Source organism: Dryas octopetala, chromosome 1 (assembly GCF_963921425.1).
Source record: "Dryas octopetala chromosome 1, drDryOcto1.1, whole genome shotgun sequence".
NCBI lineage: Eukaryota > Viridiplantae > Streptophyta > Magnoliopsida > Rosales > Rosaceae > Dryas > Dryas octopetala.
This window is the reverse complement of record NC_141366.1, coordinates 27375466-27447554: the sequence shown is the minus strand read 5'-3', so window position 1 is coordinate 27447554 and position 72089 is coordinate 27375466. Positions and strand designations below refer to the sequence as shown.

Below are 72089 nucleotides of genomic sequence, written 5' to 3'. Positions count from 1 at the left end.
AAAGGATGAGTAAGGATTAAAAATGTTATTGATATTGTTTTGAAATTTCGAAGGGGCATTTTTTAACCCAAAGGGCATTACATTCCATTCGTAGTGTCTGAATGGAACAGTAAAGGCCGTCTTGTACCTTTCATTTTCTGCTATCTGGACCTGCCAATATCCAGATTTCATGTCAAATTTGGAGAAGACAACAGCCTGGTGAAGCCTGTTTAGGAGGTCTCTCTTGTTTGGAATTGGGTACCTGATCCATCTCAGGGCCTGGTTTAAGGTCTTGTAGTTTATTACCAGCCTCGGTACACCTCTCTCAATTTCTGCCTCTTTCTCCACATAAAAGGCCGGACAGCTTCATGGGGACTTGCTGGGCCTAATCAAACCTTTGTTCAAGAGATCCTTTATCTCCTGCTGGCATAACTCCAAATGCCTTTTGTTCATCTGTATGGGCCGGGCCTTGGTAGGAATCATGGATTCCTTAAAGTCTGGCTCATATGGCAATTCTACCACATGCCTTTTCCTGGCCCAAAACGCTGAAGGAAGGTCAGAACAGACATTTTTATCAAATAATTCTTTTAAATTTCTTACCTGGGCCTGGACCTGAGGTTCTTTCAGAACCTTCTCTACATGCTTGTATTGTATCTCTTCTTTTAGAAATAATAGAAACTTCTCTTTACTTTCAACTTGGTCAGCAATAATGTCAACCTGTTTGAACAAGGGTTCCTGGATGAATTTAAAGTAAATTCGAACACCTTGGACCTCACTGGTAATACCGTCCTGATCAACTTGCATGCTTTTAGATTGATATAACTCACTTAAAAAGGGATTTCCTAGGATACAGGCCTGATTTAGGTCTTTAACAAGGATAAACTAGACAGGCAAACAAACTCCATTGTTACAAACAGCAGAGTTAGAGAGTTTAAATTCTATGCCCAGTTTCTTTCCATTCGCTGTTCTAAGAATTTGAGTGGTCTTATTGAAATATTTAGAAGGTACTAATCCTTCCCTAAGACAATTCAAATCAGCACCAGAGTCAATCAAGGCAATAGTAGAGAATTGAAAATTCCTGTCATTTAAATCTACTATCACAGTTACCTTGGTGTACCATTTCTGGTATCTTACCTTGTCAATGAGATTGATTGACTGTTCTATGGTTCCACTAGGTTCAGCCTCCTCAGGGAAGAATTCTTCAAATTCTTTCTCCTGAATTCTTCCATCATTCACCTGGGTTTCTAGTTGAAACATCCTTCTTTTAAGAGCTTTTAGCTCTTCTTTTACTTGATTGACCTCAGTTTTTAGGTCTGCAATGGTTATCTCCTTTTTAGGGGTCTGTTGCTGGATTCTGTTGATAATACTTTGAAAATTGTATGGCTCGAATTTGTCGGCTTGAGCCATCCTGCTCTGCTTCTCTTCATTTGACTTTGTGGCTCGCTCAAGCAGGCTTTCCAAAGCTTCCCTTTTCTGGACTGGATCCTGAATTTTATCAACCAAGTCAAGTAACATATTATCTTCTAAGGAAATAACATTTACCTGACAACTACATTCGTCATTTTCAGATTCGCTAGAAGATTTTGACTCCTCTTCTGTAGACTCATCCTCTAACCCCAAGATCTCCTCCTCTTCGGAAGCATCAGATTCCAGCAGTAGTAATGATAGCTGTTCTTTTAGCCTCTCACTCACATCCAAAGAGTTAATTTTATCTTTCATCTTGCAATCTCTCTGGTAGTGTCCTACTTTTCCACACTTATAGCAAGTATGACCTTTTCCTTTGATTACCTGTTTAGGTTTAGATTGCTTACCAAACTGTGACTTCCTAAAGTGTTGCTTCTTTTGGTAAGAGGGTCTCTTTTTTGCATAGTAATCCTGTTTATGACTTTGCCTTTTGGCCACCTTCTTCTTTCTCGCCACCGATGCTTCTTTTGAGAAGCCAAACTGTTCGCAGAAGTCGCCTAGCTCCTTTCCTTTAAGCAGCCTTTCCTTCTTGATTTGCCTTTTCAACTTCATATCCGTGCATAAGGATAATCCTTCAGCACAGATTTCTCCATTAAGTTCTCCAAATGTGCAGGCATGGAAAGGAATTTGTCCTCCATACTTGGCCCTTAACCTGTTCTTTACCTTTTCAGCAAACAGGGCTGGAAGGCCTGAAATGAACTTCTCCTTCCAGAAGTCAGCATGGCAGTCAGCACATGTGAATACTTTTGCCATGAAAACATCCTTGTACCACCTGTACTGCGATAGACTAAAGCATTTTAGGTTCATGAGAACCTTTCTAGACCTATCCTGGATTAATTGAGTAGAACCTACAAAGTGAAGAGTTAGTGTAAAAATGAGTGTATTGACCGCATATCCTTGTTCTTCTTCACGTTCCATACCGCCCTCTTGCTTGACGACAATTTTCTTTGCCCCTAGGATGGATTCTCTTTCCTCTTGACTCAAGAAATCCCACCATCCTCTGAGCTGACCTGCAAAACCAGAGACTATTGCCACAGCAAAATTCCTATCGGTACTATTTTTATGATTTGCCTTCAAAGCAGTGGCCAGCATCATCATTTGTCTAAAGGTGTCCACGATCTGGTACTCTGTCTTGCCATCTATATTTCATTCAACAATGGAAGATCCGTCAAACCTAACTGGATCATTTATCCAATTCTCCTCAAATTGCATATCAACAGGCGTGGGCCTGTGATAATAATTCCTGGTAGGAGCTGTTCTTACCTATGTTGCTCCAAATTGGACTTTGTTAATTTCAGCATCATGTTCAGGATGTCTAAAGGCCTCTTCGATTTCTTCAATTTCTGAGTCTTCATGGGCCAGAACATTAATGGATGGGCCAGCTTTTGGGCTTTCTTCTCTTGAAGGATTCCTTGTTGTGACTATGGGCCCTTTGGATTTTTCTTGGATTTGAATGCCTGCCAATCTATTGGAAATTTGATCTATTAGATCATCATTAGAAGTCTTTAAAGAGAACGCCTCACCCATCTCAGGTGGTGGTTTGAACATCAATTGCTCAGTAGTAGATCCTATTTTGATCGTTTCCTTTTTAGGAAACGCTTCCGCTAGAGCTTCCTCAATTCTGGTAGTTTGTTCCCCTATTGTCTGCAAGCATAAATTCGAAAAGTTATTCTGTTGGATAATTGTTTCAATATGTGTCGAATTTACCTTTGACTCAATATCTACTCTGGGGCTTGCCTTAAATGGTGCTGCAACGGCTCCGGCAAAGTTCAAGACACAACATGGCGGATGAATAGCTTTAATGGGATCCCCTGATTTAGGGAAATAGGTTTTAAATGGACTAGTTATGGCATTGATTGCATCCTCAAATATGGTTCCCTGGATATTTTCATAAAACCAATCAAAAAATGGGACCATCTTCTTATTTTCCTTCATCCATTCCGTCCATTGGTAGTGGGATTGGAATCTTTGTTCTTTGTCTAGGTTTTCCATTAGCCACCTCCTCTTGAGGAGATTCTTACTACTCATGAAATCTGCTTTTAGCAGATCTTTGTTAAGTCTAAAGTTAGACTCTTGGTGGGCTTCTAGGACATTAATATGAGGTTCAGTATAAATTGGGCCATCAATGTCAGAAAAGGTTGGGTCTTCTCTGATACTCAGCTCGGCTTGATCTATGTACACTGGCCTGCTGATGTTTCCTAGCCTTTCTGTTCCCATAATAATTGGGTCATCATCTAATCTTCTAGATGGCTCAGTAGAATAGGAATTTCTTGAAAGACAAGGATCCTCAGATCTAATAGCCACAGGAGGTCTCTGACTACTCGATCTAGGGGGCCTGGTACTAGAGCTACCAATCCTAGTAGATCTAAAATCAGAAAACCTAATTTCTACCTTACCTCCCTCGTATTTCACTATTTGGTCAATCTGGGTGTTTTCTAGTAGTCTTTGAGGGGCTTCTTGGACTAGGGTCCATTCTCTAGGTAATTTTACCTGATCCCAAGAAATGGTTTTGGGTACTGCCACGTTTGCTCTTCTCGCGTCAGCTTGGAACATAATGGTTTTACCTTCCTCATGCAGATCTCTAGCCCCTGCACACAAAGTTGTCATTGCTTTGTAGTATATCCTGTATACTACCGCCATATTCTGGGAGCCTGGGATCATGTCAAATCCCTGCGACCTGATGTTTAGTGTAAGTGCTTTTAGCACTCCTTTATCTGCGAGAGCCACTGAGAAATTGGGAAAACAGTTAAAAAATATTGATCCTTCACTTAATGAAGGTTCCACAACTCCTAGTAAAGAATCTGAGAATCTATTGTGCCTACAATCACGTACACAAACTAAAACAGAAGTGTTTAAGCCCATCCTTACCAAGGGCTTAACAGCTACCTGAACAACCCCTATATGTAGGTAGTTGTATTTTTTGCTGACATGCTGGTTTAGCATGCTTGGAGTGAACAACTGGATGTTATCATCCTGGTTGGAGATGGATACTGTGCGTTCACAAGTCTTGATGATGTAATCACTTCTCCATTCAAACGTCCCTTTCTGGTAGATCTCCTTCGTTGGGAATGCTGGGATACTCCAGTTCTGTAACTGTTTTTCATAGTCTCCGATGACCACCTCTTCTGTATTATTCAACCTTATAGATCTTGAACTATCAGATCTGTATGACAATGATCTCAAAAGCCTGGCCATTATTTAAGAATTTGTAAATCCTACCCCAAGGTTTCTGTGGTTCCCAAACGGCACACTCAGCCTAAGACCAACTACCTTCCCGTAGGCTACTCACCCTAAAAGAAAAAATTGGCTCTGATACCAATTGGCTCTGATTCTATTTGTCCTGGTGGAGTTTTGATAGGTCAAAAGTTAGAGCAAAGTAGAGAACAAATAAGGAAAAATTGGAAAAAATTGTAGAAAATTTTCGCAGTTTTTGGGTGGCCTACTTTGAGGTCACATAAATTGAGTTGTAGAGCTCCGTTTTGGGTTTTCTTTGTTTGGTTGTAAAAAGGTGTTGTAGAGCTTTAAAATGAGTATAAGTTTTCTTTGTTTGGTCGAGTTTTGATAGGTCAAAAGTTAGAGCAAAGTAGAGAACAAATAAGGAAAAATTGGAAAAAATTGTAGAAAATTTTCGCAGTTTTTGGGTGGCCTACTTTGAGGTCACATAACTTGAGTTGTAGAACTCCGTTTTGAGTTTTCTTTGTTTGGTTGTAAAAAGGTGTTGCAGAGCTTTAAAATGAGTATAATTTTTCTTAATTTGGTGGAGTTTTGATAGGTTAAAAGTTAGAGCAAAATAGAGAACAAATAAGGAACAATTGGAAAAAATTGTAGAAAATTGAAGATGATGAACAGTGCCCGACCACCACCACTCGCGTGCGGCAGTTCCAGTCGCTAGGGAAGTCCCTCTCCACTGTAATTTTCGATTCTAAATCCAAGGGTGGCCTCCGTTTTGCGATCTGAAACCCCTAACTTAGTGTTTTCACTACACACATTAGATTTAGAGAGAGCGATTTTTTTTTCTGTAACTAATTTATTTTATTTTATTTTTAGAAAAAGTGAGTTAGTTCAAAAGATTTAATTTATTTTTCGAAATTATATTTTGTTTTGTTTGGGCATTTATATTTCTGAGTTTAGGTTCGAGTGTGGTGTTAAAAGATTCCGGATTAGTGACTTGAGCAAGCTAAGTTGGAATCGAGGTAGGGAGTCTTGGAAAAACCTTTACGACAATTGATTATATTAAATTTTGTGATCTTGAATTATATTATTGATGTGTTATATGATTTTATATAAGTGATATAATTGGATGGTTTGATTGCATAACAAACAAGAGATAAATATTGAATTGTTTATGCATTATTTTCTGATTAATACAAGTTTATGCTTTGATTTTCATTAGTAATTTTTTTTTATATCATGAAATGAGGAAGGATATTGACTTGAGAATAAGTCTGTCCAGATTTGTGTTGAGACGGGAATGATGGGAAACATGGGAAATAAATAAATACTTTTGTGTAGTTGAGTCTAGTCTTTGGGTTCTAGGCTTCAGGTCAGCCTACCTATGCACATATGGGAAGTAAAGCCCCTTCGATGAAAGGTCGATAAAATTATCATGTTGGGTTTCGGAGCTAGAAACTGATAGGTAGACGAGATGAGTGAAGGGGGAGACCATTTACAAAGGGACAAAGGTTGTGTAATGTTTGTTACTGTTTGAACTTATTATTCAGGATTCGACTTTGTTTTTACTATTTCATCATTTCTTTATTTATATAATTATGACGTGATTCACATCTTAACCAGAGTTTAAAGTTAAATTTCGGGTTGGGGCGTGACACATATATCACGTGATATTGGTCCAACAAATTTTTTTCTTTTTGGTTTTTGTTTTCTTGTTCGGGCCAAAACAAAATTAATTAAATAATATAATAAACGGTGTACCACAAACTGATGCATGAACCATATTGCACACAAATAATGTGGACTCACTAATATCATGTAAAGCCTGATGAGACATGCTTCAACTTAAGTAACATGATTTCTAAAAAAAAGGAACTTAATTAACATGAATTATTTGGTGGGTATTTACCTTTTTTCTTGTTCAAACACCTAACGATGCATTCTTCAATATACTCTACAGGAGGTTTAATGGAACGTGACGGTGGCAAAGTTGTTGGACCCACATATGCCGGCGACATTGTTGGAACGTCACCCACAGAAGAACATGCCTGACTTTGAGGGGTTTCGGCTATTGCATGACAATTTCCAGTGCTTAGTATTTCCTCATCGGAGTCCCATTCAATATCGAGTTTGACAGTCGGTAAGTGTGCTGATGGGGAAAGGTGTTGTTCGCTGCTAGGTTTGTACAATGCTCGTGTTGGGCTAGTGAATTTGAAAAAGGCAGTTTGAGCATGTTATTTTGGCCTAACAGAGGACGAGCCATGAACCGCGCTTGGCCTAAGAGAAGAAGAAGCTTCTCCAAAATTAGGCATAAAGATGTTATATAGTTTTTTGGCTGTAGCTACAAGGGGATTAATTGGAATAGGCTCATTAGATGATGAGGCTGGTGATAGACATGGTTGATTTTGGGGATTTGGGTGGTCTTCAAAGTGCAACTTACGATAGCAATGTTTGGATCTCCGCGGCATTGTTGCTTCGGAAGATGGACTAGTGTTTGGGTGAGTTGAAAATACAAAATGACATTGAACAGATTGTATGTGTGTATATAACAATATTTATAGACATGGTTGAAAGTGAGTGATCATTTTATTTTAGACCAGTGGAGATTTTGGGTCATGAATTTCAAATGCTATATGAGTGAAGGGGAGACCATTTTACAAAGGGACAAACGTGATATGAGTGTTATCATAGAAGCTTTCAGCTTTTTAAATACATGTCTTTGAAAAGTAAATGAATTAAATATGTTAATAAATTTATATTTAGGATTAATTTACAATATTGAATAGTGCTTCTGGATGGTTCCATAGATCACATCATAATTATTTTAATACTTAAAAATAATAAATGAATGGTTAAAGTTGAAATCATGCCCACGTGAGTTGATAAAAATCAAAGAAATTTAAAAAAACATCATGTTGAGAGGAGAGTCACAGAAAGAGAACTTGTAGATTCAAAGAAAATTAAAAAAGAAAAAGCATCAACAGATCCACCTACCTCATCGCAGTGGCATCGTCGATGTAGAGGAGTGACATTTTCGCGGCTGTACTGGTAGCTAGTCTGAATCATATTTTCAACACCCAGGTATGAGCTTCTTCTCAAGTTTGAACTCCACCTACTTCTGGATGAGATGAGCGATGACAGGTGAATGGTGCAAGTTTTCTAGTGGAGTTTTATTCTCTATCTCTGATAAGTGTTTGCTCAAGTGAATGCATAATGGTCATTAGAATTTGGTTAAAAATGAGGGAATCTGTAAATAGTGATTTGCCATGTGAATACTAAAAAGCAAAAGGGAATCTGAATACTTACAGAGACTTGAGAAAAGATTGAAAAAGAATATATTTTTGTTTTGTATATAAACTAGTAAAATGAAAAGATTGAGAGATCTTCTAGAGAATATTGCAGACGACTTACATTTTATACAGTAAGGTCAGTCCTCTAGAAGTATTATACTTTTTTCATCCTTGTATGTTTGAGCCATTCAATCATGAATAGGGAAGGACCACAAGGTTACACATGTGATTTCTCATGTACTCTGTTTTCCCTCTTAAATGTGGCATATTTATTTTTCCATTTACCACTAGAAAGAGTAATTCAAGACTTTCCATTGCATTCATTGTGTACATATATTAATGTAACTATGTTATGTTGGAGGTTTTGGTTACGGGATTTATTGAATATATATGCTTTTGGGGGGAGGGGGTGGACATGGTCCAAGGTCCACACCTTTTTAGTTGTCTGCATTTGCTCTAAGGAATATTTAATTGAGGCAAATATTTTTGCAGCATTGTAGGTTTGTCTGCTTCTGCACACATGTGGCTTTGACTACCTTTTTCTTATTTTTTACTTTATATTTCCAAAATTCCTATATATCATGCCTACAATTCCTACATGAATTTTTCTTGTCATTTGAGATAGAGTTGGGCTGCAACTTTATACTACGGTATGTCAACATTTAAGCTAAAATTTATACTCATTATAAGCTCAAACTTTTTAAGGCAGCATGTTGACAATCTAACACAACTTAAAAGTATATTACTATTTAATTAAAATAATGTATTAATTTGTAGGTTTGGTTGCATCATGAATAATTTTTCTATTCCTTCAACGGGGGAGGTGTTCACATCTTTGGGTCAAGACCATGAGACACAACAACCCTTTAGTGGAGGATTCTCTATTGACCACTGTAATGAGAGCATCATACAATGTTTTGGGGCTCCCAGTGATGATGAAGATGTGTATCATGAGACGAGTGAAGCAAATAATGAGGCTGCACACCTGAATGATAGAATGAATGAAGATCTTACTAACGATAACAGTTCAAGGCCAAGTAAGCGAGCTAAGAAAGGAAGAGGAAAAAGTAAGCCCAAATTTGGTGTAAATGGCCTTGAAAAGATTGATTTCAACAACTTGGGTCAGGCATATGGTGACCGTAAAGTGATAGGAAGGTTTGCTGCTCTAATTGGGACGATTGCTAGAGATCCTGCAAATTTTCCTATTAATGTGGGGAGTTGGGAGGATTTTTCTGAACTGGACAAAGACATGGCGTGGAAACAAGTGAAGGTGTAGTAATATTTTGGTGATCTCTGTTTAATTGATAAAGTTCACAAAGATGTCTCACATATTTAAACTTTGCATTTTATGTAGGATACCCTTGATTGGTCTGATCCAAGGATGTTCGCTCTGGAAGAAAAAAATCAAGAAAGTAGTAGTTGCAAGGTTTCATGAACGATGGAGGTCCTGGAAGTCCGAGTTGCTCCATACTTGTTACCTCCCTTACATGGGTATGGATGAGCGGTTTCACCCCAATGATGACCGCATTAACCTCCACCAATGGAATGAGTTGGTTCAAAAGTGGGAGAAGGAAGATGGACTGGTAAATAAACTGAGATTTATTACAGCATAAGTTGAGTGTCCATGTATATTAGCAATGCATAAAATGTCATACACCTTAATGAATGCTTCTTGTTTAATTTGTTTGTTTAATTTGTAGAAAAGTTCGAATATAAACAGGAAAAATAGGGTACAATCAACATTGAATCACATCACAGGCAGAACTAGTTTCTCCCAAGTTCGCTATGAATGGGTGAGTTTATTTGTCATTACCAAGTAAGCTTAAGTAGACTTTAAATTGTTTTCTTGCTTTATTTGGCTGCTATTGTAGCTTCAGTTAAATAAATTATGAAATGATGCAGGAATGTACACACCCAGGTGAAGAGTTGGACAGAATGGAAATGTTCAAGCTGGTATACACATGGGAAACTCCCAAGGGCCGTGTAGCAGTGAATGAGGATGTCTCACAGAAAATTGTAAGTTTATGTGTGAAGTGGTTATGGATTTGTATTTTTGGACCTATATTTGTTTAAGTAGTATTTTAACAACTAGTTAATAAAATGCAGACAACTTTTGACAAACTCGAAAAGCTTGTCGAAGAAGAAGGTGTGGAAATCAACACCCAAGTGCGCAATGACTTGTATGCTAAAGTGCTTGGCCCGGAGCAGCGCAACACAGTACGTGGTTATGGAGTAGGGATTGAATGGGCAGATATGCCCGGAATTATCACCCAGCCATGCGGCATGGTTCGTCAAGTTGAAACATTGATGACACAACTTGAGGAACAAAAAAAGGTTTCAGAAGAAGCCAATGCAAAAGTTGAAAGCATGCAGCTGAAGCTTGATGCAATTGAAGAAAAAATTAATGCCAACAATGTTACACATCCATTGGAGCAAGTGCTTGCTGCAGCAGGAGTGTCGATTATTGACATCAACATGGGAACCTTTATCAATCTAGTAAAGTCAGCATCAAGGCAGCAGGAAGTCCAGCCCACACCTCAAATGAGCATCAACCCATTCAACATGGATGATTGTTACGTGCCAGCCCCACCTATGGACGTTTGCACCCCGTGATTATATGGTTAGATACTTTTAGTTTCAAGCATTTACAATATTTATTGGCATTTTGGAATATCAATGGTTGGTATTTTGGGTATTTGGGTAGATCGTGTTGGAAGGATTACCTGTGTGCAAATTGGATTAGTCCCTGGAATTTGCATGACCAAATGCATTGTATCTAGATATATGCACCTGCTGAATTAAATGCTTTTTGATGTTGTTATACTTGCTTTTGTGGACATAAATGTAATTGGCTAATATGTATAGTTAATTGGAGACTTAATGCATTTTGATTATGTTGAGTGGATGTGGCTTTAGTAATTGATATTATTATCTCATGAAGTTGATATATGGTGTTGCAAAATGTGTAGAAGGAAAGAGTTTTTTCAAATTAAAGGGCCATATGAATCTTCTACTGTGTTCTTTGAATTTTAGTCTACAATTCAACATTTTATCATTATATTATTATATATATGAAATGTGAAAATTATAATAACTAAATAATTATTCATAATAATTAATGCCAATTTATCAAAAGTACAAAATCCAATATATTTGCACCTGCACACCTAACATGCAAAAGGTTTTAAGAAAAACAAATTATTACAAAATGCCACAGCCATGGGTGTGTTGCCTATCAGCAACTTTGGGTATTATGTGAAATTTGGAAATTTGTAATTATAATTAAAAAACAATAAAGAGAAATATACCACAGGGGCAAGGGTGTGGCATTTTAAGTTGCTGACAAGACAAACATGCATAAACAAAAACCACAGAAGCCTATCCAGTGGCAGTAGACTTTTCGATACACCCGCAACGGCCACTGATACCCTTCCTGTGACAATGGCTGTGGTGTATACTCAAATACCACAAATGGTCAGTGGTATTTGTAAGCATATGCCACTGCTGGCAACTTTTAGCCGAGCGATTGGTATTGGCCAAGTGATCGCTATTCATAATTTATTATATGAATTATGATTTTTTATTAAATTTTGAGTATTAATTTAAATTGTTAAAAAATATTAAATATGTTTTAAAAATCTCATTGACATAATTTCAATGATATAATTTTTAAAATAAATAAATTTAAAAATGTCAATTTGTAAAAGAAATATGAAATTATTAAAAAAAATATAGCTATTAACTAATGCTATTTACTTAAACCATTTACAAACAAATCAGCTTAAGTCAAGTTAATAATTGACTTATTTAAAAATAGGGGTCAATAAGACATATCAATTGACATTTTACATTGCACATGCTCTAAGTTGATGAAAGGTATATTGAGTAAAGTGAGTTCTTTATTTATTTAATTTTTTTGGCCGGGGAAGTGAGTTCTTTATTTTAAATATTCCTTAATACTGTAGTCATTTCACAATGGTATATACTATATAATAGTTCATTTATGTTAAAAACAATATGTAGAGTAGAAGAGTAAAATATCGGTATAATTGGTCAAAAAAAAAAAAGAAGAGTAAAATATCGGTACGAATGCAATTTCTCATAATAATAACTCACGCCGTCCATTGTCAGCCCCCACAAAAAACCAAACATCCCCGCGCAGTATACGTGGGCTTGCCCTATTGGTCGTTCAGTAGAATCAGTACACATTAGACCTACAAATTGGCCAAGTTAAAAATGAAAAAACACATGGTTTAGAGAGAGAAAGGCTCTATAAACACGTTTCTCCAAAGAAAAACTAAATCCGCATATTCATCTAATTTTTTTTTTAACCCTTTGATAATATCCCCCTCTCTTACTTTCTCTCTCTAAAAAACTCACCACCACCACCACCACCACCATCACCACCGTCGTCGCCGACGATAAATTCGAAACCACCCCTCGTCTTCGATAATCGGACGTTACCTCATCTCCGGCGCATATACCCACCCCGAAACCGGACCCATATTACGACCCGGAAAACCGAAACGAAACACCACTGTCTTTGTCCCAGCGGGTCATTCCCGGCGAGTCCACGTGGGAATTAGGTGCGCACGATTATTAACCTGCGCACACCCTCTCTTTCTCTCTCTGTATAGGCCTTGTTTAGTAGCGCTCTTACAAGGTGAGTCTCTCCCTCTGTTTCGCTCTCTCTGCCAGCTCTCAATCGTCTAACTTCTCTGTTCGGATTCGCTGCTTTCGATGTAAATTACTCTGAAATTAGGGTTTCTGGGCACGGATTTAGGCTCGGTTTTTGTTTTAGGGTTTGCTTGTGGAAGTTTGAAGGGGTTTTGGCGGTTGATGCTGTTCAATTTTGTTAATTCGCTCTTTGATCTATTTCTTGCTCTGTTTAAATTAAGTACTTGATTTCTCCTGTGCCATTGATGAAGTTTGGGATTATTGGATGAGATTTTGTCGAATTTTCAATTGCTTTTGGCTTCATTTTCAGTGGCTATGGTACTTAAAATTGTTTGATGCTGCTTGACTATCTAGGTTTTGGGATTTTTGTAAGAAGCTTAGTTTTGCGCTTGTTTTCCATGTCTAATATTGAGTTAGAAGTTTCTACTGGTTCTGGGTGTTTTAAAGTTAGTACTGTGTTTTCCATGTCTAATGCTGTTTGTTTGGTTGCTGACAAGATGTGGGGAAAGAAAGAAAAGAGAATTTTGAGTTGGTAACTAATCATTTTACTGATAATTTCGTTTGTTCAATTGTTAAGGGTCCGAGCCCAATACTGTTATTCATTTTCTTCTGAAGAACTGTTCGTGATGTTCATTTCTTAGTTTTTTTAGTTGTCTCAGCTTGGTGGAGTTTTCCAATTTTTACTTTTATTGTTCTCAGATTACTGAGTAGTTTCCTCCCCAATTTCAGTTTCCATGCTCGGATTCTCATGTAGATTGTTGATTTTTCTACCTTGACATGAATTTAACTGACCAATCTTTGCTGGTCTGTTTCCTCAGATATTTTGGAGAAGTTGTAGGAGAGGAGACAGCAGAAGCACTATTTGAGGAATTTGCTTTTTCTATTATGGGTGCAGAGATTGTTTGAATGATTTCATAGAAGTTCCATGTGAAGGGATGGCCTTTTTTAGGAACTATTCTAATGAAACAGTTTCACGAAGTGTCCTGGAAGAAAAGAGCCAGGGACAAAGTATTGAAAGAATTCACAGGTCCGCAGGGAATGAGGATGTAGATGTGATTTCTTGTGAAAAGGAATTTGATATGAACATGGATGTGCAGTATCAAAGTGAAGGTGAACAGGATGATGCTAGTAGGTTGCAAAATGAGGCAGCTGCTGATGACGGTGTTGGTGTAAGAGTACCCAATTTGCAGTCTTCTGGGAGGAGAACGGCTGTGGCTGGAAAGTGGGGTTCAACCTTTTGGAAGGACTGTCAGCCTATGTCTCAGGGTGGGTCTGATTCTGGGCAGGACACTAAAAGTGGGTCTGACTACAGAAATGCTGTTGGATCTGAAGATAATTCTTCAGATGTCAGGGAAGATAAATTAGATTCTGAAGATGATGGCAGGCCAAAAGTAAGCAAGGGACAACGAGGCCAGTCTGACATCCCAGCTGACGAGATGTTGTCTGATGAATATTATGAGCAGGATGGGGAAGAGCAGAGTGACTCAATGCATTATAGAGGGTTTCATCATTCAGCTGGGTTGAATTCTAGGCCTCAATCAAAGCCTTCGGCAGCCAGCAACCATGTGCTTAGGACTTCTAAAGTTTTAAATGATAATGAAGATTATGACGATGGCGATCATGACAACGAAAATATTGATGCTGCTGATGCTGATTATGAAGAAGAGGATGAAGATGGTAATTCCTTTGAAGATTTTTTTATTTTTTTTTATTTTATTAGAATATTGTTGCGGTCGGGTAAGGAACTTGGATACTTTGTTTTTTAGGCAACTCTTATCATTTAATTGGAGATGACTTTGATGATGCAATAGTTTTTGACTTCTCTTCATTGTGGGAACTTAGGACTGAATTTATGTTGTCTTCTTTCTTGCAGAAGATGATCCTGACGATGCAGATTTTGAACCTGATTATGGTGTTGCAAGTGGTCGCACTGTAGAGAAGGTTATATTCATAATTGCTTTAAGAAAATTGCATTGGAAGTATTAGTTCAGTGCATTGAAGTTTTGGAAGTTTTCACACAAAGGGTTCTGACAATTTACTCTGCAGATTTCTCATAAGAAAAAGGACAATTTACTCTGGCAGACCCAACTTTAAATTATCATAACTTGCAGCTTCCTTTGTTTTTTTTTCCTCCCAATTTTTAACTTTGTGGTTTTTACTTGTAACTGATAAGGGACAGTTATATCCCAACAATAATACACAAACCATAGATGGTGCGACCATATACTTGGTTAACCATTAAGATTAAATCTTTGCCATTGCTGTTGGAAATATTTTAAGAGAGCTGTTGTATTATTTATTGACTTACTTGGACTGAACAATTCTTACAAAATTTTACTTATTTTTGCATATAAACTTGTTGCTTTCTCCATCTTTGTGTCTTTTCTGTTAGATGATGTATATGGTGGTTTTTCTATCCTCTCTCTCTCTCTCTCTCTGAGGGCGGGGGTGTATCTTCTGTGGATATAATTGAGTGTTATGGATATATTTTACTGGTTCTGGATGGTCATGTGAATGCTGCATTCTGTTGTACACTAATGAAGTAATGAAGTTGTTCTTTGATGACACCAGGATAAAGATTGGAATGGTGAAGATTCTGATGAAGATAATGACAGTGATGATGAGCTTGATGTGTCAGATGAAGATAATTCTTATTATGCAAAGAAACCTAAGGGTAGGCATCGTGGTAAAGGTGGGCATAATGTTAAATCTACAAGAGAACGCAAACCATATCATGCATCTAGTCGACAAAGAAGTGGGAAGTCATCATTTGATAACGAGGAGTCCTCAGCAGAGGAGTCTGAAAGCGACAGTGATGAGGATTTTAAAAGCATGAGAAGGAAAGGTGCACATCTCCGCAAAAATAATGGCCGAAATGCCACTGGACGAAATGGTGATGTACGGACTTCGGCTAGGTCTGTTCGGAAGGTGTCCTATGTTGAGAGTGAAGAAAGTGATGACGTTGATGAAAGCAAGAAAAGAAAGTCCCAGAAGGTACAGTCTAGTTTTGTGATATTACATTCATGTATTACTGTAGACTATTTGTTTTTTATTTTTTGCAAAAATACAATTTTATTGCTGATCTCTCCCTTTAACATTTCTTTTGGCCATAAGATGGAATGCTGCCTTAATTAAGTTTCGTGAAATGGAGTATAGATTATAGTCATATTTGATATGGTTTACACTTATATTGTCAAGGCTACTATGTATAGGCAGATCTGTCTTCAGCACCATAGAACAAGTTTTACTTAAAATGAACTGGAAATAGTGATAAATTGAAATTTTTCCATCGTAAGATAGGTCCGAGTACAAAGATTCTACTTATTAAAAGAAAAGGGAAAGAACTTGTGCTCAGATCTCCCATTATACAAAATGTTGGGATGGCTATTCTGACTGGAATTAGTTTATTCCAGTGGGTTGTTATTCTGTGTGCTGTAAGTAGCATAAAGTGTGGGTGGTGGTAAGATAGTTAAGGCTTTATGGGGCTGTATTAGCTGTGTCCTGAGTTATTTGGATGGAAAGAAACAAGAGTAATTTTGAAGATTACAAAGGGGTGGGTGTGGAGGAGTTACAAGTTAGGTTTTGGTCAGCTCCTTGGCAATTGGTTTCTGTAAGAGTTCATGGATTTATCATTTTCTGCCATTTTAATAGATTGGAAGTGGCTGTGAGCTAGTATTTCTTAGATTCGTGGTGTATAATGAAAGTGGTCTGATAATGTAGTTTTCCTGCTGTACTGCTGAGGTGGACTCATTGTCCACAGTTATATTGCTTTTTCCATTGATCAATAAAATTTTGTTTCTCTCAAAATGTTGTTTTTGAAGAGAAAGGAAAGGATTTTTTATCTGCTGGGGGCCCAAACCATCTCGGTTGAGGCCTTTTTTGATTATTTTTGCAATGTATGCTATACTTATTAGTTATTACCAAGTACTTAATCTCCTAAAGTAGTGTTATTTTCTTTATTAAAGTTAATTTCTTAATATCCTAAAGTAAATGTAAAGTTAATTGTTGATTAATTACTTGATTTCATAAAGTAATGTTATTTTCTTTATTATTTAATGTCCTAATGTAAATGTAAATATCTTTCCTTTTCATCATCGCTTAGATGTTGATATTTTCGTTCAGTTTTTTCATATGCTTAATTTTTCTTTTCAATTCTGTGACCCTTTTAGGAGGAGATTGAAGAGGAGGACGGTGACTATATTGAAAAGGTGCTCTGGCATCAGCCAAAGGGCATGGCTGAAGATGCTCTTAGGAGCAATAGATCAACGGAGCCCATCCTGCTAAGTCACTTGTTTGATTCTGAGCCAGATTGGAATAATATGGAATTCTTGATAAAATGGAAAGGCCAGTCCCATTTGCACTGTCAGTGGAAATCATTTTCCGAGCTGCAAAATGTATGTTTCGTAATTTACTTGTTGGCTATGCATATGCCTACTGACTAATTTATTTAATACATAATATTGCCATAAATGTAACTGCAGCTGTAACTTTATTTTCTTGGTTTTTCTCTTACTTTGATCTATTGTTCAAGGTGCTCTATATATATATATTTTTTGGCTTGTTGCTTTGCAGCTTAGCGGTTTTAAGAAGGTTTTAAATTACACTAAAAAGGTGATGGAGGATGCCAAGTACAGGAAGACTATCTCACGTGAGGAGGTATTTTTTTTTTTTCCTTTTCGCTATCATAAAATTTTGTTTTAGTAGAAATCACGTTTCAATAAGAAAATAGACCTAAAACATATATTTGATATGTTTGTTGAATAAAACCACTTGCACAATATGTAGGTTAGACCGTTGGATTCATATGAGTTCTATTGCTTTAAACCATAACTAGCCTATAAATGAGGACCATTAATGGTAATATTTTCTAGATGAGTCATTAAAGATACATGCTTATCTATAAGCAAAAAATATGGCTTTATTGGGGAAATGGCTTTGGAGATATCCTTTGGAAAGAGAATCCTTATGGCATGAAGTGATTAGAAGTAAATATGGAAACCAAGAGAATGGTTGGGATTCAAAAGAGGTAAGGAAAGGGTCAAGTCGCAGCCCTTGGAGAGATATATCAAAAGGCTTTAATAAGTTTATAGTGTGCTGTAAGCTGGCTGTAGGGAACGGCGAAAGGGTTAGATTTTGGGAGGATGTTTGGGGAGGAGAGGAGGCTTTTAAAACCTGTTTTCCAAGGCTGTATAATCTGTCAGATCATCATGGTTTATCAGTGGCAGAAATGGCAGGGGGAGTCAATTTTCAACCAAATTGGAACCTGGGCTTTCGAAGGAATTTAAATGACTTAGAAGTGGAGGAGTTGTCATCCTTGCTCTTAGTGCTTGAGAAAGTTCATTTGTCGTCCACTAGAGATTCAAGAATTTGGAAATTGGACTCAAAAGGGTTTTTCTCTTCAAAGTCTTTTTTTACCTTTCTATGTGGGCATGGCGATGGTAGTCTTTTTCTACCGGCAGGCTTGATTTGGAAAGCAAAAGTTCCTCCAAAAGTCAGAGTTTTGGCTTGGTTAGTAGCTCTTGGAAAGATAAATACTTGTGATATTCTACAAAAAAGGAGGCCAAATGTTTGTTTATCTCCAAGCAGGTGTGTTATGTGTAAGATTCAAGGGGAGAGTGTTGATCATATTTTCCTTCAGTGTGCTGTAGCAGCAAAGCTGTGGTCAAATTTATTCAAAGATGCAGGGGTAATGTGGGTAATGCCAGAAGGGTGCTATTCTTTGCTGAGTGAAAAGTTCTTTGGTTTTGGTGGGATCAAGAAGGCCAAGGTGTTTTGGAATTGCAGAATGCTGGCCATTTTTTGGGTTATTTGGATGGAGAGGAATCGAAGAATTTTTGAGGATTATAGAGGAGCAGATGTTGAAGAATTGTGGGATAGAGTAGTTTTTTGGTCATCCCTTTGGGCATCTGTTACTAGTGACTTCAGGGGTGTATATTTATTCGATATAATTTTAGATTGGAGGGCAGCACTTAGATAAATGGATTCTGCTTTATGAGGCCTAATTCTATGTTTTTCGTTTTTGATCTTTTCTCAATAATGGACATCTTGTCCATTGTGTGTATTGCTTTGAGTTTTGATCAATAAAAAGTTTCTTTCTCTTCAAAAAAAAAAAAAAAAAATAATAAGTAATGTAAATTGGAAGTAAGTTTTAATTATGGAGATGATAACATAACAAGAATAAACAACAGGAGAGAGAGTGACTTTTTCTTCTTCCTTTTCTTTTTTCGTTATTTTAAGGACCATGAAGGGCTGGCTGTTTGTCAAAAGAAAACATTATTGGAAATGATGCAATTTTTAGTGAGGTACTAACTTATTCATAATATTTGGTCTAGTAAAGAACCTTATTCCTTCCTAAATATTATGAAAGTTTGGTGTTCTGTTTCCACATGGAAGTTGTTAATTATGATGCAACCCTAAAATTTTCTTTTGACTTTGGAATTGTTTTGCCCCATACAATCAACTTTATGGCTATTACCATTTAAAATTCGATAGTTTCAGTGGAGATGTTTCTCTTATAAACTTGCTCATGGTTTTTTCCCCATAAATAATTGATATTTCACTTTCTTTGTCCTTCCACATGTAATAGGTTTAAATAATACAGTAATACAGTAATATAGTTATTATTTATTATTTATTTTTCTTGTGAAGTAGCTCATTGATCACTTTTCTGTTTATGGGGTTCTGTTATGCTTGCTAGATTGAGGTCCATGATGTGAGCAAGGAAATGGACTTAGATCTCATCAAGCAAAATAGTCAGGTTTGCTTTCCTACATTTCACCTTTTTGGTTGTTACTGTCCCCATACTAAATTTGCATGCTTTACTTTCAATTGTTTGTAAATAATTCCCAGGTGGAGAGAATAATTGCAGACCGCATTAGGCATGATAACTCAGGTGATGTGGGACCGGAGTATCTAGTCAAGTGGCAAGGATTGTCTTATGCTGAAGCAACATGGTATGCTAAGCTTGACTTGAAGCTTAATGATATTCTGTTTAGTACTGCAGATGTATTTTCTCCTTTTTCCATGCTTACTTTGGCCTATCTTTTACATATATGCTTAGGATGCTAGATGTTAGTTCATTCATACTAAATTAGTTTATCTTAACCCTCAAATGTTACTAGTGCTTTATTTTTGTTAGTATTTTAGTTACAGTAGTGAATGCTTATATTTGTTAGTGGTATGTGACACTAGGGAGAAGGACGTAGATATCGCATTTGCACAAGATGCTATTGATGAGTTTAAGGTAGTGTGCTATCTTAATCTTCTTCATGTTTTTAATTTTTCATGCATTTAATGGTCGCTTGAACATTGACAGTTATGTTTATTTGCTAATCAGTTGCATAATCTTATTGAGCTGGTTAAGATGTGCATGTTCTGGTCTGTGCTACTTTGACATGTTGATTTACTTCTGAATCACACTTAACATGCTTATGATACATAGCAGTGTGCTTCTCACATTGATCTGTGAGGATATCTGTTTGGCAAAAAAAATGTCTGGTATGATTACCTTATAGATATGCTGATCATTATGACAAATGATATAAAATTATATGTAATTCAGTAACTACTTAAAAATCATGAAATGAGAAGTTTGGAATTACCTTACATGGATATGATGCTTACTGAAATTACACTCTTTCTAAGCTACAAAGGAAATAGACCCAAGATGTGTTAAATTGAAAGGATGAAAAAAAGAATGAATCCCTACTACAATGTATAGTAATGAAAGTTTTTTGTTGTGTAAAGTGGTATTGAAACTTTTTACCCCTTAAATTTCTAGTGATTGTGGAAGTCTCATTTTTTGGCATTTGACCTTGTTAAATTTATGCGAGTGTTCTGTTAATCGTGAAAAGATGAAAAAGGCATGTGGCAAAGCCATGCAGTAGTGGGGAAGTTGAACTCACATTTGTTGAGCCATATGGAAGTTATAACACTGACCTTGTTAAATTTATGCGAGTGTTCTGTTAATCGTGAAAAGATGAAAAAGGCATGTGGCAAAGCCATGCAGTAGTGGGGAAGTTGAACTCACATTTGTTGAGCCATATGGAAGTTATAACACCGAGTAACTCACTTTGGTTGAGGCCGATGGGAAATTGAGCCTGAGAGATCCAAGAAACAATAGTCAGTAAATCTTTTGTTTATGGCTGATTACTAGACAGATGCTTGATGAGTTAGGAAAATATTCTTATAAAATGATGTTTTCTTTTTTGCCACTTGATTGGGGTTTCTTTCCTCATAAAGGGGCTTGGAAATATTTTGGCAGTTTCTTTCTTATTCTTGTTTTCTTTGACTGTAATGATTTGTGAATCCTGCTTGTGGTTATTTTTTTATGAGTGTGGGCGCACACTTACACATAATCAGAATGTTGTTCCGCGTGTAATAAGGCTTGTGGACTGTCATCTATGAGCAGGCTCGTGAGGCCGCAATGGCTGTACAAGGGAAAATGGTGGATCTCCAGCGCAAGAAAACCAAAGGTTGGTGTTTTTGTTCTGGAACTTGCATAAGCTTCACTATGAGCAGCTGTTGTGAAATGCTAATTTAATGTTTTTTTTTTTATTATTATTTGGGAGTTAATCTTAATTGCCCATTGCTCTTTAGAAACAATTTTAATTTCATGCAGGTCATACTCTTCTCTTATTTTAGCAATGTTATTTATAAAATATGCATCACTGTCATTTGAGTGCCTAGCAAGCATAAATTGATCTTAGTAATTTTCTAGGGGTGGGCATCACTGTCATCACTGCCAATCTGCCATAAGATGGCAACCAACCTCTTATCAATATTTTCTTCTCATGTAGTAATAAAGAAAAGTATGAACTATTAGAGAAACTGTTATTTTCTTTTAAATTTTGAATACATAGAAAGGTAAATAAATGAGTGCATATGTAATGGGATTTTTACTCTCCTTTCATAGTGTTTTCACCCCTTTGCTTCCTATGCCTTATTTCGTTTTTTATTTTTATTTTCTCTTCTTGACAGACGGTGTTTATTTTCTATTTTTAATGTTTAGGAAGTCTAAGGAAGCTTGATGAACAGCCTGAATGGTTGAAGGGGGGAAAACTTCGTGATTATCAGCTTGAGGGTTTGAATTTTCTTGTTAATAGGTATGGCTTGTCTATTACTTATAACTTACATTTATCCTTGGAAAATGGTTACCTTGATATGCCCTCCTTTTGAAAATGTCCTAATCAGTGTCTCTTGCATGTGGCAGTTGGAGAAATGATACCAATGTCATTTTAGCTGATGAAATGGGTCTTGGTAAAACTGTTCAATCAGTTTCAATGCTTGGATTTTTACAGGTTAAAATTCACTGTTGACTGGCTTGTAAACTATTCTTTTATTGACTATAATTTCTAATGAACATGAGATTCTAACATACATGAGGCAAAACATGTGTTTTTTTTTTTGCTCTTGCAGAATGCTCAACAGGTCCATGGGCCATTTCTTGTTGTTGTACCATTATCTACTTTGTCAAATTGGGCCAAAGAATTTAGGAAGTGGCTCCCTGATATGAATGTTATTGTGTATGTTGGTACTCGTGCGAGCCGAGAGGTAAGCCAAGTTTTCTTCTACATGTCCACAAGGTTCATATATGTATAGGATTAGATATATATTTGTCTTTCATTCACAGTTCATATAATTCCTAAACTGAGAGAGTTAGTGTCATCATATATTATTTGTATGAAACTATAATTTCTTGCACTCAGTCTCACAATGCTTCTGTAGCTAGTTTGTTGGTCACCTCTCCTTTGGCTTCCGGGTTGAACTTTAGTTTTTATAGAAACATGTATAATTCTGATCATACCGAGAAGTTCTTGTTTGAGTGTTCATTTACAGATTCGGCTATGACTTGGTGAATGCCTTGTTTAGTATACCCTTTTTCTGTTCAATGTTCAGAAAAAAGCTTGCTTCCAGAGCCATTTTTTATGGCGTAATTGAATTTTAATCTTCTGGGGTAATGAGCATTCAGCATGGTGAAAGGAATGCGAGCTTCTCATTTTGTATGTTAATGCAGGGTTTTGCACATGGGCATGGTCAATACATTTTGATCATTGAAAAATAATGTTCCAGAAATTTTTCTTCCCTCTTTTGACTTAATATTATCCTTATCTTCATTGACATTGTATAAGTGATATTTATGAGACCTCTTTTTTTCCTTTTTGGTTTTTTTAGTCGAAATATATTTATGAGACCTTTTCATTTTTTATCATTTGTATGTTAATGCAAGGTTTTTCACAATGGGCATGGTCAATAAATTTTGACTTGATATTATCTTTACCTTCATTAACATTGTTTAAGTGATATTTATGAACTATGCAGGGTGTCTGTAGAATTTGTTCTGTATCAAGTATTTTATCGACTTGTAGTTTTCTTTTGGTTGCAGGTTTGTCAGCAGTATGAATTTAATAATGATAAAATAGTTGGGCGGCCTATTAAATTCAATGCGCTATTGACTACATATGAAGTGGTTCTGAAGGATAAGGCTGTTCTTTCGAAGATCAAGTGGAATTATCTGATGGTTGATGAAGCTCATAGGTTAAAGAACAGCGAGGCACAGTTGTACACAACCCTCTTGGTATGTAATTATGCCAATAAATTCTATCACACCTTGTGTAGGATCTATCAAGTTTAGTCATGCATTGTATGAAATGACGCCATCCTGGTTTGGCAGGAATTTAGCACAAAGAACAAGTTGCTTATAACTGGTACTCCATTGCAGAACAGCGTGGAAGAGTTATGGTAATTGATTTGTTTACTTGTCCTGATATTGCTGTTAAGTATTGGCATATTTGTTTATAATTATTGTATTTTTAACATGTATGCCTTTGTGCTTATGGAAAAGTTTTGCTAGGATTTTTGATTAGTCTCTTTTCTAAACTTTCTTAAGTATTTTTAGTGCAATCCCAAATTATGAAGATAAAAATACGTTTTTTATTTTTAAATTTAAGTTAATTTTGTTAATAGTAGAATCTAGCCTTGTTGACCCTGTGGTAGATCCTGTTTAAACCTATGAAATATTGTTGATGTAAAGTGTGGGTCATAAGTGCCTTTCTCTCTGTTTGCATGCCTGTGGACACTCAGTGTTTGGATCCAAACGTCTCTGTCTGGGAGGGGGGAGGGGGCGGGGGGGGAATTGCGTTCATTGGTGTGTGCATGTCTGGATTCTTATGGAATTTTCTCTGAACAGTGAGCAGTTTCCTTTTGGCATGCTTAAATTCATTTGAGAAAATCAACAAATTGGTGGTTCCTTATCTTTTCATTGACGGGATTTGTTTTTTCTCTTTGAGGGTTGATTGACTGGCAGTGATGCTATAGATCATGCACAATTTTTCTCAATTGTTTTCCATTTTTTCTGTTTCTTTTCATTTTGCTTTTTTTTTTTTTTTTTAATGATTTTCAAATTTTAGGGCTCTGCTTCACTTTCTCGACCCTTATAAGTTCAAGAATAAAGATGATTTTGTGCAAAACTACAAGAATCTCAGTTCATTCAATGAGATTGAGGTACAGTCTACAGTTTTCTTTGTACAATCTTTCTGCACCTTGGTTTCTCCTGATTTAGCTTTGTTTTGATGGCTACTTTTATGTCCATACCCTTCATATTAATGTTCACCTTGGTTGTATGTTTAGCTTGCCAATCTTCATATGGAATTGAGGCCTCACATTCTCCGGAGAGTTATTAAGGACGTGGAGAAGTCTTTGCCTCCAAAAATTGAACGAATTCTTAGACTTGAAATGTCTCCACTACAGAAACAGTAAGTTGTTCAGCTTGTAATGGAGTGGCCTTATTATAATCCTTTCTGTTGTTTGATGTTTTGCATCTTTGGTGCTGGATGATTTATTTAGGTACTATAAGTGGATTTTGGAACGCAACTTCCATAACTTGAACAAAGGAGTTCGTGGGAATCAGGTTATTATCATTTCAAATATCATTCAATTTTTTTTTTTTTTTGGTTTTGATTTATCTATGATTTAAGACTCCTTGTATTGAATTGCATTCCTAACATCCTTACTTGAAGCTCCCAGTATATATACAGGCCCATTCATGTGTGGACGTTCGCACATTCGCACCCAACGCCGAGTGCTGCACGCCGTTGTAAAAACGGTGCCGCCGAGCGCTCGGCGGCATGTTCTCACGTCCGTTCGTCCACACCTGATCAAATATATATATATATATATATATAGTGGGAGCTTCAAGTAAGGATGTGCTTACTTTAAGAAAAGTAAGAACATTCTTTTTGTGTACCACTTGGCAATGCAGTTTGATGATCGGAAACGTTCATTTTTTAGGTTCCTCGTCAAGGGTCATCCCTATAAAAAAGTAGCTAAATCGGTAATTGTTTGGTCATCTAAACCGTGCAGACAAATACAGTCCGTCGGATAAAATTGAAATTATGTTGGCTGTAATAAATTGGCTAAACAGTTTTCGATTTGGCTGATTTTTTGCAAGGGTAACCTTTGAATGATGTTCTAAAATATGGACATTTTGTTCATTGAATTGTAGGCCTAGAGAGGATGTTCTTACTTTTTCTTAAAGTAAGGACATCCTTGGTTGAAGCTCCCTATATATATAATATATATATATATATATTCCATTGAGGGATCCCTCATTTAAAGGTAAATAAGAGATTTCTTGTGGGGCCTACTCCACATTGTATTTTTGATGATCGGAACTGTCTACATTTTAGGTCTCCATGGAATGATCATTCTTGCAAAAAATTAGTTAAAACAGAAACCGTTTACCGGTTTGATCAAATAGTCATCATTTCAAGTGTTTTTCGAAAATATTTTGTTTGTCTATTATTTGATCAAAGTTAAATAGTTTAATGGTTTTTGATTTATCTAATTTTTTGCATTGCAAATGATGATCATTGAATAAAAACCTAAAAATTAAATGGTTCGGATCATTGAAATACTATACGGAATGGGCCCCATGAGAGATCCCTCAATGGAATATGTATAAATTATATATATATATATATATGGTTTCTGAATCCTTGTAATGTTATATGCAAGAAAATGCAAGCCTTTTAAGTTTTAAAATAGTAATAGTTTGGAAATTTGATATTGCATGGAAAATATTGGCAAAAATATGATGCATTATATTTGTCGTTGTATTGTTACATAAAATATAGTTTGATATGGTTCTGGACCATTCTAAAGGTTGTAACGACTATTTATCACTATTTAAAAGGGTTAAATATCTAACATTTCAGTCTCCTCTATGTCTTTTAGATTTTAATATTTCAATTCTTGTAATTGGCCATTCTTGAAGTATTTTTCTTTCTATGTCTTTTGTAGAGTTCATTACAAGTTTGCAACTGTAAGGTTTGAATTTAGTATTTCTATTCAAAAATCATTTTTGGGATTGAAACTACAAATTTTGATGGGGTCAACATGTTGGAGTTTGGTCATTCCATTTTTGTGTTTTTATTTTCCAAACTTATGGAAAAAAAAAAAAAAAAAAACTTATTCGTGTATAGATGTTGTGTCTTTAATTGAAAATAGTCTGTCATAGTAGGTAGAGGCTTGATTATATTCCAAACATCGTTGGAGCCAAAGGGAAATTGGGAATTTCCTGACATACTAATAGAATATCCAGTACCAGAAAACCTCTCTCTCTCTCTCTCTCTCTCTCTCTCTCTCTCTCTCTCTCTCTCTCTCTCTCTCTCTCTCCCTCCCCCTCCCTCGTACTAAGAGAACATCCAGTACAAGAAACCCATAACCTTACTTTGTCCCAAAGTTGATCAACCGTATACCCAAACTTAGCCCTAAAAAATTACACTGATTCTATCCATCCATATCACCCAAAATATTGCTTACACACCGCATCTCCACCCCCTTCGGCACTTGGTGCACCAGGGAAGGGATAAATATAAGTATGGGCTCTTCCGTTGGAGTACCTCACAACCTTTTTTTGATAAACAATCTGCCTGATTTTCTTGAATCCCTTCAATTGCTTGAATTGCTTTAACTTCAATCTTATCAGAGGCAATTCTCTTAAGGTCTGGAATCTCTTGCTCAGTTTCTTCATAGATAGGTGTTCTAATGTTAACCCCTTTTGTCCGCCAGTGGTATGATTAAGAGGACCAAGTATTCCAAATTGATCAAGCATAGTACAGGGCTATGTAATTTGGTGATTCATCTGCTGTTGCAGGTTCTTCAGTTCTTTCCTTGCAACAATTTTGCTTGAGATTTTTCTTTGTTTCTTTGTTTCTTTGTTTCTATTTGAGTTGTTACCTTGCCAAGCCATAGATCTGCACCAATCTCAAGAATGAAGAGGGCTCTGGTAACACCTGATGTGATGGAAAAGTGTACAGGCCTCTCACACACTAAGTTATACTGCAAACACCGTCGGAGCATAGATTTATCAAGGGAGAATGTGGTAAAAGTCTAAGAAATTAAAAACTGAAAGTAATTATCAAATTATTTTCAACCTATCACTTTTTACAATCATTCTAAGAAGTCAACTCCTCAATAATACCGTATCTACTAATTTCCATATTATTAATGTTGCTCTGTCCCAATACTGTGAGTGGAAGAAAAGGTCAGAATGTATTGGTTGTGTGGTTTACAATTGATGGAAAATGTAATATGTTGCCTGTTTAACCTTCACCATTCTTTTTCCTTTTTTGAAAGTAATAGCATATTCATGGCCAAAAAAAAAGGTAATAGCATATTCATTCTTTTATTTTTTTCAGGTTTCACTTTTGAATATTGTGGTAGAGTTGAAGAAATGCTGCAATCATCCGTTCCTGTTTGAAAGCGCTGACCATGGTTATGGTGGGGACTCGAGCAGTAAAGATGGCAGTAAATTGGAGAGAATTATTTTAAGCAGTGGGAAGTTGGTTATACTTGATAAGCTTCTAGTTAGATTGCATGAGACAAAGCACCGTGTTCTGATCTTTTCCCAGGTTTGTTTAAGATACAATTATGCTGATTATGCTCCTTGGAAAGTAGCTTACTGGGGACTATGAGCAGGATATAATGTTTAGCACGTACTTTAATCTTATTGATCCGTTTGCGATGCACATAGGCTAAATCCATAGAATGTATATCTGTTGTATTCTATTAAAATATAGGTCTGTTGATTGTTTGAGGACACGGCACTTTTGGGCTCCTTTGTTTAATGCTGTATTCTTCCTACGCTTTTTATTAAATAAAAATGCAAATTTTGGGGGTAAAAATGTTCACACTGTCATACATTTTTTCTTTTGAATTCTTTTAAAAATATACACACTGAAAACCACTGAAATATGACCTGGACATGTTGATAAAGCCATCTCGTGTCTTGATCTTTGGTTTTGCTTGTGTATATGGTTATACAATACACAATCACTGAGGCAGTTGCCTAAATACTTAGGTTTCTTTTTTGGAGGTCATTGACATTGAGTTATTGGTATTTTTCTTCCCTTAAGTGACTGTTGTGTCATATGGTGATATATTTATTATATTTTAGTTAGGGGAGTTGAGGACCATGGTCATGCTTTATTAGTTTGAATTGGTTGATACAGAGATATAATGGGTACTAAGTCATTTGCATGATGAGTTAATGCAGATGGTAAGAATGTTGGACATACTGGCAGAATATATGTCACTTAGAGGGTTTCAATTCCAGCGGCTTGATGGGAGTACAAAGGCTGATCTACGCCACCAGGCAATGGAACATTTTAATGCACCTGGTAGTGAAGATTTTTGCTTCCTTCTTTCAACTCGAGCAGGTGGCCTGGGTATCAACCTTGCCACAGCAGACACAGTTATAATATTTGATTCAGATTGGAATCCTCAAAATGACTTGCAGGTTTATTTAAGGATGATATCTCTGTTATCTTTATTTTATTTTATTTTATTTTTACTGTACCAGTGGGCATAATTTTACATATTAGTTTATAACCCCCCCCTTCTCTCTCTCTCTCTCTAATTATGAATCAGGCAATGAGTAGAGCTCATAGAATTGGGCAACAGGAAGTTGTTAATATCTATAGATTTGTCACGAGCAAAAGTGTCGAAGAAGATATCCTGGAGCGAGCTAAGAAAAAGATGGTAGATTACATATATCATCTATAGATTTGTTTTATAATTTTTTTTGGTGCTAATTTTGTTTTATAATTTTAGTTGTGCAGTTTGTGACACTAGTAATTTTCCATTTAAGGCTGATCATTTAATATTTTCTCTTTGTTCCCATGTGTTCGACAGGTGCTTGACCATTTGGTGATTCAAAAATTAAATGCAGAGGGTAGGTTGGAGAAGAAAGAAACAAAAAAAGGAAGCTTATTTGACAAGGTAAGGACATGTGTTGAATTATTTGTTTTACATGCTGAGTTGCATTGGATGATGTGGAGGATTTTGAATCTGGAAAAGGGAAAAAGGAGAGATTTCTAAGCTTATTTGTGGGTTTCCACTTGTAGTTCGATCTCTCTCTCTCACACACACATGTTAATGTAGGATTGTAGACTTCAAAATATTTGTGTTCTCTCTTTCTTTTAGAACAACAGATCTAAAAGGTATATTTGCTTTCTATAATTGCAGAATGAGCTGTCTGCTATCTTAAGATTTGGGGCCGAGGAACTTTTCAAGGAAGAGAAAAATGACGAAGAAAGCAAGAAAGGACTCTTAAGTATGGATATTGATGAGATTCTTGAAAGAGCGGAAAAAGTTGAAGAGAAGGAAGCTACAGAGGAAGGCCATGAATTATTAAGTGCTTTTAAGGCAATTTTTTACCATTATATCTTTGTTTTTGTTGTCTTCCCTCCCCCCAGTAAAGGTTTTTTCTTTAGATTTGCCTTTTGATTTTTTTTTCTCAAAATGGCGCTGGTGGCCTAATATCAAAGGTGCAGGTTTTTGTCCTGTGGTTGGGCAAAGGATGGTGATTGAGGGGTGTTGTATAGTTGCCTCCTGCTTTTATGTTAAAGTATATTCAATTTTTTATTTTTTTAAAATAAACCTCCTATTTGTTGGTATATACATGTGCAGGTTGCAAATTTTGGTAGTACTGAAGATGATGGGAGTTTTTGGAGTCGTTGGATACAGCCAGAAGCGATATCCCAAGCCGAAGTATGAAGCTATTCTGTTAAATACTATTTTAGTATAATAGGCTATGACTGATTCTGTTGCTCATACATGTAAATAAAATTCAAACACTATATATTTGTGTATGGTACTTCCATTAGTTCGGTAAAATGATTAAATTTATTTTCTCCTTTTAGGAAGCTCTTGCTCCTCGTGCTACTAGGAATACCAAGAGCTATGCAGAAGCTGCTCAGCCTGATAGAAGTAATAAAAGGAAAAAGAAAGAATCTGAGCCTCAGGAAAGAGTTCAGAAACGGCGCAAAGCAGATTATTCAGTTCCGTCAGCACCAATGATTGACGGAGCATCTGCTCAAGTAAGGGGATGGTCTTCTGGAAATTTGTCCAAGAGAGATGCATTGCGGTTTTCTCGTGCAGTAAGCTCCTATTTATTTATTTTGGATCTCTGCATAGCTTCAATAGTCATAACCTCTTGTTTCAATAATTGAATATACTTTATCGAAAGTGCATATACCGGATCTCTCTTGTTGCTTTGAAAAGTGCTGACTGTATTTTGGCGATTAGCTAACAAGTGCATCTATTTGTTATAAAATACATTCCTTATGTAATTATAGGTTTTTTAGATTTTGCATCACTCTGTGAAATCATGTATTTCAGAATGTAAAAAACTATATTCCTCATTGTTATTGATGTGTCCTTGCTGCTTCATGTAATCCAGGTTCAATTTCCTGTGAATTTTTTCGTTTAGTAATTTCTGAGGTTTTAGCCTTTTCCTTTTCCGTACCTAACAAAAATTCTACTATTTTCTAGTTAAATTTGCAGGCTGGGAATAAGATATGAATAAAATTCTCATTTTCATACTTTCAATGATGAGAAAGAGCTAAGCTCCCCGAAATTGGCTGAAGTTTTAGTTGATATTCTCAAGAAACTGACCGAGTTGTCCCATTTTGGGTTTAAATTTGTACTTCGGCTAGGTCTATTAGAAGTTAGGCAGATTTTGTACCTTTTTCCTGTCTAGATTAACACTGTCATTCAAATAAAAGATGCCATTTGTTTCAAATTTAATTGCGGACCAGAAATAATGTTTCGTGTGGCTGGTTTATTCTTTAGAATTCTCCTTAAATTGTTTACATTTCAAACTAATTTTTTGCAAGATGTATTTTTAGATTTTGTGTCAAATTAAGACACTAATATAGCAATTGTTGGAAGGCTTTCGGCACTTCCTGCATGTTCTGAATTTTTGTCTTCTTTGGCATTTTTAGCTTCACTATCTTAACACTCTTCCTCCATTTTAAATTAGGTTATGAAATTTGGGAATGAGAGCCAAATTGGCTTAATAGTTGAGGAGGTTGGTGGTTCAATTGCAGTAGCTCCACCTGAAGCACAGGTTGAGCTTTTCAATGCTTTGATTGATGGCTGCAGAGAAGCCGTGGAAGTGGGGAGTCTGGACCAGAAGGTTGGCTTAGAAAATCTCTATTCTTGCATCTTGTTTCTTGGATGCATATGTTTCACTTTCATGTTTTGTAAGTGGCAACTTGTGGGTTGCTTAAATGTTAGAAATTTGTGGTACTTTTAGGGGCCCTTGCTGGATTTTTTTGGTGTCCCTGTGAAGGCTAGTGATCTGCTCAATCGTGTTCAAGAACTTCAGCTCCTTGCAAAACGCATTAGTCGATATGAGGATCCCATTGCACAGTTCCGTGTCTTGATGTACCTCAAACCTTCAAATTGGTCAAAAGGTTGTGGCTGGAATCAAAGTATGTATTACTTCTTTCCTTCTAATGTTATTTTTTTTCTCTATTCTGTTGAAAGACTAACTACATGATTTTGGTTCCATTTTGCTGATACTTTCCTTCTTAATAGTTGATGATGCCAGATTGCTTCTAGGAATCTACTACCATGGATTTGGCAATTGGGAAAAGATAAGATTAGATGAAAGGCTTGGCCTTATAAAGAAGATTGCTCCAGTGGAACTTCAACACCATGAAACTTTTTTACCCCGTGCTCCAAATTTGAGAGACCGTGCTAATGCTCTTCTTGAAATGGTATGGAATCACTTAAGGTCTAACTTTTATTTGTAGGAAAGGATTCTATCTCTGCCGTATGTGCTTAAGATGTTTTGACATATAATTGAACAAAAACGTTTTTGATTCGTTCAGATGGGAAAGAGAATTAGATTGGAAGATATGTCTATTGTGCAATTGTTAAAATATGCTTATAAATTTATTTTTGTACCTCTTTATGATATTGTTTCCTCTGCATTTATTAAATCCATTTTCTATTTTGGGTTTCTTGGATTTTTTGTATAATTTATAATTTCATATCATTTATTTTTCACTCATTTGCTATATGATGGTCTAGCCTGGATATTGAGGACGGTTGGTGTGAAATGTAGCAGAAACCGTTTGGAAGGATGGAGAATCAAGAAATTATTGTTAATTATCTGTGTCAAAGTTGATGCTAAATTTGTACCAAAAAGTTAATGCTCAATTAAGTTTAGTCCTCCATGGTCTAAGCTGGTGCATCCTAAAATCCTTGTCATCTGTTCAATTGCCTGTGCATGAGTGTGTGTTTCTTGTACTGCATTTTGAAGGTGATTGAGGATCTTGAATAATGTCGGTAATTTTTTTTGGTAATGGTTCGCATGAGTTGATGACCAGAACATCTGTAAACAGGAAGTTGCAGCTCTTGGCGGAAAGAATGCAAATGCTAAAGTGAGTCGTAAAGCTTCTAAAGAGAGAGAAAATCCTCTCATTTTTTCCTTATCTCACAGTGGTGTCAAGAAAGGAAAAGCAGGGTCTTCTAGACTTACTGTTCAAATGAACAAGGCCAGACCTCTGAAACCCCAGAAAGTTGAACCTTTGGTGAAAGAGGAGGGTGAAATGTCTGACGATGAAGAAGTATATGAGAAGTTTAAGGAAGAGAAATGGATGGAATGGTGTGAAGAGATGATGACTGATGAAATTAAAACCTTGAATCGTCTTCATCGGTTGCAGACGACCAGTGCCAATCTTCCAAAGGAGAAGGTACGCCTTACTCTTGCTTTTTCATTTTTCTTTGTACCATTTGCTTTTTAAGTCATTAATTTGATGCTGATATTGTTATTTGTTTATTTCTTTTTCAGGTGCTTTCAAAAATTCGAAATTATTTACAGCTTCTTGGACGAAGGATAGACCAAATTGTTATAGATAATGAGGAGGAACCGTATGGACAAGATAGTATGTGTGCTTCATCCTGTTTAATTTATTTTTGTCGGTCCTAATTGCTTTTCTATCTACTATTGGTGTCCTCTCTCTCTCTCTCTCTCTCTCTCTCTCTCTCGCACTGCATGCATGAATGTAGTTTAAAAATGGTATAGTCTGACCCCCACATAGGACAAGCTTTAGGACTGCATATGGTATCCAATTAAATTCTGTGTTTTGGTTTTTGGTAGATGCTTTAAGTCATTTGACCTCGCATTAGACAGGCTTTAGGACTGCATATGCATCAAATTCATATTTTAATTTTTTTTTTTTTGTTCAATGTTTTAAGTTAAAAGTCAATAGATCATATATTAATGGAATGGTCATCTACAGGGATGACCATGCGCTTGTGGAATTATGTTTCTACCTTTTCAAACCTTTCTGGGGAGAGACTCCATCAAATTTATTCTAAACTTAAACAGGAGCAGGATGAAGAAGCTGGCCCTTCCCACATTAATGGCTCTGCATCCGGTCCCTTTGGCAGAGATAGTGACCCTGCTCTCTTCTCCCGCCATGCTGAGAAGCAAAAAGGATACAAAAATGTTACCAACTTCCAAACATCTGAACATCAGAAGGGTCATGATACAGCTAAATTTGAAGCATGGAAACGAAGGAGAAGAGGGGAAACTGATAGTCATTTCCAAGTTCAGGCTCCATCTCAAAGACTTATGAGTAATGGTACCCGGTTAACTGATCCAAACTCTTTGGGGATTCTTGGTGCGGGACCGCCTGAAAATAGACACTTTGTCAATGAAAGGCCTAATAGGATGCGTCAGGCTGGTTTACCCCCAAAACAAGGTTTTGCGTCAGGTATCAAGTAGTCTTGCATGCAATCTGGTAAGAAAGCGGCTGATTAAAAAGTGAAGACAATTGGCTCTCAGCTGGGGGAACTTATGACTTCGGCCCATATACATTCTCTGGAATTTTTTTTCAACCATGGGAATAAATTTTTGGAGATCCTATTTGGCTTTCTGAGATGATCAGATCAGGTTATCCACCAAGTGGGATTTGCATCATTGAACAAAAGGTGGCTGAGGAAAAGAGCCAAGGATTGTCTGTCATCTGTAAGGCTCGTGGAATCTTGCTGCCATTTTTTTTCTTCTGAAGATGAGTTCGGTTGGTATTATGTTCACGTATATAGAGCAATTCAGCAAAAAGTGTTTCTTCGCACTCATGTGATATATACATACATAAGAAGAATATCTTATGTGAATTACGTTTTGAGAAAGTGTACATTATCAAATTTTGAAATAATTTTTGGCATTTTCTTTACACCTAAGCCGTGTTTGAGCGGTGATAAGCTAGAATAAAGTGGAACACTAACCAAGAAACCTCAACTGTAGACATGGTTATCGATTATACCTATTTCCTTGTGTTCTTTTGATTGTAAATTATGCACTTCTAACACATTGTTGAAGGACAGATCATCGCTTCTGAAAATGACCTTGTATATGGGTCAAGGATGGGTCTGACACCTGCCTCATTGCCAAAAGGAAAAAGTAAAAAAATAGAAAACTAACCACCTTTTTCCTATGACTTACAAGGTAATTTTAATTTGTGACCATCTTTTTTCTGTTTTCTTGGAAACTTAATGGGACTTGATAATCATTTGGCAACTAATCACTTGTGCTTGCTGAGATTTGGAAGAAACTGGACTTTAACTAGGCCTTTTTGACAATCACTTGTACTTATGAACCGGTCTGAAACCTCATTGAAACCACTCGGGCTTCATGCTTCAGGCTTCATGCTCTTGTGCTACGCTTCAGTTCTGCAACTTCTCACTTATGTGGTTATGATTTTTTGGCGGAAAAGAACAAAATGGAAAGCCTAAGAAACCAGAAACAAGACAAGAAATGCCCCACGAGTTCAATCTCAGCCTTCACAAACATCATTCTGAAAAAAACAAACTTGAGGAAAAAAACACACAAGGTTGATACAAAATGAAAGGTCCTGTGAGGTCTTGGTTCCTGCAAAATAGGTGTGGAGGGCAAGCCCTTTATCACTTTATCTTCCACATTGTCTTCTCAACCTCAAGCTTTTCATTTCTTTATGAACTTATAGATAAATTATTAATTATACAAGCCTTTTTTTTTTTTTTTTTTTTTTTCTATCTATTTTCTACTTATTTCGTGTCCATACATTTTAAAGTGTTTCTATAACTGCACCTACCCATTCTAAATTATCCTAATTCGGTCCAGCATGTGGTTTATTTTACTTTCTTTTTTTCTTTTCTTAATTTTTAATTTTGAAAGTGCAAGACATTTGTTTTACCTTAAATTTTCAAGTATATGAATTGGACAAATTTAAATCTTTTAAAGTAAAAGAAAAGTAGAAATACATACAAAATATTGATTAATTAATTAAATTTTTTTTTTCTAATGTAAAAATAAAAACAATTTAATCCAAAATTATTTTGAAGTGGAAATCCAACGCAGAGAAGAGTATCCTGTGTCATTTTTCGCACCCACAAGATGTCATGGTTGTGCTCTTATCTGCCACGTTTGAGAAAAGTGGGGCCCCCCAGAGGAGGTTGGTTGGCTCTCCCGCGCTCTTATTATAGAAAGATATACCACTTTGGCATTGCTCTTGTGTCCAATAAATTCTAAGCTTCTGCCCAACTTCTCTGCTTAAACTGTGGGGAAGTCCAAGAGAAGCCCACCAAATTTGGGACAATAATCTCTTCCAGGGTAATACTCTATTACCTGCTCTTCTCATTCTGTAGTCTTCTCTTCTGATTGATACATGTTATTTATATTCATGTTAACGTTTATGTGCTCACATGTGCATTCATGGTATTTCTCTGTTTATTTGAGGGTTTGAATTGAAACCTCAAGCCCTACAATTACTACACCAGTTTCTGAATTTTCTTCTTTCAATTCTGTTATTCTTCTTCATCTAGAGGATGTGGAAGCTGCAAAATCAGGTCCGGTTGACCAGAAATTCCTAAGAATTTTATAAGCCCCCTTTTTTTTTTGGGTACACATATTATCCTTTTCTTTTATTAACAAAAATAAAAAAGAAAAAGAAAAAAGGAATATGGAATATAAGAAACTGTTCCAAGAATGAGGTTGACAAGGTCAGAAGATAACAAGGCGATAACAGTTAAGTCAAGGCTAGAAGTTACTTTTGTAGAGATTCAAATTGAAACTTTTGAAATAACTAACAAACAGCATATGCTTCACTACATCTGAAACAAATTTTATTTGTTAATTTCCAAACCTTGTTTTTTCTTTTATGTCAAGGTGTTCCTACTTCGTTTTTGAGTTGGGTTCAAATAACATTCAATTCGAATGTTGTTTCTCTTGGTAAACATATCATACATGCATACAAATATGTTTTATTTGTATGTTTTTCTGCATGTATAGTGTACAAATTTCATGGAACTGGCAATAAAGAATTGCTTTGTTTTTCTTTTTTATTGATCCTTTTCTGAAAATGGTGTCTAACGGAGTTGCATATCATAAGCATCCGGCCTTCTCGTTTTAAAAAGGATCATTTCCAGTTTAGTGGTTCAATCTGAATTAGCAGTGTTTTTATCCCTCTGAATTTTGTGCATCCTGTTATTTTAGGATCCATACTGATGTTACTGTTACTAGAGTAGTAGAGAAAACAACACCATAAAGGTCATTAGATGTATTTTCTTTCTTAGGCCTGAAAATTGTCCAATTGGAATAGAGGAAGCCCATTCTACTTTTAGGCCAGGTTTGGTGTCTAGGATTGGATTAGATAGGTCAACTCACAAAATTCAAGGTATATTTAAGGAAGAAATAGAGGCTAACTATTAAATTTGTCAAAGTTGAAGGAAGGAGATGGATTAGTCAAAAGGGAAACTTTTCCCTTCCAATCCCCACAAAATGACCCTTAAAATTATTCATCTTCTGCTTTCAACTTGGACAAAATTTATTAGTTAGCCTCCATTTATTCTTTCAATTTACCTTGAATATGGTGAGTTACCTATCCAATCCAATCCAATCTTGAGCACAAAACGAGGCCTTACAAAAATGGTAGAGAAAATAAAGGAAAATAAAGGCTTATATTTACGACTGAAAGTTGAATTCTCTGCTATTTTTCTTCATCGTCCATGTACTTACGTCTTCATGCTCGTTGTTTCTTAACATTGGCATTATAACTTTTTCATAGGCCTCAACAGACTAAATCCCCCCATGCTGTTATTCCAATTTTAAATTCATTATTCAGTGAAGTTAAAAACTGTATAGCTGAGATGTTTAGGCGGTGAGGGAAAGCACTGGTATTAAATGGAGTTTAGGTATATTTGTAGACTTTGGAAAATTGCATATGTATGTATGTATAGATAGATACATAGTGTGTGCGTGCGAGCTCGCATGTGTACACAGATACATTTCTCTTGTAGCTGTAGTTAAATTAATTTATGGGTATGAGGCTCAGTTTGAACTGCGAACCTGCACAAATTGATACATTTTTCAATATCTTTTTATTGTGTAGCTGAGGTTAATTTATTTTAATGGTTTTTGCAGCTAAGCCTCGGTTCAATTTGTGAACCTGCAAAAAATGGACTATGTTTATGGACCAGGAAGGAACCATCTCTTTGTTCCAGGGCCGGTCAATATTCCGGAACCAGTCCTTCGGGCAATGAACAGAAACAATGAGGATTACCGATCTCCGGCTGTTCCAGCAATGACAAAAATTCTGCTCGAGGATGTGAAGAAGATTTTCAAGACTACTTCTGGAACTCCATTTATGATCCCTACAACAGGTATCTTAATAACCAAGATGCTTTGAGTTTCTTTTGCCAGGTTAGCTCTTCCAGGGATCATATCTTCATGGATGCATATATGATTATTGAAAGCATCAAATTCGGTTTTTAGATTTAGTGATGCTGCCAAATTATATCAATTAACTGATTAAACAACGAGGAGCAATTCTTTTTTCATGTTTAGGTTAATTGAGTGTGAATGGCCTTTCCGATCAATAATTTTTCTGTATCTTGTTAAGGTACTGGTGCATGGGAGAGTGCACTTACAAATACATTATCTCCTGGAGACCGAATTGTGTCTTTCCTGATTGGCCAATTCAGTTTGCTATGGATTGATCAGCAGCAGCGCCTTAATTTCAATGTGGATGTTGTTGAAAGTGAATGGGGCCAAGGTGCCAACCTTGACATTCTGGCATCAAAACTTGCAGCAGACACCACACACACTATAAAGGCAATATGCATTGTTCACAATGAAACAGCAACCGGAGTTACCAATAACTTGGCTAAAGTGAGAAAAATACTTGGTAAGCATTTCGTTTGCTTGAGTGTAAATATGGCAGAGTTAGCTTTCATTTCTTTATTATCTGTTATCTGCCTATCTACATGTTTTGTCTTAATTTCTAAAACGGTTGTCTCTCAACAGCCACTTCTAGGGCAGCTGAATCTGATCCATATTTATGTGCTGTCTATTGTGCATTTGTTTTCTCTTTGCTTATAAAAAAATTCATATGTAGTTAATTTCTTAGTTACAAGCTCTTTGAAGATATAGTATCATCTATATAATAAATCAGAATTCACATACACAATCCTCCACTGTTGATTAACTCTTGAATACGAGTCAAGGCCGTATCCATGGCAGAGTACTTGAGTTTCCAATATCACTAACATATATTTTTCAACATGCATTATGTGTACAACATTTCTTCAGTTATTGCATAATCAGATTAATATCTTTGGGTCATATTATATCTTGTCTAGTACCCTAGTTACCAGTGTTTAATTTGTAAATTTTGTCATTTTTCCCTTTCACTCTGAATATTTCATTTTCTGTATTCTCAAGTTTGTTGCATTCCATTTCATTACCTTTATAAAATGCTTCTCATGTTTTTTTTCATTGAACTCTCAGATGACTACAGGCATCCGGCTCTCTTTCTTGTTGATGGAGTGTCATCCATATGTGCTCTTGATTTCCGTATGGATGAATGGGGGGTAGATGTGGCTTTAACTGGCTCACAGAAAGCTCTTTCCCTTCCCACTGGCATTGGTATTGTGTGTGCAAGCCCCAAAGCTCTCGAGGCAACTAAGACTGCAAAGTCAGTAAGAGTTTTCTTCGACTGGAATGATTACTTGAAGTTCTATAAGTTGGGTACCTATTGGCCATACACCCCTTCCATCCAGTTGCTGTATGGGCTGCGAGCAGCTCTCGATCTTCTTTTTGAGGAAGGACTTGAAAATGTGATTGCAAGGCATAGCCGTTTGGGCAAAGCAACAAGGTAGAGCTTTGTTTTCCTGGTGCATATATAGATCTCTGAATTTCGTGTAGTTTGAAATTTCAGATACTTATTACAATTCTTGTCCCAATTTTGTGTTGCTTAATTGTATTAAATGGTATATTTGAACAATGCTTACAAATCTGAACTACAGGCTAGCTGTGGAGGCATGGGGTTTGAAGAACTGCACCCAAAGGGAGGAATGGGTCAGTGACACAGTGACTGCTGTGCTTGTTCCTCCTTATATTGATAGTACAGAAATTGTGAGAAGAGCATGGAAAAGGTACAATTTGAGCTTAGGCCTGGGCCTGAACAAAATAGCTGGCAAGGTTTTCAGAATAGGGCATCTGGGCAATCTGAATGAGGTAATGTCAAATTTTCCATCTTACTTATTCCAATCATGATTAGAAATTAGTTGGAACTTGTAAGTAGAAAAGCTTGAATATAATTTTTGGCTCCTTAACCGGATATCATGGAAATAAAGAGTCAAAGAATAACCTTTTTCACTCTCTCTCACTCTTTCTCTCTCTCAATCTCTTTTTCTCTTTTTTCTCTCTTTTTTTTTTTCTCTCTCTCTCTCTCTCTCAAATACAATGAGTACAAGTATGGGAGAATGCATAAATGTACATATTATATAGCATTCCTTCATTGAGGCTTATAAGTAGCACCCAATATTCTTCTCATCAAGAGAAACATCTTCTATTTCATATTGTTTTATGTGTTTTGTTGTTAGAAAATGGGGTAAAAATGATACTGGTCTATCATGTGAACATTTTCTGGGGAAGTTTGCAAGCAAAATGTATCTGCTAAATTACAACCTTTTCATTGTAAAAGATTTAAAGGTTCAATTCTTTTATATAATAAATTCACGAGGCAATTCTCACTTTTTTTCTCCTTGAAAATGATGTTTCCAGTTGCAATTGTTGGGTTGTCTTGCTGGTGTCGAGATGGTACTTAAGGATGTGGGCTACCCTGTGAAGCTAGGAAGTGGAGTTGCAGCTGCTTGTGCATACTTGCAGAACAACACCCCTCTGATCCCTTCGAGGATTTGATTCTCTGTTTATCCATGTAATTCATTTTCCTCTATCATTTGCTTCAGGATGCTCTGTAAATAACGCATAATTTCGTTCCTCTGCTTGCACTCTTTTGAGGCTCACCAAATTCCCTACTTAAATACATGGTTTTTTCGATGTTCCTATATCTGAAACAACCCGAGTATAACCTACTGTTTGTTGTTTTTTCAATATTTTCTTTCTCGATAATCAAGTGTGCTATTAGTACTATCTGAAAATCAAATTTTTGGTGTTAGGTCAGTAAAAATGAAATAGCTCTTACTGGGGCTGCTGAATTTTATATTATGAAAGTAATCTGTTAAAGGTTGATACAAACAAACATGAACATGACTTTGTTAGTGCTCATTTCCTTTTCTACTAATTGATGTTGTTCTGTTATCATTTTATTGAAACATAGATACAGACCAGTATAGTCAAACCCCTATAAATGAATATTCGATAAATTAATAACCTCGGTTAAATAATAAAATCTTCTAGTCCAACTCGGGCCAGTGTATTAAAATAATAACCTCGCTAAATGCATAAGATAATAATTTTTCTTAAAATCCTTTAGGGTCCATCGAATATGTAAATTAATAATTGATGAAATACATAAAAGAAATAGCACATAGAAATTCATATTACATATTAATGAACTTTTTATTTAACAACTATTTTCTCAATTTAGCTCTTTATCAAAATATGCTTCTAAAGTCGTTTGCCTTTTCTTTGTACCTAAACTGAATTGAACCTCATCCTTAATTTTTTGCAATGCATATACCACATTTGGTATATTTTTTTCATTTTGAAAATACTTGATCTTCTAGTTCTTAATTTATCTCAAAAATGTATGTATATGTACTTATCTTGAATACACTAATCCATGTATGTATGTACTTATCTTAAAATCACTTTATTTTCTAATTCTTAACGTCTATTTAAAAGTTTGAAGTCAAACATGTATCTTTGTTTTTATTTTTTTATTTTTTATTTTTAATAAGATACATGTATCTTTGTAAAAAAAAAAAAACATGAACAAAAAAAACATAAAACTCTTTTTAAATTAATAAATACTCATTTATCAATAAATTAATAAATTATTCATTTATCGATATATAAATAACCCCTCTAAAATAATAATTTTTCTTAGTCCCCATAGTATTAATTTATAGGGATTTTACTGTACTTAAAACATGCTACAGACAAATACGGTGTACCCTAGACCTATGTCATGTCACATCACTCTCAAAGTATGTGTGACTAATAATAAGAAATAATTCCTCACATCATATTTATGTTAAGTACTTTTTTTTGTGGAGAGGAGGGATCGAACTCGGGTATAGAAGGGGCAATTCTACGACCTTTCCAACTGAACTATCCCATCAATTAGTAACAGAGCCACTAAAGGCCCGGGGGCACACGGGCCCCCACTCACTTTTTCAGCCATACATTTTCACATGTATTTTGAGTAACAAATTACTCAAATTCCCAAGTGTCCTCCTCTCTTTTTTATTTTTCACTCGTTTTCTATTACATATATTATTCCTATTCAAGTATTACAAAATGTCGGATCTTCCCTTCCACCCTCTCTGGCAGTGCAAGGGACTGGTTCTACCAACTTCCTCCGGGCTCGGTTGATTGTTTCAACGAGCTCCGAGAGCTCTTCCTAGGCCAGTATATCATCCAGACCGATAGAATTTACACCATGGATGACCTGACACGGGTCCGCCAGGGCAGCAGGGAATCCCTTCGGGAATATATCACCAGATTTCAGCTAGAGCGATCTCGGTGTTGCGACTGTGATGAGAAGGTAGCCTTCGCTGCTTTCAAGGGTGGTCTCCTAGAGGGGGACTTCTTGTTTGAAATCAAGGAACTCATGCAAGAGGCCATTGCCTATGCCACAGCTGAATTCAAAACATATGAAAAGAAGCCGCCCACCATGGATCACCCAAGTACTGACTAGGCCATCATAGTGCCACCCCAGCCCAAGCTCTACTCGGGTAACCAGTATGGGGGGTCCGGAAAAAAGTTTAATAAATTCACCAAGAAACAATTTGGTGATGGTAGAGGCGGAGGACAACGAAGGGAGGAAACTTATCAAACATCCTATGCCTCCAGGTTCAAAGTCTATACAATTCTCAATGTTACTTATACAGAATTGTATCCCCAGATCAAGGACATACTTCCTAAGCTCCCACCCCGCCCACCACAAACAGGGTATCGGGCTAATAAGAACTTCTTTTGCCTTTACCATGACGACCATGGCCATGACACCGAAGCATGCAGAGCCTTTAAGGAGGCAATAGAAATTTTGGTACAGGAAGGGAAGTTAGATGGTTTTGTAGACAAGGAAGCCACCGAGAAGGCCAAGACCGAAGGACAACGACGGGGGCGGGTCAATACCATCTGTGGGGGCCTGACCCTCGTTGGCAACTCCAACAGGGCTAGGAAGGAATACGCCCGAAGTGCTCAGCAATGCTCCGTCGTTCTGGCTGTAGACTTCCACCGTGGAAAAAAGACTCCTAAGCTCGGGTGGTCGCCCATTTCCTTTGCTGAGGTAGAGGAACGTGATTTAATCTTTCCACACGATGACCCTTTGGTCATTGAGGCCACCATAGCTAACTTTGACGTGGCTCGGATCCTTGTCGATTGTGGTAGCTCCGTCAACATCCTCTTCGCCTCAGCCTTCACAGCTCTTGGAATTGACCAGGAGAGGCTTGACCGGTCGGTCGCTTCTTTACTTAGCTTTTCGGGCGATATGGTCACCCCTCTTGGTGGGATCTACCTTCCCCACAGCTTACAACGTCATCTTGGGATGACCGGCCCTTAACCAGCTGAAGGTTATGATTTCTATTCACTTGCTTTTGATCAAGTTCCCGACCCCATGTGGAACGGGGGTAGTCAAAGGCAATCAGGTATCAGCCAGGTCATGCTATACGGCTTCCGTCAAGAAGAAAAAAGAGGCCAAGCCCTCTATGGCTGTTTCTGTTTCCCCCACCTGCCCCACCCTGGATCCTCCTGAAGATCCCCGTGATTCGTCTTTCAGAGCTGTTGCACAACCAGATGACAATCATGTGGAAGAAGTTCTCATCTCACCTACCTACCCAGACCGCAAGGTCCGGGTTCGAACCCAGCTCAGTGTTGGTCTCCGAGAAGAACTCATCCACTTCCTTCGTACCAATGCCAAAGTCTTTGCATGGTCCTATGATGACATGCCCGGGATCTCTCCGGAGGTAATCTCCCATTGCCTGAGTCTTAATCCACAGCACCGCCCCGTCCGACAAAAGCATAGGAAGTACAAGTCCGAAATCTATGCTGCTATGAAGGACGAAGTCGACAAATTACAGAAAATTGGTTTCATCCGTGAGGTTTCCTACTCGGATTGGCTCGCCAATGTTGTGATGGTTAGAAAGTCAAATGGCAAGTGGCGGATGTGCGTGGACTTCACAGACCTCAACAAGGCCTGCCCCAAGGACAACTTTCCTCTCCCACGAATTGACCAACTAGTTGATGCCACAGCAGGCCATGCACTCCTTAGTTTCATGGACGCCTACTCCGGCTATAACCAAATCCTTATGCACAGCTTCGACCAGGACAATACAGCCTTCATTACTGACAGGGGCCTATATTGTTACTAAGTCATGCCTTTCGAACTCAAAAATGCCGGGGCCACCTACCAGCGTTTGGTCAACTCCATCTTCTCAGAATATATTGGTAAGTCCATAGAGGTTTATGTGGATGACATGATTGTCAAGAGTGTCCGGGCGGAGGACCACGTCCACAAACTTTTTGAGATGTTTTCCGTGCTCAAGAAGTACCAAATGCGCCTGAACCCTACCAAGTGCACGTTTGGCGTATTTTCGAGAAAATTCCTTGGCTTCATGGTAAGCCAAAGGGGGATCGAGGCCAACCCTGAAAAAATCAAAGCCTTGATCGATATGCAATCTTTTAGGACTCAGAAGGAAGTCCAGAGCTTAACGGGCCGGGTCGCCGCCTTGACACGATTCATATCTAAGGCCACCGACCGTTGCGCCCCCTTCTTCAAAACTCTCAAGGCTCGGACAAAATACATTGACTGGATTCCGGAGTGTGAGAAGGCCTTCCAAGATCTGAAAAAGTACATGGGCAAATCACCTCTACTCTCTAAACCCGAGCCAGGGGAAGAGCTACTCCTCTACTTGTCCGTTTCCCTGACAGCTACCAGCTCAGTCCTAATTAGACTTGAGGGTAGGGTCGAGCACCCAGTGTACTATACTAGCAAGATGCTGAGACCAGATATCCAGAGATAGAAAAATTAGCCCTTGCCTTGGTCACATCAGCCCGGCACCTCCGCCAATACTTCCAGGCTCACCCTATTGTGGTCCTCACCAATCAACCGCTCAGGCAAGTCTTGCAGCGACCTGAGGTCTCTGGCCGACTTATCAAATGGTCCATTGAGCTGAGCGAATTTGACATTTCCTACCGTCCATGGCCCGCGATCAAGGGACAAGCCATTGCAGACTTCATTTCAGAGTCTACATTCCTACCCGAGGCTGAGCCCTCCTCCGCCATTGTGTCGACCACCGACGACCAACTTCTTCCACTCCGGCAATCAGGTTAGATCACCCAATCTGGTCTTTATATGTTGATGGATCTTCTAACTAGTATGGCAGTGGAGCAGGACTTGTTTTGATCGCCCCTGAATAGACCACCATCGAGTATGCTCTTCGATTCGACTTCCAAGCATCCAACAATGAGGCTGAATATGAGGCCCTTATTGCCGGCTTATCTTTGGCACTACATATGGACGTTGAGCAACTCAGAATCTACAACGATTCTCAACTTGTGGTGAACCAGGTCACACAGGAATACCAGACCAAGGGTGAGCGCATGGCCGCCTACTTCACCAAAGTTCAAAGCCTACTCAGTCAGTTCTCAGCATACCAGCTCATACAAATCCCTCGGGCAGACAATGAGAGGGCGGATGCCCTAGCTCGCCTTGCCTCGGCTATTGACCATGAAGCCGGGAGGTCTGTCCCAATCGAGTTCTTACCTCAGCGAAGCACTGATGTTATGGAAGTCTGCCAGTCTGAGCAACAAGCTAGTTGGATGGACCCTCTCCTCGCATTTCTTAAGCATGGGAACCCACTTGCGGACAAGACTGAGGCTCAGCGCCTTCGCCATAGAGCCTCCCGGTACACCATTATCAACAACAAGTTATCAAGCGGGGTTTCTCCATGCCATACTTACGATGCCTTACCCCCGAGAAAGGCGACTATATCCTCCGGGAGATCCATGAACGGGTATGTGGCAATCATGCAGGGGCCCAATCTTTAGCCCACAAGGCCATTCGCCAAGGCTATTATTTGCCGACCCTCCACGCTGATGCAAAGAAGCTCACCCAGAAATGCATAAAGTGCCAAAAATTTGCAACTTTTTCGCACCAACCACCTGAGCCCCTAACTACCATGAACAGTCCTTGGCCCTTTGCCCAATGGGGTATCGACTTAATCGGACCAATGACAGAGGGGAAAGGAAAAGTCAAAATGGCAGTAGTCGCAGTGGACTACTTCACTAAGTGGGCGGAAGCCGAACCCTTGGCAAAGGCAACCACCCAGACCATCAAGAGCTTTGTATGGAAGAACATAATTTGCCGCTTTGGTCTCCCCTACGCCATTATCACTGACAATGGCAAACAGCTTGACAACGAAGAGTTCAAGTCATTTTGCTCCGCATTCAACATCAAGGTTTTCTTTGCCTCTCCTGGTCATCCTCAGGCCAACGGGCAGGTTGAGGCCGTCAACAAGACCATTAAACATACCTTGAAGACCAAGCTTGATGCAAAGAAGGGAAAGTGGCCTGACCTCATACCCGAAGTCTTATGGTCCTATCGGACGACTTGTCGATCCTCAACCGGGGAAATCCCATTTTCTTTGGCCTTTGCTTCTGAAGCCATTATCCTAGTTGAGGTCGGGCTTGCCTCTTACCGCCTCGACACATTTCAGCCTGAGCACAATGCTGACCAGCTAGCCCTAAGTCTCGACCTGGCTGAGGAGCTTCGGGCCCAGGCTGAGCTACACAAGTATGCCTACCAGCAACGAGCCACTCGATACTACAATTCTAAAGTTAAGCCTCGCCACTTCCGAGTGGGGGACTGGGTCCTGCGCAGCACTACCTTGGCCAAAATGGATGCTCTGAAACCTAACTGGGAAGGACCATATGAAATCATTGAAGTCATCCGTCCAGGCACATACAGGCTCCGCGCCACAACCGGCAAGGAACTCGGCCACCCTTGGCACGCCGAGCACCTCCGCTACTTTTACAAGTAGACAAATGTTGTACCCCCCGGGGACTTTTTCAATTTCATCAATCTTATCGCTTTAAATAAATGCAAGTCCTACCACAGACACGTTTTTCTTCATTTTTATTCAAAGTGTTAATTGTCTGTATGGACCCCCGGGCCATCAGACATCCAACCCTACCCATATCTGCACCATGCATTCAAGGGAAGCTAAGTACCATGCATTCAAGGGAAAATCAATATCATGCATTCAAGGGAAACTAAGTACCATGCATTCAACGAAAAATACATTTCATGAATCCAAGGGAAACTAAGTACCATACATTCAAGAAAATTCCACAATACCATGTATTTAAAAGAAGGGCATCCTACCCCATAACGGGTCGGACACCCTCCAAATCATCCAAATAACATTAAGTACAAACTTAATAATCAAAAGAGTTTGCAAGCTGGTACGGGCCACATCCGACCCGACCATATAACTCAAACCAAAATAGGGCGATGGTCCGCCCACCCCTACCCCCGGGCCATGATTGCTAGAGATATCTATTTGGGATCCTCTCCCATGTCGCGCTCCCCACCTGTGGATGCTCCATCCTCATGCTCCACCTCTTGGGTACCTTCCTCCGGGACGTTGAGATGCCCATCATTACCAGCCCCTAGCAGACTACGCACACGGTCCCAGTCAAAATCAGGGCACATCTCCTCGAGCTCTAATTTGCAATCGCCAAAGCCCATTGCATAGCCGCTGTTATACTCGTTGTCCAACTCTTGTTTGGCTTGGCTCAGCTCCTGCCCGCACTGCTCCAACTCTTGCCTAGCTTGGTCCGCCTCCTTCCTGGCCTGCAGCAGCTCGGCCTGCAACGCATTGTTCTGGCCGACCAGGGTACTGACCTTCTCCTCGGCTGAGAGCGCTCTGTCCTTCCACACCACGAAGCTCGACATCTCGTCTTTCATCTTCTCCACCGTGGCAAGAACACTAACATGTGCCTGATAAGTAAAGAACAGTGCCTGCCAGGTCAAATGCCACGAAAGTGTTATCACAAGCTATTAAGTTTAAACTTTGGACATCTCATTATGGTATACCATTTACCCTTACCTGGGACTGCTCGGAAAAGGCCCGCTGCAAAACAGATAGCGGCTTAACACCATCGCCGATCACCCGGTCATCCCTCCCCTTCTTCAGGGACCTTCCAAAGTCTGTCACTGCTTGCTGTACCAGACGATCCTCCTCTGGGACCGGATCAGGCGCATTGGCTGTCATCTTGCCCTCTCTCCCGTGCTCGGCCGCATCTAATCCAGTCTTCCTTTTCCTCCCAAGAGAAGCCACCTTCGGAACATGGGTGTTGGTAGACCCACTATGCCTCATACCCCCGGACACCGACGCACCTCTACTTGTATTCCCTTGGGACAAGCCACCCCCGGCCAACAACGCCCCCATCATCATCCTCCTCTGAGCAGGCGGGGCAGGACCAACCGGTCTACTTGTTTTCTTCGTATTGGCCATCTTCACTGTAAGACCAACAAAATCAATGAGCACAAGTTATTCTCTCGTCAACTAAAACTCCAAGAAGGGAAGTACAGAAACTCACCTAGGGCTCTCAAGAAGGAGACAAGAGGTATGCAGCACTCAACTTTCGGGCGGGTCGACTAAGCACCCTCCGCACCTCTTCCACACTATCCTCCCACAATGGAAGCCTCTCCCACTCACCCCCTGCAAAATCAAACAACAAAAGACTACTATTAGTACAAGCACAATATCAGCTAATAATCCAAGTGTACACAAACCAATGCATCGGCTCAACCAGACAACCTATTATGTGGAAATTTGTCGGCACTCTATTCATGGTCCTCCTCTCACTCCGGCCGAATTCCCAGGCTCCACTCGCAAAGAACCATTTTTTCTTCCACTACTTATGAGCGTCTGGGTGGCCCACCTGTATTTGGCGAGTCGTACCATCGGTGAACTGCCCGTTCGCCAACTGTGAGCAGTACACCCACCATCGCAAATTGGGACTCAACTTAATTTCAAACAAGTGTGAGAATTGAGCCATACTTGGGGCACCATACCCCTCATCCCGGAACAACACATACAGCCCAATTAATGTTCTCCAACTATTGGGCGTCAGTTGAGCTGGTGCGATTCCTAACTTCCTTAACATATACTGGAAATAGGGGTAGAGAGGAAGTCTAAACCCATGGTGAAAACTCTTGGCAAAACACAAAATATGCCCCTCCGGCGGATCACTCAACACATCACCCTCTCCCGGGAGGCTCAGATGGATATAATCGGGAATTTGGAACTCCACCCTCAATTTTTCAAGCTCCTCCTCCTTCATCCTGTTCTCACACAACCCATCCACGGACCAGTATGTCTTAGGCACAATGTGCCTACCCACATCACCACAACTAGTGGGCGTCTCCCCATCATCGCTGTCCTCACTACCAGTGCCCTTTCCTTCACTTTCCATCACCATGGACAAGCTCTCCTGGACGGTCTTGAGCACTTTATCCACTCCCATGTTTCCACACCCCATCCGGGGTCGGGGCATATTTGGTCTCATCGGCGTCCCATCACTTGCGGACGCCTGATCAGACTCCCCTTCATCCATGAAACTGTTATCGTCTGAGGAAGCCATGGAATGTCCGACCCCAACGCACCTGCCCATCCAAGACAAACCACAAATCAAGATGGGAAGTGCTCGAAACACCAAGACAACACCATGGACATATTAGATCAATACTAGTTTCCCACCCCCCGTATGTGCTCTTCTACCCCCAATTTGACAACATTCACCCTATCACCCTATCACCCTATCACCCTTTCACATGCTCAGCCACCAATCATTTATCAAAGCCAATATTCACAATATCAATTCAAGAAGAAGGGCAATAAAAATCCAAGCCTTTACCTGTATTCCGCGGCTCCAACAGCTCAGACGGGTTCCGACCCACTTATCTTGTCTCCTATGAACCTGGCCAAAAACACAACACCCAATAAATTACAAAGTCCAAAAATGAAGGCGTGTCACCTACCCAATGTTCGACAAGGTTCATACCCACCTGCACCTCCACCTGCCCTTACTCACATTTTCACAATTCACAAATCACAATTCAAAGGTCCGCATCGGTTTGCACAATCACAATTTCTCACAATTCAAAATTTTCTAAGGCAACATCAACAATTTAAAAGGCTAGGAAGAATAAAAAAATGCCCACCTCAAGTGCTCGGAACAACCCCAACCCAAGCCGCTACTGCCCAAGCCCAACGAGCAGACCCGCGCACCACCGCGCAGCAAGTCAGCCCAGCAGACCCGAGCCAAGCAGCCCCCCAGCCCCTGCAGCGGGGCACGCTTCCGAGCAGTCTGACCCGAGCAGCCTGCCCGCGCCGATCCGAGCAGCCCGGGCTGCTACCAGCGCCCCAAGCCTCCGGCCAGGGCCCCAGCCCGCGCACCACCTCCGGCCCGAGCCCCACCCGCGCCCCAAGCCTCCTGCCCCGGCTCGACCTGCTACCCGCGACCCAAGCAGCCCGTGCACCACCTCCAGCCTGAGCCTCACCCGCGCCCCAATCCTACTGCTCGGACCCAAGACCCACTGCTTGGACCCAAGACCCCCTGCTCTTTCGCCTGCCCGCGCCCACCGCCGCTCGGCCCAAGCCGAGAACCAACCTTTCCGAGCCGCGCGCTTCCGCGCGGAGCACCCCTGCTCCTCCGCCGACCAGCGCCTCGCACTCCACCCCTCCGACTTGAGCCTTTTTCTCTGTTTTGTTTCCACACACACAGCTGCCCTCTTTTGGGTTATTTTAAGCAAATACCCACTATCTCTCTCCAAAATACCTACACAATAACAAGTGTAAGATTTGGGGTGGGTATTTTATATCTGAGCTATACTATGTAGTTCCAACATCTTATTTACAGAAGGCAACATCCCACCATTAAAATCGAACGAGATTCACTGGGATTACATGAAGCGTCTACTGCTCGGAATACAGGGTGATCAAAAATTCAAAAAAAAAAAAAAAAAAAAAAAAAAAAAAAAAAGGATCTTTCATATGTAACCCCCAAGCTTTCCTACAGTACAGCTTTCTTGCTAAGGAACTTGGGGGACTTCTGGACAGTATCTTAAGCAGGAACAAGTATGTGGTTACTTGTCGTTCTGCTCGGACTTTTTTGTGTACAAAGTTCCCAACCAAGAAGTATCTTTTGCTCGGAAACTTGGGGGACTTCTGTTCGTATGATTAATTATCTGGGCATAACGACAAGTCACACAAGGCTTAACATCATGTTGTTTGGGCCTAGGCCCAGAAGCTAAGCCCCTCCTAGGCTTATGGGCTTTTAGGCATCAGCTTCCTAGGCCCAAAGACCAAGCCCTTCCGGGGATCCTAGCCCTGACCTCCTAGGCTCCGGCCTCCTAGGCTATGACCTCCTAGGCTCCGGCCTCATAGGCTCCGGCCCCCTGGGCCCTGGCCTCCTAGGTTCCAGCCTCCCAAGCTCAAGCCTCCTGGACCCCCGACCCATGTCAACTCACTCGGATCCTCGAGACCGGTGACACATGGTGCTCCTACAGTGCAAGTCATCACAAGGGACACGTGTCATCACCGGATTGGTTGACACTTTTCCAAAAGTACTGTAAAAGAGGTACTTTCTTGTCACAAAAGGACAATTTCAATCAATATTATACTATTCACTCACTCTGCTCACAGATTCTCTGAACACTTACTTGAGCGTCGGAGGAGCTTCGGCCGATACCACACCGGTGCCCTTCCCGCTCATTTTGTGTACTTGCGCAGTGTTGTTTGTTTTCCTAGAGCAAATTAAATAACCTTTTCTGAGCTCTAGGTTAACTCGCAAGTGCACGAATCGCTAAGTAGCAAAGCTTACAAATACGAGGTCGATCCCACAGGGAATTGTACTAGCGTACGATTACTAACTCAATTAAATTCAATTAACTCAACTCTAACTCACACACGCAAATGGGGGGTTTTGATTGGTTTTTAAGGCTAAGCTAAACGAACAGAGAAATAACAAACTTTAAAATGACAAACTGAAAGATTTTGGATAAAATAATATTAAAGAAACACTAGGGGTCAGAATCCACCACTAGCATACCATTCATTCACTATGGGTATTAACAATCAATAAGTAAACATGTTGACAAAGTTCGTCTACTAAAAGGTTTGGCTAGTCACTTTTAGCAATTACTCCCCTTACTGTGCATAAACTAAGAGCTTCTTGGGCCTTCCTTAGCCAGTTAACTTGCATGTTCCCTAGTTCTAAGCTAAGGTAGCTGTTACCCATGCAAGAGTCGTTACGATCTGTGAGAGCGACGAACACATAGCGCATAGCTCCAAATTAATGTACCCTATGTCCTCTATGATCTCTTTTCTCGTGAATATTATCTTAGGATACCCACTTGTTGCCTATTGAAACTATCATCCTTTCGAGCTTGTTTAGTTTCACAACATAAATCTAGATGCATGCAACCTAAGGTGATCAGTCAAAGATGCAAAACAAATAGAGTCAATTTAAACAGAGATCCAAGATTTGTCAACATATAAACAATCAAAATATTAATAATCCATAGTGAAAGTAAACAGCAATGCTAGGGCTTCATCCTAACCCTAGCCCAATATTCAGCTACACATAATTAAACCCATAGTCAAATGATGCATAATTAACAATTAAACTAAAGGAAGGGAATAAGAAATCAAGCCACGAATGATGGGATGGAGGTGTGGCTACAAGGTGGTGGCGTGATGGGCTGCTGCTCGGCCTTGGGCTCCACGGCAAGGTGGCTGAGGTGCTCGACAAGGTGGTGCGCACGGCTGGGTGTTGGTGGATGCTGCTTGGCTTCACTTCCTTCTTCTTCCGTTCAGCACAAAAATAAAAGAAAAACAACATAAAGTGGCTGCTAGTGTTCGGCCAGACAAGAAAAGAAAGAAAAAATAAAGAGAAGGGAGAGAGTGTGGGCTGCGGCAAGAGACTAAGAAAAAGAGACTAACTAGGGTTTCTGAAAAATAAAAGAGAAGAGACAAAACTTCAGACCCCTTTTCTGATTTTTAGAGATAAATTTATAGAGGTGAGTGGGGCTGCCTTTTCTATTCCTCTCCAATGTGGGATTGATGTAACTTGACCTAATGGACCAAGGCCATACTCACTTAAGCCCAATACACATAACAGCAGCCCCTTGCGCCAATTGCATGGCCCATCACCTAAGTCCATGTGCCAGCCCCTAGGGTTCCACTTAAGCCCATGCCGCACCCTCCTTAGGGTTTCACGCCTGGCCCAAGCCCAATCCCTTGGCTGAAATTCATCTCATCCATTTGTGCTTTGGCCCAATGTCTTCCAGAAGCTTCTAGAACCTTTGACTTGTTGACTTTGACTTTTGACCACTTCTCCTTGTCTACCTAAGAATCCTTGTTGACTTAGGATTTCTATCTCATTTGGAATTTCACAATTACCATTTTGCCCCTCATGATTCCTATCTTCATTAGGACTCCATTTCCTAGTTGAAACAGGATTTCCTACTCCAACTAGAATTTCTCATTTCTGGCCTCTGATCATCATGATTCCTTCTTATTCCAGCTTGATCTTTCCTTGTGAGACAAGGAATCCTAGTTTGACTGGGATTCGGCATTTCCTGGTGTGACCAGGATTTCTCCACTTTTCCTAGTTTGACTAGGAAACGTCTAAAAATGGCTCTTTCGGCTCCTTTTCTCTTCTTTGCTCATTTTATCCTATAAAAACAAAAACAAACTAACAATACACAAAATATCGAGTTCTTGCACTCTGAGTTAGGGAGTTAGTATCATAAAATAGTGTAAAATGAGCACTCAACACGCAGGGTGCATTGGATATTATTCTCTCTCCATTATTCACTAGTCGGACCCAGCTTCCCGTTCGTACCCCACTTCGACGTGTCATCCACTCAGTGGTAGGTCAACGGGTTCACGTGGTTTGACTCGACATTGACTGCTTTACCATTTTTGAGCGTCAACAAGACCCATTCATGAAATAAAGAGAGACTTGCAGACATACCTTAAACAGACCAAAATAATTAGCAAATCAATAACCTGCAGAGATAACAAAGTTAGAAAAATAAACATTGTAATGAAAACTAAGAAAACTGAAATCAAAAGCAAACAAAAAATTTAAAAATGAGAAAATCTGAAATCAAAACCCCAAAAGGAAATCTGAAATAATAAACAAACGAAAATTTGAAAAAAAAAATAAAAATAAAAAGCTTCAGACCTCTTCGACAGTTGAGAATCAATTGAGGGTTTTGTGGACAAATCGCAAAGCGCCATCCGACCTCCGACACAGAGAGGCTCACATAGAGAGACTGTGAGAGAGAGATAGAGAGACGAGGCTCTTGACCTTGGCTCGACGAAGCCCATTCCAGTGACGATGGCGAATGGCGGTGCTGTAGATGAAAACCCTCGAGGAGAAGAGAGAATGGGGTATGGGTTCGGTGATTTAGGAGAAGAGGTGTGAGAACCGTATTTTTTAAAGATTTATTTTAAATATTTTGAGAATTTATTTTAAGGATTTTGAAAATTTATTTGAGAATTAAAAATGTTTTAATTTAATTTTAATTTTTGTTTTAAATTGGGCTTGACCTAAAAGTTGACTTTTAAAGTTAGTGGCTTTCATTTTTGATTTTGGGCACGTTGGATAGGTCTCGAGTCCACGGGTTCGTACACACGAAGCACGCGTCGATCCGAGTTACGGTTTGAGAGTTACGGGCATTTGAAGTAAAGGGCAATCTTGTAATTTGTACTAAAGGGGTTTTAAAACCCAAAAATTAGACTGCTCTCTCTCTCTCTCCCCGCGTCTCTCTCTCTTTCTCGCCTCTCACCCTTGCCGCCCTTGCCACCGGCGCGTGAAGGCGCGTCCAGCAGCGATTGGGGTCGAGCTTTTGCTCCCCGCCATCGCCGCCCTCCCCTCTTCCTCCCCCTGGCCGCCAATCACCCACTTGAGCCATCACCACGACGAACCGACACGAAGACCGAGAGAAGCTCCTGTCGGCGATCTGCATTTTTCAGTGACGAAGCGACACCGGACCTATTGGGTTCTCTTCCTCTCGTCAAGACGAGTCTAGCCATGGTCTCTATTTGTCCATACAATGCTCCATGACGGAGCAATGAGCTCGAGAAGTCCAACGAAGCCGGCGGCTTCCACCACCGTTTTAGGCCGTTTCCGGCAACTTTTAACCGTCGACCCAGTTACGAGAATCGATCCTCTAGGTATGAGTAATCTTTCCCCTAAGGTGGGCATGTCCAATTTTGAGAAATTGGAAATTTGATTTTAGGGGTTATGCCTATTTTGAATTTCTTGAAATTGGACTTGAATTTGAGTTGTTTTTGTACAATTGAAGGTTCCATTGTGCAATTAGGATTAATTAGAGTTGATTTTGGGTATTTCTAGGTTCGTGCCGCTGCTGCCACCATCGGAACCACCACTTTTGGCGGCGGGTTAATGGTTGTTTGACCCGATTCCGCTCAATTGAGGTCCCAGGAACCTTTCTAAGTCCTTTTGGTGAGTTTTTGTTGATGTTTGTGTGTTGTTTGGAGCTGGGCAGCCACCATGTGTGGTGGTTACCGCCCGTTTCAGTCGTTGAACGGCCATATGTGAATCCTTTTATATTTGATTGGTTGTCTGGTTTTAACAGGTGTACGGGCTCGGGAAATCTTTTTCCCAATGCCGTTATACTGCTGGATTTGATATCCGAACAATGGCGCCGTGAAGGGCATTTCGGTCATTTCACGTGGTTAAACTGTGAGTGAAACTTATTGGATTGTAATGTAGAGTACTGTTAGTGAATTGTCTGTTTTGTGTGTTTGTTGTTATATGTTAGGAAGACTAAGTGTAGGATTTGGATCATGAGAATGAATTGATGAATATTTGAGGCTAAGGAATTAATTGGGAATTATAGAGTTGCCCTAAGAATAATTGCTGAATTAGAGAAGAAATGCTTATTATCGAGGATTAATGAATGTTGATTAGGCAATTATTTTACAAAATAATCAAGTTACTTATGGAGGAAGTGTTGGTATGATTTGAGTGGCAAACAAGTGAGGGGTCGTGAGTAGGAATCAATTTCGTAAAGGATTCGGCATAGTTCGGAGTAAACAGTGAGTGGACCTTGTTTTATAAATGTTTTAAGAATAAATTTTCTCACAGCAAGTGTTGATGATGATACATATGTATAGGTGAATTTGAAAAGAAATACAAGAGGCATTAATATGTTATTAAACAATGAAAGTTATGAGTTAGTTTCGAGAATGCTGTGATTGAGGTTGTGCGAGAATACATGCCTGCCCGTGCATCGATTCGCTCTGTAAGGGAAGTTGCGAGCCTAGTTACCTGCCTGCTCGTGTATAGATTCGCTCTACATGAGAAGTGGTGAGCATTCCTGCCTGCTCGTGTACAGATTTGCTCTGCACGAGAAGTAGTGAGCATTTCTGCCTGTCTGTGCATTGATTCGCTCTGCACGGGAGGTGGCGAGCTTATCTGCCTGCTCGTGCCTATGCACGGGATGTTGTGAGCTTAATTACCTCAATGTATGACTAGCAGTTTCCCGGGTACTAGTGTGGCGTGAGGTTTCAGTTGTGGAGTATTTTGAGAAATGATCTTTCATCAATAAACATTTTAAATGACAGTTTCAGTAAGGCATTGCGTTTTATTTCAGACTTTTTAATAGTTTTACAGCTTGAGAGTATTATTTGTTTTTCAGAGTTTGATTTACAGTTTGAGGGGATTGTTGCTCCTTTTTGTACAACTTGTTTTACTTGGAATTTTGAAACGAATACCAAGTTGTAGCTCGCAAGTATACGAATCGCTCATGTAAGCATAGCGTATAAGTACGAGGTCGATCCCACGAGGAATAGGTAAATACACATCAAACCAATTCAACTTACCAACTAGAATAACCAAACACACACACACGGCAGGGGGGTTTGTAGATTGTTAAACTCACGCACACCACATACACACACACACACACACACAATTGCAATGCTAAGAATTCAGAATCCACACCAATTGATGGAAATACAACCAAGCAATTCAAGATAATGCATAAATGTAATAAAGTTCATCTACTAAAAGGTTTGGCTAGTCACTTTTAGCAATTACTCCCCTTACTGTGCATAAACTAAGAGCTTCTTGGGCCTTCCTTAGCCAGTTAACTTGCATGTTCCCTAGTTCTAAGCTAAGGCAGCTGTTACCCATGCAAGAGTCGTTACGATCTATGAGAGTGACAAACACATAGCGCATGGCTCCAAATTAATGTACTGTATGTCATCTATGATCCCTTTTCTCATGAATATTATCTTAGGATACCCACTTGTTGCCTACTGAAACTATCATCCTTTCGAGCTTGTTTAGTTTCACAACATAAATCTAGATGCATGCAACCTAAGGTGATCAGTCAAAGATGCAAAACAAATAGAGTCAATTTAAATAGAGATCAAGGATTTACTACATGCATCAAATTAAATCACAAGTGTCACCATTGCATAACTCACAATTAAAGTTTCATCATCCAACTTAGCAAAGCAATAACAAAAAAACTCAAAACATAATAATAAAGAAAATAAAAGATCTAACTTCCATTATAATAATTAAATCCACAATGAAAGCAAGAACAACTAATTAACTAAAGAAAAAAAAGAAAATCAAAATAAAAACAAAGAACATCACAAGAGGGTGGCAGCGGCACAAGAGAGAAGAAGAGGAGAGACATAGCAGCAAGGAGGCTCACGGCAAAGGTGAGCTAGGGCTGCGGCACATGGTCTCTCATTCTCCCTCAAGTGGCGCCACCCTCTCACTCTCTCTCTCTGAAATTCGGCCTCCCCCTCTCTCTCTGAATTCTGAAAAAATAAAAATATGAGAACCCTAAACAATGAGAGAATAGGATATATTTATAGAGGTGAGGTGAGGATTCCTTTGGAGGCAAGGAGAAGACAAGGTGCGGCTAGGGTTTCATTAAAAGAACATGGGCTTAAGTGAATTTCTTGCTCCTTAAGACTTCTAATTTTCGGCCAAAAGTGGGCCTTGGGCTGATTTGGGCTCTTTTTGGGCGTAACTTATTTTCAGCTCGCGGAACTGCTGCGCTACCTCCACTAAAATGGCCATCTCTTGAGCTAGAAAACTCGGAATTGAAATCTGTAAAATTCCCTGCGAAGCTAACATCCGTATCTTTCCAACCATATATGGCATCCTACCTGGTTCTCTCTGGAGAATTACAGAATTGCTGTCGAAATTGGTGCTCTATTTTCCAAGGTTTTGACTTCTTTTTCAGCTAGGATTCCTTGGGCTTTCTCTTTGCATGGCGTGATGGACTTGGGCTGCATGGCTTGCGCATGGCTGTATGGGATGGGCTACTGCAAGTGACGTGATGGGCTTCCTCCCTTCTAGCTTGCGCATGGCTGCATGACTTGGGCTGAATGGGTTGCACAGGCCCTAGGGTTTCAGTGCATGGGCTGCCACCTTGCCATTGACTTCCACATAGGCCCATGGCCCATTTGACTTGATGACATGTCATAGTTGACCATTGACCATTGACCATTGACTTTAACTTTCCATTTCGCCCCTCATTTCCATGGATGTCCACCACCTTCTAGAAGCTTCTAGAACCTTGACTTGATAGAGTTGACTTTGACCAACCTTTCCTAGTCCCACTAGGATTCCTTGTAGATGTAGGATTCCTTGTCCATTTCAACTTCTCATAATGACCATATTGCCCCTAGTGACTCCTAGTCTCATCAGGACTCCTTTTCCTAGTAGGATTAGGTTTCCTAGTTCAACCAGGAATTCCTGCTTCAATTAGGATTTCTCATTTATGGCTTGGCAATGATGGTTCTAGGCTTGATGTTTTCCTCTTGTGACTAGGAATCCTCATTTGACTAGGATTTCTGCTCGTTTCCTAGTTTGTCCAGGAAATGTCCCAAAACGGCTCCATTTGCTCCTATTTCCTATTTTTGCTTCATTAGACCTAAAAACACAAAAACAAGATAACAGACACCAAAGTATCGAGTTCTAACACTCTAGGTTAGGGAGTTAGTATCATAAAATAGCGTAAAATGAACACTCATCAGGGATTTAAAAATGGATTTGAAAAATGGTTTCAAATTGGGGGATTTCAAAGAGCGATGTAAGTGAAATTAGATAATTTGATTGTTTGCCTTGTTTGTTTGTATGCATTTGTTTGCTAGGATTTGGTTTGGCTACGACTTGCTAAGTCTAGGCTTGAATCTTGAGGATGAAATTGATGGTGATTATGCATTTGAGGTTGAGGTTGAGGTTAATAGTTGACGATTAGGCAATTGATTTGCAGAAATATTATTATTATTATTGGTAGAATTTATTGAGAATTGAGGAATTATGACTATCTTGATGATTGGATTATTGGTGATGAAATTATTATGTGATTGAGTAAATATTGGTTATTATTGTGGATTATTATTGAGTATGGAAATTGAAGAATTATTAAGGATAATTTTTACGTCATTTCACTCATATGAGCTCTAGTGAGCTTACCGGTTTGTTTGTTTGAATGACTTGGTGTACCATGGATATGGTGTAGTGTGGTTGATGTTTTGTAGGTTAAGCAGGCTGATGAGGCAGTGGGGAGGAGACGAGGCAGTGGGACCCACTTTGATTTGTTTAAACGTTTTTATACAAAGATTTTACATAAATGTTTTATTTGAAAGAAATGTATTTATTTATGTTTATGTGCATGACTCAAAGGAAAGAGAAAACCGATTTTAAAGGTTGATCTTTTAGTGTTTTTATGGGCCCGAGGTTCGGGGCGTTACAAGAGGAGAGTGTAGGTCATCGAAGTATGGGTTATTGCAATTTCATCAAGGTACCAAAATATCAACCTAGCTTTTGCAGATCCAGAAAAAAGAGAATGAGCTTATGAGAGAGCTAAGCCCATCGATAGTAGAGCTAGGTGGCCTTGGCGAGATCGAAGGGGTCGGGGTCGGCGGCAAGGTCGCCGAGCTTGGAGCAAAGGCGGAGGGCACGAACGGAGGAAGAGAGAGAGAGAGAGAGAGTTTTCCTATAGAAGAGAAGAAGTGGGGTATCGGGTCTGAGGTTAGGTGGATGACAAAAAAAAGTTTAAGTTGTGTGAACAGTAGAACATTTTAATTTTTGGGTTAACCTAAGTCATCAGTTCACCCATTAAACATCATTTTTTAATTCATCTCAACTTAACATGGTTACAATAAATGTCACATCAAAAATGTTGGTGATATATTATTTAGTTTATATTTCGTAAAAAAAAAAAAAAAAAGCGATGTAATAGTTTTTATAATATCAAGTTTTTTAAAAACTGATGTATATCTAGTGATGTATGTCGATGTTTTTGTAGTAGTGTCATTTTTGTACAACTTGTTTTACTTGAAATTTAGAAACGAATACTAAGTTGTAGTTCGCAAGTATACGAATCGCTCATGTAAGCATAGCGTATAAGTATAAGGTCGATCCCACGAGGAATGGGTAAATACACATCAAACCAATTCAACTTACCAAATAGAATTCACTAACACACACACAGGAAATGGGGGTTTGTAGGTTATGAAACTCACGCACACCACCAAACACAATCACACACACGCTCACACATGATTATCTTGCAATGTTGAGCTTTCGGTTTCCAATCCAAATATGCACAATTCAACCATCCAAGGTTAATAGAAAATTGATTCAAATACAACAAATCAAAGGTTGACTGCTAAAAAGGTTTGGCTAGTTACTTTCTCGCAATTGTTCCCCTAAGACATAATTAAGAGCTTCTTAGGCCTCCCCTAATTAGTTAACTTACATGTTCCCTAGTACTAAGCTAAGGCAGCTGTTACCCATGCAAGAGTCATTAAGGTCTATGAGAACGTCAAACACGCACAACATACAAGCTTTGACTATTTCCTTGTAGAGGTCCTACGAATCTATTATCAAGAATAATCTCTTATTCCTTCGTTACTTGTGATTTAGTGCCTTTGACTATTTCATAACTAAACCTAACAAATCGATTAGATGCAATTACCCTAAGGTGACCAATCAAAGAGTGCATACAGCCTAGCATACAAATTCTAATAGATAAATAGATTTTGATAAGTACAAACATCAAATCAATTCACCAAGAGATGGATAAACGATTTGTTAAATCATGACATATCTGAAAATTCAACCTACAACTCAACATGCAAGATAAATCAACTAACTAATCATAAACAAATTCAAAAAAGAAAAAACTATATTATAAATAAACTTCTAATCTATAGTTGAAAATAACAAATTAATTAAAAAGAAACAAGAAAACCAAAAGAAGAAAACAAAGAGAAGCAAATGGTGGCTGCGGCAAAGCTAGGTGGCAGCAGCGGCGACACAAGGTGGCACTCCTCCTTCCTCCTAGGGTTCGGCACAAAATAAAAAGGAAGAGATAGAGGGGCTGGGTGGTTGCGTGATAAAAACAATAAAAAGAAAGAGAAAGCTAAGATTTTGGCGACTACAAGAGAGAGAGAGAGAGAGAGAGAGAGAGAGAGCAGTTATGGTTTTCAACCTCTTTTATGTGCAAAAACATGTTTTATTTATAGAGTGTAGTGGGGCTGAGATTTCTCTTTCTATTCAATGTTGGATTCAGAAGTTTCCTTGTCAATTAGGTCAACTTGTGGGCTTTGGGTACCAAAAAGGATAGCAAGGAATGGGCCTTGAACTTTTCTTGGGTGTCACTTCCATTTCTGGTCGTGGGTCTGCTGTGCTGTGTTGATTGTTTTCTTAGAACAAAATAAAAACACATTCTATTCTAAGTTTACTCGCAAGTGCACAAATCACATCAGTAGCAAAGCGTACAAGCACAAGGTCGATCCCACAGGGAATGGTTAATAAACAACAAGTCAATTCAATCAATCAATTAGAATAACTAAACAGGGGGTTTGGGAGTTGGAAACACACGCACACATCACACACACACACACACATTAAACTATCTTGAAATATTAAGCTTTGAGTTATCAATCCAAATAGGCATACTCTAACCATCCAAGGTTAATGATAAATCAATTTAAACACAACATATTAAAGTTTGATTGCTAAAAAGGTTTGGCTAGTTACTTTCTCGCAATTGTTCCCCTAAGACATAATTAAGAGCTTCTTAGGCCTCTCCTAATCAGTTAATTTACATGTTCCCTAGTACTAAGCTAAGGCAGCTGTTACCCATGCAAGAGTCATTAAGATATATGAAAACGTCAAATATGCACAACATACAAGCTTTGGTTATTTCCTTGTAGAGGTCCTACAAAACCATTACCAAGAACAATTTCTTATTCCCTTGTTACTTATATATGATTTAGTATCTTTGACTATTTCACATCTAAATCTAACAAATAAACTAGATGCAATTATCCTAAGGTGGCCAATCAAAGGATGCAAACAGTTAGCAAACGAATTCAAATAGATAAATGGAATTTGATAAGTGCAAGCATTAAATCAATTCATCAAGAGACGGATAAACGATTTGTTAAAGCATGACAAATTTGAAAATCAACCTAGAGCTTAACATGCAAGATAGAATAAACTATTACATAATTAAAATAGAGAAACAGAACTGAAATATACAAATAAATTTCCAATCCATGTTGAAAATCAACTTAACTACACAAAACTAATTAAACTCTAGAAATCCAAAAGAAAATAAAACTAAAAATCAAAGAAAACATCAAAAAGTGATGTGGCAAGAAAGAGGAGAAGAAAGGGAGACCTAGCAAGCAGGTGGACTCACGGCAATGGTGAGCTAGGGCTTGTGGCAAGGGTCTCTCCTTCTCTTTCTCTGCTGCTCTCTCTCTTTTCTGAATTTTTGTGAACTGATGGATCCCTGAATTTTTGACTTCCAATTTTGCCCTTCTCTCCCTCTTGGATTCGAATTCATTTCTTCACCCCATTTTATTCCATGGATGTCCAATACCTAGAAGCTTCTGGAACCATGACTTGATTGAGTTGACTTTGACCAACCATTCCTAATCTCACTAGGATTCCTTGTAGATGTAGGATTCCTTATCCATTTTAACTTCTCATAATGACCATATTGCCCCTAGTGATTCCTAGCATCATTAGGACTCATTTCCCTAGTAGGGTTAGGTTTTCTAGTTCAACCAGGAATTCCTGCTCCAATTAGGATTTCTCATTTCTGGCTTGACAATGATGGTTATAGGCTTGATGTTTCTTCTTGTGACTAAGAATCCTCATTTGACTAGAATTTCTGCTCTTTTCCTAGTTTGACCAGAAAATGTCCCAAAACGACTCTATTTACTCATTTTTCCTATTTATGCTTCATTTGACCTAAAAACACAAAAACAAGACAACAGACACAAAAATATCGAGTTCTAACACTCTAGGTTAGCGAATTAGTATCATAAAATGATGCAAAATGCACACTCATCATGTTGCCTTCACTAAATCAGCTATAACTTGGGCTAGAAATGTCGGAATCGAGATCCGTAAAATTCCCCGCAAAGCTAACATTCGTAGCTTTCCAACCATATATAGCATACCATTAGATTCGATCTGTAGAGGTCTAGCCATGTTGTCGAAGTTGCTGCTCATTTTCATAGGGTTTTGACCTTCCTTATTTCACTTGGATTCTTTGTGATCTTTGACCAAACTTGCAATATCTCCAATCCAAATCAGAATTTCAACTTAAAGGAAAGTTTTCTAGGCCAAGAAATAGACATGTGGCTTCATCCTATTGGGCTTGGCGCATGCCATTGACTTAGGGCCCAATCATCCTTTCTTGCATCTCAAGTCTTCTAGAATCTTCTTGAACCTTTGACTTGTTGACTTTGACGTTGGCCCTACTTCTCCTAGTCCACCAAGGAATCCTTATAAAAATAGAATTCCTATCTCAACTTGGATTTAACATTTACCATTTCGCCCATCGTGATTCATATTTTCATTAGGACACCATTTCTTATTCAAATTAGGTTTCCTAGTCCAGTTATGATTTCTCATTTTTGGCCTCGGATCTTCATGATTTCTTCTTCTTCAAGCTTGATCTTTCCTTGTGAGACTAGGAATCCTAGTTTGACTGAGATTCAGCTTTTCCTAGTTTGACTAGGATTTCTCCTCTTTTCCTAGTGTGACTAGGAAATGTCCTAAAATGGCACTTTTAGCTTCTTTCTTCATTATTGCTTCATTTTACATACAAAACAATAAAACAAACCAAAAGACACGAAAACATCGAGCTCTTGCACTCTAGGTTAGGGTCATAATATAATGCAAAATAAACACTCATCAGTGTGATAAATTGTTTTTGAGTTGTTTGAATAATACGGCGGCTGCCACGTGCCTAAACTATCTAAGCCCTGGTTTGAGAAGTGACATAAATGACATTTTTGTGCGTCCGTAAGACATCATGTGGTTCATTAGGCTTAGAACGCTAATCCAAACATGAAAAAGTACTTCCCCTTGACTTCCTTGCCGCCCTAGAGCATTTTAGGTCACTTTGACGAAATAGGAGCATTTTAGGTCACTTTTGACGAAATTGGACTGTGTGCACCGAAATAACATTTTTCTGCATTCGTAAGACATCATGTGGTTCATTAAGCCAAGAACGCTAATCCCAATATGAGAAATTGCTTCGCCATGACTTCCTTGCCGACCGGGAGCATTTTAGGTCACTTTTGACGAAATTGCATTGAGTGTCGAAATAACCTAGTTGAACGTTTGTAAGACATCATGTGCTTCAATAGGCCTACAACGTTAATTCCAACATGAGAAAGTGTTTTCTCATGACTTCCTTGCCGCCTGGGAGCGTTTTAGATCATTGCTTCCAACCTCAATGCAGAGGAAGAAGAGAAATTGTTGAGAGTGCTGAGAGAGCACAAAACAGCAATTGGGTGGAGTATTGCAGATATCAAGGGAATCAGTCCCGCGAGGTGTATGCACAGGATATTGTTGGAGGTGTATGCCTCTAGGACTTTACCACTAGACCTCATATCCAATGTCATGGTGCAATTTCTGAAACCTTTAATTCCTATTGATGAATGCATTCGCATATTCACCTATGGCATAGCATGAAATGCATGATTCCCCAAATGTACAAACTAGTGCATGGCGTCTACCCTAGTTTGGTACCCTAAATGCAACCTAGGCATGGCATCTACCTAAGAACGCAGCAAGGTCCATTAACACACAAATGAGATTATGAATGCAAATAAAACCCTAAGGCATGGCGTCTACCTTAGGTGCATTAGTATTGAATTCACACAATTAGAATTCAGCCAATTACTAAATCCTAAGTTGTTTATCACTTGTATTAGGGGCTGTTTGGTTGTCCTCACCCTAAATTGATTAAATTCTAGATGCAATAACCCTAGGTGATCAATCAAGGATTATAAACACATAGAGAACAATGATAAAAGTGAAATCAAAATCATCAAATCCATGGAATTAAATAAACAGCAACTACATCACCAATCCATTGAATATTCGGCCTAGGGCTGAATCCTAGGCCCTAGAAAACGTGATTAGTTCATGCTAGAAAACAAGAACAGCCACGAAATCATGTTTTTCATCTAACAATTACAAGAAAAGAAAAGAAGAAGAGAAAACACCCCAAAGGAGAGCTCACGCCTCCAGCAGCCTCTCTCCCTCTATTTTCTAATTTTTTCAAGTGTCTGCACCTCTAAAATGATAGAAAGAGATGTATATATAAGGGTGTGCAGCAGCTAGGGTTTTGGGAAGGAAGGATGTGCGGCCAGCTAGGGTTTCCAAGCTAGGAAGATGCGGCATGGGCTTGGCTTCTTGGGCTTAAGTGACTTGCGCAAGGCCCTAGGGTTTCCCTCTCTTGCGCATGGTGTAGCTGACCCCTATGGGCTTGCATGTAGCTGATTTCCTCCCCTAATGGGCCTCCAATAAATCAGGAATTAAAATGAAATAAATCAGGTTATATCAAATCTGATTTTTAGAGCCCAATTAGGAAAGGAAAGCCTTGCAAGGTGCGGCCAGCCCTTTTCTTCTAGCAACCACGCCACTTCCTATGTGGTTTGGGCTGGGCTTCCATTTCTTCATGCTCTTGGACCCTCTCTTGATCTTGGGTTTCCCTTTAAACAGCACATATTCTTTTAAGCTCAAAATGGGCTGATTTGCATCCATTTAATTCCTATGGGCTTTCCACCTACAAAAGAGAAAAACACAAATAAATAACATAAAATATAGGGACTAAGTACTAAATACATGAAGATAGAGGGCCTAAAATGCAAACATTTAAGGACCCAACATTGAACGGCCAAGATGTAAATCCTATATATCGAATTGTTGGTTGTCTGGTCTTAACAGGTACATGGGCTCGGGAAATCTCATTTCCGATGCCGTTATGCTGCCGGATTTGGTATCCGAGCAATGACACCGTAAAGGGTATTCCGGTCTTTTACGTAAATAAATTGTGAGTGAAACGTATCGGACTTTTAATGTAAAGTACCGTTAATAAATTGTCGATTTGTGTGATTTGAATGCTTTATGTTAGAGGAAGCTAAGTATAGGATTTAGACCATGAGAAGGAATTGATGAGGATTAAGACTAAAGGATTAAGGGGGAATTACAGGATGCTATGATGATAATTGCTGAACTAGAGAAGAAATGTTTATTGTTGAGATATATGAATGAGGATTAAGTAATTATTATACAATAGACTGATGTGACTAGGAATGACAAACAAGTAAGGGGTCGTGAGTATGAATCAATTTCGGGAAGGCTTCGATATAGCTCGGAGTAGACAGTGAGTGGACTTGGTTTTATAAACGTTTTTATGAAGTTTCATGATTTAAATTCTTAATTGTTGCCTTGAGCTTTGTTTGGATTTGTTGAATGGTGAATTTGATTTTGATATTAAAAGGTTTATGGTTTTGGAATGATTGTTTTCTAATTTAATCTATTGAGATTTATGTTTATGCGGAAGATAATATCTTAAATTTGGTTTTAGCGTCAACCATCGAGAGTTTTCATTTAATTGGATTTATGAGATGAGCATATAAATTTATAATGTTTGGGCTTGAAACTTGATTTCATGGTCTTAAAGAACTATATTATTTTGAGACGATTTATTAATTGCATGATCTGGGGATTTGTGAAAAGCGTAAGAAATCGTTGACTTTATTTATTTACAATAATGGTTTTAGAAAGTGGTAGAGCGATTTTCAATCCCCATATAAGTACCCTCATCCACATGTACAGATACAGATAGGTCTTTGGGACCCATCACGGCACACACATAGGCTTTGGGCCGTGTGCCGGGATGTCTCGCCCTTTGGGGGTAGTCTATGTGCACGTACGGTATTGTGGCTTATTGTACGACGGCGATTCGACGGTACAAGGGCCACCATATGTCCACTTGTATGACGGCGATTCGACGGTACAAGGGACACCATAAGTCCACTCGCATGACGGCGTTGCGACGGTGCGGGTGGAAGGGCAATCTACGTGCACGTATGACATTTTGGATTATTGTACGACGACGATTCGACGGTACAAGGGCCACTGTATGTCCACTTGTATGACGGCGATTCGACGGTACAAGGGACACCGTAAGTCCACTCGCATGACGGCGTTGCGACGGTGCGAGTGGAAGGTTATGTAGACGGTCCACTTGGTGCGACGGTCTCGTACGGTACCAATGTGGAGCCTGTCAATTGGGTGCTTATATGGCCAAAGTTTTTACTAAAAACTTTATTAGATAAAAATATTTTAGTTATTTCTATCAGTTCAAGACTCAAAAGGGGTTTTAGCCAGAAAGCTTATAAGATACAACATTTCTATTACGTATCATTATTTTATTTATGTTTAAAATGAATTTCAAGGTTGAAGTTGTTATATAAGACCTTATTTGAATTATGTTGATGATGTAAGGTTTTTGTTAAGACGTGAAAGAGTTTATTACAAGAATATTTGATATATTTCTTTCTTTTGATTATTGGTTCAAATGTATTTTAAAACTGGGGAATTTTAAAGAGTGACGTGAAGTTTTTGAGCTACACGTGGTTGTAAAAGGATTTTCTGAAAAAGAAAGTATATTTTTTTGTTTTCGTTTCCATAAATCTGTTCACTCACTGAGTTATCTTACATTTTCCTATTTTTGTCTAAATTTTTCCCCGGTGTTACAGATCGCTGAGGTTGGGCCGTACCACGTCGAGGCAGGACCTTCAGATCTTCGGCGTCAATTCCCTCAAGTTGAGGAGTTAACTTTATAGTGTAATAGAAATTTAGTTATGCTTTGAAATTCTTGTGCTTTGGTGAATGAGAATTTATTGTCTTGGTGTGGTAGAGGTGGCTGAAAGACTTAGAAGTGCTTTTAACAGGTTTTATAAATTTTGGGTTAGTCCATTTTCAGGGGAGGTTCTGCCAAATTTTCGGTAGGATTTTCCTTGATTTTGGATTCCCACAGGGCCTCTCCGGGTTTCAGGGCGAAATCCGGGGGCGGTCCTGTCATAGGGCCCAATCATCCTTTCATGTAATTCAAGTCTTCTAGAATTTTCTAGAACCTTTGACTTGTTGACTTTGACTTTGACCACTTCTTCTTGTCCACCAAGGAATCCTTGTAGAAGTAGAATCCCTATCTCACTTGGATTTCACATTTACCATTTTGCCCATCATGATTCCTATCTTCATTAGGACACAATTTCCTATCCGGATTAGGTTTCCTAGTTCAATTAGAATTTCTCATTTTTGGCCTCGGATTTTCGTGATTCTTCTTATTGAAGCTCGATCTTTCCTTGTGAGACTAGAAATCCTAGTTTGACTGAGATTCAGCTTTTCCTGGTTTGATTAGGATTTCTCCTTTTTTCCTAGTTTGACTAGGATTTCTCCTATTTTCCTAGTTTGACTAGGAAACGTCCTAAAACGGCTCTTTTGGCTCCTTTTCTCTTCTTTGCTCATTTTATCCTATAAAAGCAAAAACAAACTAACAAAACACAAAATACCGAGTTCTCGCACTCTATGTTAGGGAATTAGTATCATAAAATAGTGTAAAATGACCACTCAAAACACCCCCAAACTTAGATTTTGCTAGCCTTCGAGCAAAAAGAATAAAGAAAAGACTCAATACAGACTCAAAACATCCCAACACATGAATTCATGAGTACAGCCATCAATAGCATAGTCAAGCAAGGTACATATAGAATTTATTCTTCAACTTCTAATAATGCCCCGATTAACATACCTCACTCCTTCATTGAACATATAGGTCATCCTTAACACAAACTCAAGTGTTAGACAAACAAGACTAAATCAATATATTCATTATAGCATCAACTCCAATTCTCATAATGACATACCCTCAATAATAAAGCGCTCAGAGATTGTGTTGACATGTGCACTTAAGTATATGTGAGAGATAATATGTAACAAATACAAAAAGCTCACATATTAATCATGAAATAAAGGCACATTGAAACAAAAGCACTGATCTCAAGAAAATGAATTAAAATACTTGGAATAGAATCAATAACCATAGGCTTCCCTTTCATCTAAACTCCACATAATGAACCACAATTCTCCCAAGATCAAGTAGGGCTTTCATAAGGGTTGTAATAGAGGCTTAGGTTAGGATATGGTATTGAAACGAAATGGATAACAAAGGGTTTCAGACTATGGGTTTGCACAGAGAAAACAATGGAGGTATTCCTTGCATAAATTGCATTCATAGCTCGAATTTGAACACCTTTCTACTTCAATCTTTTGAAATCATCCCTTTTTCTTTTTCTTTTCCTTTTTTATTTTTTTAAGGGTATGACATACACACTTTAAGCACAATTCATTTCTTTTGTATCAAGCTATGCATAGACATTTCTTTTCAACCTCCCAATTCACCAACTCCATTCAAATCCATAGGTAAGGTAAACGGGTAAAGGGGTGAAACTCCCCCAAACTTAGGGTTTGGTATAGGGGTAAACAAAGAAAAGGTCATTAGGCTCAAGATGATTGACTAGGGTTATAACACAAGGTAGGTTTTAGGCTATGAGTTAAAAACAAACAAGATCTAATATCATTTCCTAATATTCATGTAGTTATACCCATGCTTTGCATAGAATAAGAAAGAAGTTCTAGTTCATTGATTCACAATTGTATTCCAAGTACTTAATCAAAAGAAGGAGTAATGAGATCACAACGTCTTTATATGACAAGAAAAGATTAGAGTAATATTAACACTCAAAAATTGAAGTACATGGCTTAAAAGCTCACTTAGGTCATACAAGTCTACTCTATCTAGTATATGCATCTCTAGTCATGCAAATCATCACTTAAATTCATGAAAACAAGGCCCAAGTTTATAGAGTTGTAAAGCATGTTATGAAGCAATACTAGAAAAAAGAGAATACACACTATATACTCAAAGCTACACATGCTTCCTGACAGCTATACACACTCATATCAATACGTTAGGGAGTCTAAAAGAAAGAACAAAATAGTTTAAAAAAAAATGTCGCACAACTTCCAAAGACTCAATTTCATCACTAAGGTGTAATGAATCTTTGGACAAATTGCATTTTGATACGGGATTTAATTCCCCAAGTTAAAAAACAAAAATAAAAACCTAAGAACTAACGACGAACACACAAAAAAAAAAAAATTGCTTTTGCATTCCCCACTCCCAAACTTAAATGAAACATAGTCCTCAATGTTTAAATGAATGACAAATGCAATGCACAATGAAGCGAAAAGAGGAAGGGAAAATAAGAAAGCTACATAAATGAGCAAAGAGAGGATGAAAAATGTACCATGGTTGGTGTGAAAATGGCTTGCCCACACGTATGTATCGAATCACCTCCTCTTCTTCTTCCATCCCTTGGGTTGCCTCCCAAGAAGCGCTAAGTTTCATGTTTTCAGCCAGACCTAGTCTTGTACTAGAAATCAAACTTTTCTTGGTTCAGCTCAAAATCAAGTTCAAGGAAAGGCTTCACACGATGACCATTGACCTTAAATATGTTCCCAGTTTTTGGATTCTTGATTTCAACTGTTCTATAAGGAAACACTCTAATCACCTAAAAGGGTCCATCCATCGAGAATGCAACTTGCCTGGGAAGAGACGTAATCTTGTGTCATATAATAACACCTTCCCTCCAATGATGAATTCCCGTGGCCGTAACTTCTTATCATGATATCTCTTGGTCCTTTCCTTGTACAACTTAGCGTTCTCGTATGCAAAATGTCGTATTTCCTCCAGCTCTAAGTTGCAACTTCCTTCGATCACCAGCTATGTTTATATCAAAATTGAATTTCTTAATCGCCCAATATGTCTTATGCTCAAGCTTAACTGGTAAATGACAAGCTTTCCCATAGATTAATTGAAATGAGGACATTCCAATGGATGTCTTGTAAGCAGTGCGATAAGCCTATAATGCATCATTAAGCTTAGTAGACCAATCCTTCCTATTAGCAAACACAGTTATTTCCAAAATGAACTTGATCTTATGATTAAAAATTTTCACTTGCCTACTCGTTTGTGGTTGATATGGAGTAGCCACTTTATGTTTGATCCCATATTTCTTCATCAATGCTTTAAACAACTTATTGCAAAACTGAGATCCTCCATCACTAATGATTGCCCTTGGGGTATCGAATAGTGCAAAGATGTTGATCTTAAGGAAATTGCGGACCACTCGTGCATCATTAATCCTACAAGCACCAGCTTCCACCCATTTAGACACATAATCAACCCCCACCAGAATGTACTCGAATCCAAAAGAAGAAGAGAATGGTCCTATGAAATCTATGCCCCAAACATCAAATATCTCGACTTCCAACATATAGTTCAGTGGCATTTGATCACGAGAAGAAATGTTTCCCATCTTCTGACATCTATTGCACGTGAGGTAAAACTGATGACAGTCATGAAAAATAGTGGGCCAAAATAAACCTGCTTGAAGACAAACTCTTTGGAATGACACATCTTTTTCCCCCTCCATGGCCTCCACACTCTTTGGAATGACACATCTCAATGATATTCTTTTGCTCCACTTCCAGCACACATCGTCTTATCAATTGGTCAGCCCCATATTTGAACAAGTAGGGATCATCTCACACATACTGTCTTGCATCATGCAAGAACTTCTTCCTTTGGTAATGTGTCAAATCATTAAGCATCACTCTGCTTGCTAGATAATTCGCTATGTCAGCATACCATAGAGTAGTTAAGATAGCAAGAAGTTGAATGATTCTCGTAATGGTAATGTGTCCTCTTCAGCTTGTTCCTCATTGACAAGTCTAGTCAAATGGTCTGCCACCACATTTTCACAATCTTTCTTATCTTTGATCTCAATATCAAATTCTTGTAGCAACATAGTCCATCTAATCAATCTTGGCTTTGCATCTTTCTTATTCAGCAAATACTTGAGAGCGGCATGATCTGTGTAGATGGTGATCTTAGACTCAACAAATAACTTCTAAATTTCTCCAAAGCAAAGATCACAGTAAGCAACTCCTTCTCAGTAGTAGAGTAATTCTGTTGAGCTTCATTTAGAGTCCTACTTGCATAGTAAATCACATGTGGCAGCTTCTCTACTCTTTACCCCAAAACAGCTCCAATAGCATAGTCACTCGCATCACACATGAGCTCAAAAGGCAAATTCCAATCGGGTGGCATAATGATCAAAGCGGAGGTGAGTAGCTTTTTCAATTTGTTAAATGCAACCAAG

General features: G+C 38.7%; 2 protein-coding genes across 3 annotated transcripts; both read left to right on the top strand.

Moving 5' to 3' along the window:
• The first annotated feature begins 12192 nt into the window (after positions 1 to 12192).
• CHR5 (chromatin remodeling 5) lies at positions 12193 to 34119 on the top strand. Of its 2 annotated transcripts, none has more exons than XM_086237615.1 (31): positions 12193 to 12567; positions 13400 to 14258; positions 14455 to 14522; positions 15153 to 15575; positions 16751 to 16975; positions 17154 to 17237; positions 19279 to 19338; positions 19431 to 19534; positions 19773 to 19824; positions 20992 to 21055; positions 21592 to 21685; positions 21793 to 21880; positions 21999 to 22133; positions 22966 to 23157; positions 23254 to 23321; positions 23990 to 24083; positions 24210 to 24334; positions 24426 to 24489; positions 27281 to 27493; positions 28138 to 28380; positions 28512 to 28622; positions 28776 to 28862; positions 29109 to 29288; positions 29553 to 29633; positions 29786 to 30022; positions 30907 to 31062; positions 31183 to 31360; positions 31467 to 31648; positions 32279 to 32629; positions 32728 to 32825; positions 33179 to 33399. In XM_086237615.1, exons 2-31 carry the CDS (start codon positions 13517 to 13519, stop codon positions 33255 to 33257), a joined length of 4878 nt encoding a protein of 1625 aa, XP_086093741.1. In that variant the 5' UTR covers positions 12193 to 12567; positions 13400 to 13516; the 3' UTR covers positions 33258 to 33399. The 2 variants fall into 2 exon arrangements, with proteins under 2 accessions (XP_086093741.1, XP_086093732.1); XM_086237606.1 differs by having other exon boundaries at positions 12195 to 12567; positions 32728 to 32821; positions 33179 to 34119.
• A 1264-nt stretch (positions 34120 to 35383) lies between these two features.
• Positions 35384 to 40270, top strand: AGT (alanine:glyoxylate aminotransferase). Its single transcript, XM_086237645.1, has 6 exons — positions 35384 to 35532; positions 37342 to 37580; positions 37820 to 38104; positions 38707 to 39073; positions 39225 to 39435; positions 39985 to 40270. Exons 2-6 carry the CDS (start codon positions 37376 to 37378, stop codon positions 40120 to 40122), a joined length of 1206 nt encoding a protein of 401 aa, XP_086093771.1. The 5' UTR covers positions 35384 to 35532; positions 37342 to 37375; the 3' UTR covers positions 40123 to 40270.
• The last annotated feature ends 31819 nt before the right edge of the window (positions 40271 to 72089 follow it).

Coding starts and splice junctions, on each gene's coding strand:
- CHR5 (XM_086237606.1), top strand. CDS start 13,517: ATGGCCTTTTTTAGGAACTATTCTAATGAAACAGTTTCACGAAGTGTC. Junction 19,825..20,991: donor ATGCTATTGATGAGTTTAAG/GTAGTGTGCTAT, acceptor ATCTATGAGCAG/GCTCGTGAGGCCGCAATGGC. Junction 31,361..31,466: donor AGGTTGTGGCTGGAATCAAA/GTATGTATTACT, acceptor CCTTCTTAATAG/TTGATGATGCCAGATTGCTT.
- AGT (XM_086237645.1), top strand. CDS start 37,376: ATGGACTATGTTTATGGACCAGGAAGGAACCATCTCTTTGTTCCAGGG. Junction 39,074..39,224: donor CGTTTGGGCAAAGCAACAAG/GTAGAGCTTTGT, acceptor TCTGAACTACAG/GCTAGCTGTGGAGGCATGGG. Junction 39,436..39,984: donor ATCTGGGCAATCTGAATGAG/GTAATGTCAAAT, acceptor TGATGTTTCCAG/TTGCAATTGTTGGGTTGTCT.